Source organism: Babylonia areolata, chromosome 30 (genome assembly GCF_041734735.1).
Source record: "Babylonia areolata isolate BAREFJ2019XMU chromosome 30, ASM4173473v1, whole genome shotgun sequence".
Classification (NCBI taxonomy): domain Eukaryota; kingdom Metazoa; phylum Mollusca; class Gastropoda; order Neogastropoda; family Buccinidae; genus Babylonia; species Babylonia areolata.
In genome coordinates, this window is record NC_134905.1 from 1,485,366 (window position 1) to 1,557,454 (window position 72,089).

Sequence of the window (72,089 nt, forward strand, 5' to 3'; positions counted from 1 at the left end):
AGCAAAGTTCGCACAGTACCCGGAGGGGGCAGGGGGAGGGAGCGGGGGGTACGGGTGGTGGTGGGGGTTGTGGGAGGGGGTGTTGTGGTGGGGGGAAGGGGGAGGAGAGAGGGGGCTCACCTGCGGGTGATAACAGTGGTATAACATTTCCTCCCTCTCAGATGTATTGATATAGGGCGTGTGTGCGCGCGCGCGTGTGTGTGTGTGTGTGGATGTGAACAACTGAAATTTTATACCTTTTGTTAGAACTTCTGGCATTTTGCAATTTGTGCATTTTAAATGCAGATTCCATACGCACCATCCACACACACACATGCGAGAATTAGGTCATGCCCTCAAGAGTGCGTGCACTCTTCGCCTTTGTCAACTTTGTTTGGTGTTGAGGAAAATTTCAGTGAGTGTGTCAGCTTGAGACCATTGGAGAGTTAGATGTGAGAATTCCAAGACCTCTGTGTGTGTGTGTGTGTGTGTGTGTGTTCCTCAGGATGTTTTATATGTAATCATTTTAGAGTTGCGGTTTTTGGGGGGTTTTTTTTGCACATTGGTTCATGTCAGTAAAGGCAATGCTTTTCTGCCTGTGGTCTTGCAATTTGACAATGTAGTGTTTTTGTTTTTTTAACCAAGTTGTGATAAATTTCATGGGAATAATCATAGTCTTCACAAAAAGGGGGGGGAAAAAAGAAAAAGAAAAAAAAGGGAGCTGCAATTTAGTGTGTGTTTTAGATTAGATTTTCGTTGTAAATAACACCAGGAGCTTTATTTATTTTTAAGTGTTTACATGTGTTAGTCTATTAGAGAAAACTTGTGTAATATTCCTCTTCTATTCTCCCTTGCCTCCTCATGTAAGTTTGAGTGTTATGTAAATATACCATTCATTATCTCATTATTATCCACTCCTATTCCGAGTTGTCTAACGTCCCTCTTCCATTGTCTCCTTTAACTGCGTCCTCATGTCACAGGGAACACAAGTTTGAGCATTGTGTAAATACATCATTTATTGTCTCGTTATTATCTGTTCTTATGCCGAGTTGTTTGACCTTCCTCTTCAATTCTCCCCGAAATGCCTCCTCGCATAAGTGATCGTTATATAAATACAACATTATCTCATTATTGTCTCCTCTTATTCGACGGGCGCAATAGCCGAATGGTTAAAGCGTTGGACTTGCAATCTTAAGGTCCCGAGTTCGAATCACGGTGACGGCGCCTGGTGGGTAAAGGGTGGAGATTTTTACGATCTCCCAGGTCACCGTATGTGCAGACCTGCCAGTGCCTGAACCCCCTTCGTGTGTATACACAAGCAGAAGATCAAATACGCACGTTAAAGATCCTGTAATCCATGTCAGTGTTCGGTGGGTTATGGAAACAAGAACATACCCAGCATGCACACCCTCGAAAACGGAGTGTGGCTGCCTACATGGCGGGGTAAAAACACGGCCATACACGTAAAAGCCCACTCGCGCACATACGAGCGAGCGTGGGAGTTGCAGCCCACGAACGAAGAAGAAGAAGTCTCCTCTTATTCTAAATCAAGTTCCTTTTCCATTATCCCTCAACTGCATCATCCTGTAAGTTTGAACATCATATATTATCTCATTATTATCTATTCCTATTCCGAGTTGTCTAAATGTTCCTTTTAAATTCTCTCCCTTGCCTCCCGGTGGCGCCACGTGCAGGGAGAGAGTCTGGGTGTGGGTCAGACCAAGTGTGACTTCATCTACCGGATGGCCAGCACCATTCTGTGCCAGCGGGACCAGGACTGCATGACGGACGCCGAGATCTTCCTCAACACCATGAAGCTCAAGCACCGCTTCGTGCCCTACTCGCAGCCTGTCTGCCGCTCGCAGTGCACTGCAGAGTTCCTCAGCATCGTTTAGACAAGAGTTTGTAACACGTCCAGCTTTTAGTGCCGTACTGCACACCAGTTCTGGTGTGTGCACGTGCATCTTGCTGGATTGGGGCCACGCCTGATTGGCGTGGAAGGAGTGTATGATTTAGATGTATACATTGTCTGGGCAGAGTTGGTGACTTTTTACAAAAACGTTATATATATAAATATATATCTGGGCCTTTTTTTTTATGTGGGCGAATATTGTGTCTGTTCATGTTCATGATCCTTACATACTAAGCTAAAGTAAAACGAGAAAGGTCTCAGTTTTGATCTGTAAACTTTGTTCAGAAAGGTTGGGGATATTTGTTCTAAGGAAAAAAACAAATGATGGCAATTTGTCAGGTGTGAACTGGACAGAACGGACACTTATGTCATCTTTCACAAGTGAACACAGATACCTACCACACAGCCACTTTTGTACACTGTGTCACCATTGTGTCATTCCGTGTGAGTACGGAATCATTGCCCATTTTGATACAAGTTTCCTCGTGCAGTTCTGGCATCTGTACTCAAGATGTACAAGAACAAGAGAGCCTTTCATGACCCGCCTTGGTTGTGTGAATGAAGTATACTGATCTCTCCAAAATACAGCTAAGCATCTGTATCCTTGCCCTGTACCCAGCTATCTTACCCAGCTGAGCATATACACCCTTACCCTTCATTCCCAAAAAAAGAGCAGCCTGTTGCTTTTTCGTTTTGTGTCCAGTCTGTATCTGGTGAGCTCTTTCTCATTGCCTTCATCTTCAAAACAGTTGTCTCCTCCATGGAATTTTCTGGCCATTGTGGGTCAGTAATTTGGGAGTTGGACCTCAAGCGTCGTTTTGTCACTCCCTCTTGCTGTAGTTTTGCCATCGGATCGGGTTTAGAGTTGAATAGAAAACTGCTTGTTCACGGATGTTTTATATCAAGTTGATTGACCCAAGTTTATAAGCAGCAAATCCTACCATCACTACCCATACAATTATGAAAATACAAGCACCACACTCTCGTATGCACCCATGCATACACAAACGTATATCTACACACAGATACTCAAGCATGTTATATTGTTTCAGATCTCTTCCCTTTTCTGATTGTGTAGCTCTTTCACATGTTAGTGTAGACAACTATATCAAAGGTTTGTTATCTCTGTTGTTAATATTATTTACAGCTTTTGAAATGAGGTTGTGAGAATGATTTACTTAATGGTAAAGGTATTTGAAATGAAGTCTGAAAACAGGCTCTAAAAACGGGACAGCTGTGACAAAATATTCGGGTTGTGGCAAAACACTTTTATTCACATTTGCCGAGATCGTAATTCAGTTCTTTTTTTTGTTGTTCGTTTCCTATAGCCTGTATTTGCTTCTTTATTCATTTGTTTTAATATCAAATCATTATGAAATTATTGCTTTCCTGTCTACAGCCTACAAATTTCTTAGAGAGCATGCTGAATCCAGGTATATTGTTGCTGACTGTCAAATCCCGGTTATGTTATACAATTCTCTGGTTTGGTTCCTTTTCTAGTGCCCGTTACTTCTTAGATAGGACAACTGTAGTACAAACTAAACTGTTATCATTTTGTCCAGCAGATTTGGTAAGCTGATCAGGATGGTTATTTCAAAACACCTGCCAGCTGTTCCGGATTTGTCTAAATGTGAGCTGCTCACATGTTACCAGTAGGTGAATGGGGGAAAAAAAAGGTTTAATTCTCTGACAGAAATGTGGATGGTTAAAAAAAAAGAAGAAATTTTAGTGGCTAAATTATCTGAGAAAAAGACAAAAAAGAAAAACGAACAGGAATGACATTTCCAGCATCTCTTTTCTTCTATTCTTGTGATTTTTAGTTGACTTCCTTCCCTGTATCAATATCATTTTAATCCTTTTCTTTCTTTCATCTATATCATTTTAATCCTTTTCTTTCTTTCATCTATATCATTTTAATCCTTTCTTTCTTTCATCTATATCATTTTAATCCTTTCTTTCTTTCATCTATATCATTTTAATCCTTTCTTTCTTTCATCTATATCATTTTAATCCTTTTCTTTCTTTCTTTTATATCATTTTAATCTTTTCTTTCTTTCATCTATATCATTTTAATCCTTTTCTTTCTTTCCTTTCATCTATATCATTTTAATCCTTTTCTTTCTTTCCTTTCATCTATATCATTTTAATCCTTTCTTTCTTTCATCTATATCATTTTAATCCTTTTCTTTCTTTCCTTTCATCTATATCATTTTAATCCTTTCTTTCTTTCATCTATATCATTTTAATCCTTTTCTTTCTTTCCTTTCTTGCTCATTGAACAACCTGTATAATTCTTGCCCTGTGAAAGTGGTGACGACAATGTGTGTGTGTGTGAACAAAAATCACCGATACCTGTCCAACTTCACAACTACTTTCCCCACCAAACACAAGGTCACAAGCGGGAAGCAATGGTCGACATGTGGAGCATCATCATTCACTTGTGTTGTTGTCGTGTCCAGTCTATTTTTGCCTTGGTCAAGCGTGAACATTCCCAGCCTTTCTTTGTTACCTCTTGTGATGATCAGTGCGTTCCCGCCAAGTTCTTGTTTTCTCAGGCCAGAGGGCATCCAGAGGTGATGAGAAACCTGTCAATGTGTCCCCTTCTCTTGTGAGGATCACACTCCTCACCACATCAATAGCCTTCTCAAAGGTGGGTACTGGCTGAAGAGTAAGACACAATGAATACCTTAAAGCACCATACTAACCAATGCACCTACTAGTATCATAATGAAAGCTGGGTATTAGCTGAAGAATAAGACACAATGAATACCTTAAAGCACCATACTAACCAATGCACCAGTATCATAATGAAAGCTGGGTATTAGCTGAAGAATAAGACACAATGAATACCTTAAAACACCATACTAACCAATGCACGAGTATCGTAATGAAAGTTTGGGTATTTGCTGAAGAATAAGACTCGATGAATACCTTAAAACACCATACTGACCATACTAACCAATGCACAAGTATCATAATGAAAGGTGGGTACTGGCTGAAGAATAAGATACAATGAATACCTTAGAACACCATACCAACCAATGCACCAGCATCATAATGAAAGGTGGGTACTGGCTGTAAAATACACAAAATGAATGTCTTAAAAATAAAACGCCATCAAAGAATGGCAACTGTAAAAAAAACCCAATGCACAAGTAATGTAATACAAATTTGGTACTGACTGTGGAATAAGATAAATGAATACACTTTAAAAAAAACAAAAGAAAAAAGAATAATTTAAAAAATCACACACACATCAAAGAATGGTGTAATTTTATTATGTTACCATTTAGCCAGCAGTTCCTCCGAAGATAAGTGCTGAATGTGAATGAGATTCTTTGTCAAAGGCAGTATCCTTAACAGGCCTTATTGAAAAGAAAAAATAAATAAATAAATACTGACTCAGCAAAATTTTCATTCAAACTCAAAATAAAAAAAATAAAAAACCCTGGTCAGCTATTGCCAACTTTAGATCCTGCTTTTAAAGCTTACACGTTAGTTCTAACCACATGCTAAACAAAATCAACAGAAATGACAATATATATCCAGCAATCTTATAACACCCTCAATGTTTGGATATTCCTTTTTCCAAAGTAATCATACACTGTTCTAAAAGGGGCCAGGACACAAGCCATACGATTAGGTCATGGCCAGCGTTTCTCTTCACTTCTCTGTACCCTCTGGGATCGCTTAGCATTCCGTTGAGTTGTGTTGCCTGTCCTGTATAGACGGAGTGGTACAATTTGTAACAGCCGTAGTTTCGGACATGCAACAGTTAGGCAAGTTATATAGTCTCTTCTGTTTGTTTTTAAATGAATGAATTTATTATTCTGTGACCAATAAATTTTGTGAGGATTTTGGAGTTAAGTTTGGTTTGTGAGGGACTGTGTTTGTGTGAGTGAGTGAGTGAATGAAAGCAAGCACTGTTGTCAAACATGAGAAGGAAGGCCTAAGACTTGTGCGTCATCATTTTATCCCACTCAGAAAGTCGAAACTAAACAACATTTAAACTGAAACAGATGGTGCGAGTCGTCTCTTCCCCATCCAACAACTCTGTGGAGTGGTAACGCTTTGATTGATTGATTGATATGGATACTTATATAGCGCGTATCCTCGGTCAGAGACCAAATTAAGCGCTTTACATACACGGGGACATTTGCACCACAGGCTGCCTACCTGGGTAGAGCCGACTGACGGCTGCCACTGGGTGCTCATCATTCGTTTCCTGTGTCATTCAATCGGATTTCAGATGCACACGCATACACACTCAGACAGACATTAACATTTTACGTGTATGACCGTTTTTATTTATTTACCCCGCCATGTAGGCAGCCATACTCCGTTTCTAACCCACTGAACGCCGACATGGATTACAGGATCTTTAACGTGCGTATTTGATCTTCTGTGTGCGCATACACACGAAGGGGGTTCAGGTACTTGCAGGTCTGCACATATGTTGACCTGGGAGATCGGAAAAATCTCCACCCTTTACCCACCAGGTGCACCGAGATTCGAACCCGTCTTGTGTGCGAAATGTACTTAGCACAAGTAACAGAACCCACAGCGACAAAATAGTTGTCCCTGGAAATTTTCTGTCTAAAAATCCGCTGTGAGAGTAAACCAAATGCACTTGCAGGCAGAAAGAAACGAGTGGCTGGCACTGCTCTTTGGCAGTACACTCTCACCACGGACAGCAACCTGAATTTTGCATTCAGAAATCTGTTGTGACAAAAACACAATACAGTACAGTACAATTATCTTTTGCTCTTTAGGTCAAGTATTTTGTTGCTGGACTAGGTCCTGTTATAAACATTTCAAAATAACTTATTCATATTCACAAATCTGCCAAACTAACTAAGCAAAACCCCATACGTTGTCAGCCACTGAGAACACACCAGCAGTGGTTCATGACACAGGCAGTGAGCAGCCAACAAGATGGTCATGTCTGCCCAGTCAATTTCCAACCAACTAAACTCTAGTTTGTGTGAACTTCTGATAAAGTGTCCCCTCTGCCCACCACTGCCATACTCCATTTTCATCAGGTGGGGTGTGTGCATGCAAGGTATGTTCTTGTTTCCATAATCCACCAAACACTGACATGGAATGATGAATTACAGGATGATCAACGTGCGTATTTTATCTTCTGCATGCGTATACACACAAAAGGGGGCTCAGGCACAAGCAGGCCTGCACATGCTGACCTGGAAGATTGGGAAAATTTCCACCCTTGAACAAGGTGCGCCAAAGCTGGGATGGAACGATGGCAAGATTACAGAGCTGCAACCAGGAGTGATGGCCTAGAGGTAACAAGTCCGCCTAGGAAGCGAGAGAATCTGAGCACTACACACTCACTTCACTCATTCCCTTTGACCGCTGGGGTTGTTGGGGGGAGATGAGGAAGATGTCATAGCTCACCACGCCATTCTGTTGGCAGCTGTCATGAGGAGATCTGGCATCGTCATTTTGGTCCATTCCTTGACGTTGTCAGACCAGCTCTTTCTCTGCCGCCCTCGTCTGCGCCCTCCCTCTACAGTCCCTTGCAGGATGGTTTTGGAGAGGGTGTTATGTCGTATGACGTGACCAAACCATGCCATCTTCCGTCGTTTGACAGTCGCCAGCAGTGGTTCTTGGGGCCCAACAAGGTTGCTGACCAGGTTCCACACATAGTCATTGGTCTTGTGCTCCTTGTAGGAGATGTGTAGTAGTCTCCTCAAGCACTTGGTTTCGAATGCTTGGATTCTTCTTTCTGTTTCTGCCATCAGTGTCCATGTCTCACATCCATACAAGAGGATGGAGACCACCAGTGACTTGTAGAGCAGGAATTTTGTGTGGAATCTGATGTTGCTCTTCCATACCCTGTTCAGTCTGGCCATCGCTGCCGTTGCAAATCACGGCTCAGCCGCCAATGTTTTCTCCCCCTCCACTAGACCTTGAGTGGTGGTCTGGACGCTAGTCATTCAGATGAGACGATAAACCGAGGTCCCGCGTGCAGCATGCACTTAACGCACGTAAAAGAACCCACAGCAACAAAAGGGTTGTTCCTGGCAAAACTCTGTAGAAAAATCCATTTCGATAGTAAAAGCAAATAAAACAGCACGCAGGAAAAATATTTTTAAAAAAAATGGGTGGCACTGTAGTGTAGCGACACTTCTTCCTAAGGAGAACAGCCCAAATTTCACGCAGAGAAATCTATTGTGACAAAAAGAGAAATACAAACCATTCGACCATCGCACCCGTTGTTACTGCTTGTTAGGCTCTCTGGCATGCAGGTCAGCAAGTGGCCTTTCAGCTTTTCTAGGATCCCTGCACAACACTTTACCTGTCAGCTTTTCTAGGATCCCTGCACAACACTTTACCTGTCAGCTTTTCTAGGATCCCTGCACAACACTTTACCTGTCAGCTTTTCTAGGATCCCTGCACAACACTTTACCTGTCAGCTTTTCTAGGATCCCTGCACAACACTCTCCCTGTCAGCTTTTCTAGGATCCCTGCACAACACTTTACCTGTCAGCTTTTCTAGGATCCCTGCACAACACTTTACCTGTCAGCTTTTCCAGGATCCCTGCACAACACTCTCCCTGTCAGCTTTTCTAGGATCCCTGCACAACACTTTACCTGTCAGCTTTTCTAGGATCCCTGCACAACACTCTCCCTGTCAGCTTTTCTAGGATCCCTGCACAACACTTTACCTGTCAGCTTTTCTAGGATCCCTGCACAACACTCTCCCTGTCAGCTTTTCTAGGATCCCTGCACAACACTTTACCTGTCAGCTTTTCTAGGATCCCTGCACAACACTTTACCTGTCAGCTTTTCTAGGATCCCTGCACAATACTTTACCTGTCAGCTTTTCTAGGATCCATGCACAACACCTTACCTTACAGCTTTTCTAGGATCCCTGCATAACACTTTACCTGTCAACTTTTCTAGGATCCCTGCACAACACTTTACCTGTCAGCTTTTCTAGGATCCCTGCACAACACTTTACCTGTCAGCTTTTCTAGGATCCCTGCACAACACTCTCCCTGTCAGCTTTTCTAGGATCCCTGCACAACACTTTACCTGTCAGCTTTTCTAGGATCCCTGCACAACACTTTACCTGTCAGCTTTTCTAGGATCCCTGCACAAAACTTTACCTGTCAGCTTTTCTAGGATCCCTGCACAAAACTTTACCTGTCAGCTTTTCTAGGATCCCTGCACAAAACTTTACCTGTCAGCTTTTCTAGGATCCCTGCACAACACTTTACCTGTCAGCTTTTCTAGGATCCCTGCACAACACTTTACCTGTCAGCTTTTCTAGGATCCATGCACAATACTTTACCTGTCAGCTTTTCTAGGATCCCTGCACAACTCTCTCCCTGTCAGCTTTTCTAGGATCCCTGCACAACACTTTACTTGTCAGCATTTCTAGGATCCCTGCACAACACTTTACCTGTCAGCTTTTCTAGGATCCCTGCACAACACTTTACCTGTCAGCATTTCTAGGATCCCTGCACAACACTTTACCTTTCAGCTTTTCTAGGATCCCTGCACAACACTTTACCTGTCAGCTTTTCTAGGATCCCTGCACAATACTTTACCTGTCAGCTTTTCTAGGATCCCTGCACAACACTTTACCTGTCAGCTTTTCTAGGATCCCTGCACAACACTTTACCTGTCAGCTTTTCTAGGATCCCTGCACAATACTTTACCTGTCAACTTTTCTAGGATAAGATAAGATAAGAATAACTATTATCTCCAACTGGAGAAATTTGGTCAGGTGCATTATCACAACATAGACAAGTAAACAACATGGGGACCATAACTGTAAAAGCCAACAACAGCCCCTACAAATATTACGAAGATACAAATGTAAAAAAAAATATATCACATACATCGTTTCATACATACATCCACACACTCCAGGTAATAACTAGTATTCTTAATGTAAAAACAGAAAGAATTAAGAAACATTATTTGAATATAATTATAAACATAGCCTACTATACTGCACATTGATTATAATAGACAGATAAGATAAAGATGAATTGCGGAAAACCACAACCAGATAATCAGCACACACCCGCATCGCACCCCCCCCCCCCCCCCCCACCACCACCACTCACCCCACACACGCGGATAACTTGATTAAACAAGAGTAACAAACATATGTTCTCAAATAAAAGCATTTCACATATTCGCTTTTAAAAACATTGCAATTAATTATTACATCGTAATCCCTGCACAACACTTTACCTGTCAGCTTTTCTAGGATCCATGCACAACACCTTACCTTACAGCTTTTCTAGGATCCCTGCACAACACTTTACCTGTCAGCTTTTCTAGGATCCCTGCACAACACTCTCCCTGTCAGCTTTTCTAGGATCCCTCCCCCACCTGTCAGCTTTTCTAGGATCCATGCACAACACTTTACCTGTCAGCTTTTCTAGGATCCCTGCACAACACCTTACCTTTCAGCTTCTCTAGGATCCCTGCACAACACTTTACCTGTCAACATTACGTGGGATTATTCATCCAGTTCTCAGAGGACATGGCTGACGAACTAGTACACAGTATTAAACAAGCACCACACACACTTTCACAAACGTGATTTTGTGAGGACTGTGCTGAATACTGGATGGCAGTCAGGATGATGCACAAGCATACACTGCTGTCAAAGAGCTTTGCCCTGGTGAACTCACTTACAACACAAACGGCTAATGTCACTGCTTGCGAGTACCGCTTTTCACACACGCACAATCATTCATTCCACACACACGCTGAACTTCTGACACAACCTCAGCTTTATTGGCAGTCCAACAAACAACAAGTCAAGCAAGGAATCCAAACAATCACAGCAGGCTGTTCGCCACAATCACCCTTCTCTCTCTTTCTCTCACCAACCGATTCTTTGAAATGTAAATGCAGTATAAATTACAAACATCTGGAAAAAAATTCTATCTCACACTCTACAGTGTTCATCAAGTCAGGAGCTGGCCTGTGTAAAAAAAAAAATAAAAACCAACAACAACAAAAAAAACAAAAAACACAGTCAACAGTAGAAAAGAAATAAAAGGAACAGAAAAATAAATAAATGATCAATAATTGAATAATCCATGCACACAACTATGCAGGGAAAAAATGCACATCACATACTCAGCCAATATTGAATGGGTGCCTGTTACTCTCCGTTCACAACCTGTTCTTTGGCCAGGGGCACAGCAGCAGCGGCGGCGGCAGCAGAGCTGGTGGCGGCGGAGTTCTTGCCCTTGCTCTCCACCTCTCCCGCACTGCCCTGGCTGAGGGCGCTTCTGTTCTGAGATGACGGGGCTGACGGTGACGAAGAGGACAACAGGGGGGCGGCAGGGGGGGGAGGGGCCGGGGGACGGCGGGCCGAGCGCTGGTCTTTCGGGGCGGACTGCTGGCTGTCGGACTTGGACGGCTTGGCCAGGCCGGCCTCCCCTCCCCCATTGGCCACAGGGCGGGAGGGGGGAGACAGGGCGCCCCCATCCCCGTTCATCCCCCCACTGTCCTCCCCCGTCACCTGACTGGGGGGTCGGTTCCCCCCTCCCCGAGAGGAGGCCGGGGGGGGCTGGGCCCGGTGGTCCTGGCGGTAGCTGGACATGTTGCTGTCCATCTCTGTGCCAGAGGGGGCACTGTTGCTGCCTCCACCCCGAGGTCGCTGCCTGCGTCGCCTCCGCCGTCTGTCTGAACGCTGGTCCTCTGGGAAACACATCATGACATGTCACTTCTCGTCATGTCCTCTGGGTAACACATCATGACATGTCACTTCTCATCATGTCCTCTGGGAAACACATCATGACATGTCACTTCTCGTCATGTCCTCTGGGAAACACATCATGACATGTCATTTCTGGTCATGTCCTCTGGGAAACACATCATGACATGTCACTTCTCGTCATGTCCTCTGGGAAACACATCATGACATGTCACTTCTCGTCATGTCCTCTGGGAAACACATCAGGACATGTCATTTCTCGTCATGTCCTCTGGGAAACACATGACATGTCTTCTAGATTATGTCATGTCATGTTCTCTGGGAAACACATCACATCATGTGGGAAACATGTCATGCAATGTCATCTGGGAAACATGTCACATCATGACCTCTGGGAAACACGTCATGTGGGAAACATCACGTCATGCGGGAAAACATGTCACATCATGTCGGAAGCACGTCATGTCATGTCCTCTGGAAAACAGATGTTATGCTATGTCCTCCAGGAAACACGTCATGTTACATTATGTCATATCTAGGAAAGGCACATCAAAAATAAGGTTTTTCTCTTTGGTACACTGCCTGCCTTTTCACAAAGGACAGGGAAAAAAAAAGAAGGAATCCAGAAGAAGACAATCAACACTATACCATAATACAAACCACCCAGACATGAGTCAGAAAAAGCAGAGCAAACTGCCCACCCCCCCACCACCCCCGAACACGTACACAACACCATGCCAAACCAGGGCCTCAAACCCTGATCACGTAACACTGGATCACAATTCTGTCTCCTGACTGACGAAGCACCACTGCCCCCACTATCAGTCAGAACATTTGTCAGAAAACAATACACAGACAGACATCTGTCAGAACAAGTACGAACAGACAGACAAGAGACCAATACACACACAGATAACACAGATCAGTACACATACAAACATACACTGACAACAAATACCAACACACACACACACACACACACATGCACACAACCCAGATCAACACATTCACACACAGACAACAGAGGTCTGCAGATGAGAAAGAAGCCATACCATCCTGACTGTTGACACTGGCATTATCAGCGTTATCTAACACCGTGTCATCGTCGTCTGTCATTCGGCGGCGCGACCTCGCGTCCCGTGGTTCTTCTTCGTCATACTGGTCTGCACAAACACAACAGCAACTGTCGGATTCTGCCAACCATTGCAAGGTATTTCATCAACGCCATCAGCACATCACATTACAAAGAAGAAACCTTCCTCAACGCCATGGTATAACCACTGTCATCTACTTCCGTTTATTCCGATCTTTTCGTTTCCCCACAGTCCGAGTAATGTTGATCTGAAAACCTTCACACGAGCCTGCCTTCCTTTTTTCTGTGCAGTCTGAACAATTGTGTACAAGCCTCTTCAGACTAGAGATGGAGTCGACTAATTTTTCGGGAAGAAATCTATCGAATAAAGTACTACCGAATAATCTACCCAATAAAGTACAAGATCAGCACTCTATGTTATAAATGTATTCACAAAACTGCCCCTTCCTATCTCTGTGGCTGCCTTCACCTCTACACTCCATCTCACTCACTACGATCGGCTTCGGATCCACTCTGTTTACGCATACCCAGATTCAAACACTCCACTGTTGGCCGCCGTTCTTTCTCTGTCTCTGGACCTTGCGATTGGAATGAACTTCCTCTTTTGCTTCGTCAAGTCTCCACTCTCAGCTCTTTCAAGTCTGGCCTTAAAACCCACCTCTTCCCAAAATAGTCTCCCTAGCCTGCCCTTCCTTGTCTTTAGTTTCTACAGTTTTTGAGTTATGCATGCATGTGAATGACTGGTGCGAAAGCGCTTTGATTTGTCTCTGCACAAGATTCAGCGCTATATAAATACCATTATTATTATTATCAATGCAACTTAGCGACGGGCGCAATAGCCGAATGGTTAAAGCGTTGGACTTTCAATCTGAGGGTCCCGGGTTCGAATCACGGTGACGGCACCTGGTGGGTAAAGGGTGGAGATTTTTACGATCTCCCAGGTCAACATATGTGCAGACCTGCCAGTGCCTGAACCCCCTTCGTGTGCATATGCAAGCAGAAGATCAAATACGCACTTTAAAGATCCTGTAATCCATGTCAGCGTTCGGTGGGTTATGGAAACAAGAACATACCCAGCATGCACACCCCCGAAAATGGAATATGGCTGCCTACATGGCGGGGTAAAAACAGTCATACACGTAAAAGCCCACTCGTGTGCATACGAGTGAACGCAGAAGAAGAAGAAGAATGCAACTTAGCAGTTACTTCCAATCTGGTTTGTGTTCCAATAGAAGGAAAGCCACTGATCAGGCTGACAGAACATTTGCCAGAAGTTGAAGCCGCCTTTGTGCTTTCTTGACACGACTCAAAAACAAGCAGTCACAGTTGATGCACATAATTCAACATGTAATGATTCAAATGATTCTTCCTTCCTCTCTCATTAATCAAACCAACAGACAAACCTACATGGGCGTGGCCCTTGGCCTCTGTAAGAGAAGTTGTTGTCATGGTAACCATCCTCATAACTGCCGCGGTAAGGACGGCGATCGTAGCGGTTTCCCCCATAGTCTGAGGGAAAAAGAGAAGACAAAAAAAAAAAAAAAAGGAGTGAAAAACAGAACTTAAAATCAAACCTAAAAGAAAATAAGAGGGTCAATACATCACAATCAGCAGAGTGTCTGATGAAGCAGTCTATACAGCATGATGAACAACATGGATCACAATCAGCAAAGTGTCTGATGAAGCAGTCTATACAGCATGATGAACATGGATCACAATCAGCAGAGTGTCTGATGAAGCAGTCTATACAGCATGATGAACAACATGGATCACAATCAGCAGAGTGTCTGATGAAGCAGTCTATACAGCATGATGAACAACATGGATCACAATCAGCAGAGTGTCTGATGAAGCAGTCTATACAGCATGATGAACACATGGATCACAATCAGCAGAGTGTCTGATGAAGCAGTCTATACAGCATGATGAACAACATGGATCACAATCAGCAAAGTGTCTGATGAAGCAGTCTATACAGCATGATGAACAACATGGATCACAATCAGCAAAGTGTCTGATGAAGCAGTCTATACAGCATGATGAACATGGATCACAATCAGCAAACTGTCTGATGAAGCAGTCTATACAGCATGATGAACAACATGGATCACAATCAGCAAACTGTCTGATGAAGCAGTCTATACAGCATGATGAACATGGATCACAATCAGCAAAGTGTCTGATGAAGCAGTCTATACAGCATGATGAACAACATGGATCACAATCAGCAAAGTGTCTGATGAAGCAGTCTATACAGCATGATGAACAACATGGATCACAATCAGCAAAGTGTCTGATGAAGCAGTCTATACAGCATGATGAACAACATGAAAGGCAGAACTTGTGTTTTAAAACAAACATAAACACTGTAATGAAATAGTCCAATGGTATGAAAACCACAAAACAAACTGGTTTGAAAGGAAACGTGGCATCTGTGCTTGATTCTACCTTGTAAATATGTGGGACTCTCATATCCTGCTGATGTCAATGCCAATTACAGGCTGTTTTGTGTTCAGGATTTACATTTCTCCAGCTATTTGAATTACTCAGGTGTCTTATGTGTAGCCAAGTGCTCAATACGACTGGCTACAAACCATGGCTCAACTCACAGCACAAGCTGAAAGCTGACCTATAGCAGACACCGTTTTCGCAACCAACTGCTGGTCTCCAACGGCTCACGCAGAATGTGTGACGCCTTTCCTGGTTTTAATGCAAAGCCCATTCTAAACCTATTCTCTAAACATCTATTAAATCAAGTCTCTGTATCATTCACCATAATATTATATTTGTTGTGCTTACACACCCACTTCAATCAGTTAGAAGCATGCTTGATTTCAGTCTAATTGTTCGTCAGTCTAAAGATTTCAACTGACACTAAGCTTACGTAATTTTGTCCTCCTCGTTTAACAACAACCTCTCCAATAACCAGTGTCGCTGTGCGCCATTGGGTGAGCTCTAATCTGTGCTTGTGACGCAGCATGTTTAATTAATATCTCTTTTGTCGGATCAGTAAACTGCAAGTATTATAGACTGGCAGAATCGTCGCAATTCCATCTTTAAATCTATTCCATTTGTGTCTGCCTACGTTAAACTGATTTAACGCAGTTTGTAATTTTCCATGATGAGCTCGCTAAAACTTTTCAGTTCATGTGACTTAAATTAAGATTATAGATTTATCTTAAATAATCAACACTTAATTTCATACTCACTAGAAAGTAGGTATTGAGCTCTTTCTTTTGCGACCCATCCGAAGTAAATCGGTTCAGAAATCATTTAGAAATCTGTCATTGAACACCTTGTCACAAACACAATGCTAAGCAAATTCAGACACACACAGACACACACACCGACTCACACACAGATACAGACTTGTTGTGTGACAACATTATCCTTCAAATAACTGCCTGCACATACATCCAACAGGCACCAATACAACTGAACCCCCACGTCATGATCACATTCATTCCATGCACAGAAACCTAACATCTGACCACAAGAAAAAACCCTCCTGTGTGTTAGCACTTCATGCTTTTCATGCTGGATGCACTGTATCCAAGATGGACTGCCTCATTCACACACATCAAAACCCAAACCAGTCCTCAACACTGCGCTGGATGCACTGTATCCAAGATGGACTGCATCATTCCTACACATCAAAACCCAAACCAGTCCTCAACACTGCGCTGGATGCACTGTATCCAAGATGGACTGCTTCATTCACACACATCAAAACCCAAACCAGTCCTCAACACTGCGCTGGATGCACTGTATCCAAGATGGACTGCTTCATTCACACACATCAAAACCCAAACCAGTCCTCAACACTGCGCTGGATGCACTGTATCCAAGATGGACTGCTTCATTCAAAACCCAAACCAGTCCTCAACACTGCGCTGGATGCACTGTATCCAAGATGGACTGCTTCATTCACACACATCAAAACCCAAACCAGTCCTCAACACTGTGCTGGATGCACTGTATCCAAGATGGACTGCTTCATTCAAAACCCAAACCAGTCCTCAACACTGCGCTGGATGCACTGTATCCAAGATGGACTGCTTCATTCAAAACCCAAACCAGTCCTCAACACTGCAATCTCACATTCTCCCGCAATCTACGTGTGCTGGAAAACTTCAAAATCACATCTTAACCAAAAAACAGTCAACACCATGTCAAAGATTTTACCCTTTTCTTCTTTTTTTTTTTCTTCTTTTGAAACCATGAGCGCCCCAAAACGGAAATATCTGTCCTCTTACAGGTGTGCCAAAAAAAGCGCCCCAGAATGGAAATTTCTGTCCTCTCACAGGTGTGCAAAAAAAGCGCTCTAGAATGGAAATATTTGTCCTCTCACAGGTATGCAAAAAAAGCGCCCCAGAATGGAAATTTCTGTCCTCTTACAGGTATGCAAAAAAAGCGCCCCAGAATGGAAATTTCTGTCCTCTTACAGGTGTGCCAAAAAAAGCGCCCCAGAATGGAAATTTCTGTCCTCTTACAGGTATGCAAAAAAAGCGCCCCAGAATGGAAATTTCTGTCCTCTTACAGGTGTGCAAAAAAAGCGCCCCAGAATGGAAATATCTGTCCTCTTACAGGTGTGCAAAAAAAAAAGCGCCCCAGAATGGAATTTTTTTTTTTTTTGGGGGGGGGGGGGGGGGGGGGGGGGGGCTGCTCCATCATCTGCACCGTTTCAGTGGCATTACTCCCACGCCGCTCATTTAGATTCCCCCATACACGGCCACACCCGGGTTCGTCCATCGCAGTCCCAGCATCAGCAGTCCACAGGGAACCATCAATGTTAGGTCGCCAGGAGGCCACACACCGGAGGAGATCCTGCACTGCTGCTGAATCACTTCGGTGGTGTTCAGTGGTGCCTGTTCTGATTTAACTTACTTAGGACACCACCTACTAAACCCCCTACTAACGACAATAATGGCTTAGTCACGGAGCCAGACTGAGTGAGCGTCCCTCCCAGACTGGAGATCGCCACCACATCCCTCAAACAACAGCCCCCCATGAATCCGCCAACGCTGATGACACTGACAGGACTTACCCCAAGCACAGAAGTGGAGGGGTATTGAAACTGAGGTCACCATGAGAGCAGGGCATGAAAGGCCACAGACTTTGGGACCGTTTTGTTTTATACTGATGATGATGAAGGAGGAGGAAGATGATGATGACAATGTTGCTATGGAGGTCCATTTTGGTTTGGGACTGCGTGACAAGGCTGTACTCTACACTTCCTGTCATGATGATATCCTGGCGTTAACCAGGCCCGAGAGATACAGACACTTGCAGTGTTGGTCAGATAATTAGAGCAACACACCCAAAGACGCATCCCTGAAGTGGATGACACTCGACTGTGTGGTCCCAGTCTCCCCATTTAAGCCTACAGCACACTCAACTCTGGGTAGGAGCCAGCCACAGGCTGAAAAACCCACCTCCACTGGGATTCAAACCCGCATCCTCCCAGCCATCAGTCCGCAACGCTAACCACTTCGCCACGGAATGGAAATTTCAATCTGCATCACTGTTGGATTGTTCCTATTGCAAAATTATTAAATTCATGTGCAACATTGCTGCACACCTTTCTGAACCAAGAGGACATGTGCCATGCCCAACATGTACAACATTGCTGCTCACCTTTCTGAACCAAGAGGACATGTGCCATGCCCAACATGTACAACATTGCTGCTCACCTTTCTGAACCAAGAGGACACATGCCCAACATGTACAACACTGCTGCTCACCTTTCTGAACCAAGAGGACACATGCCCAACATGTGCAACATTGCTGCACACCTTTCTGAACCAAGAGGACACATGCCCAACATGTACAACGTTGCTGCACACCTTTCTGAACCAAGAGGGCACATGTTTCTGAACCAAGAGGACACATGCCCAACATGTACAACACTGCTGCACACCTTTCTGAACCAAGAGGACACATGCCCAACATGTACAACACTGCTGCACACCTTTCTGAACCAAGAGGACACATGCCCAACATGTACAACATTGCTGCACACCTTTCTGAACCAAGAGGACACATGCCACATGCCCAACATTGCTGCACACCTTTCTGAATCACCTCCTGTCTGCCCATCAGTGCTGACACCTCTCCAACCCGTCTCCTTCACACAAATCATGCCAGTACCTACCTCATGCAACTCGGCCCATTCTCTTTTTTTTTTTCTCCCTGAAGACTACAGATTACTGTAGTTATCAACAGACACACCTAAATTAGTGTCTTTAAAGGGAAAAGAACAGCAGCTAAACAATATGGCAGGGCAAATCGAAAAAGGAAATTTTCTATCTAAAATTACGTTTAGATAACATACTTACCGTGACCCAACTAGTGCAGACTCCGGCAGGGGTCTGACATTCCTGTCCTGTGCAAACTACTATCCGCCTATGCGGAGAAAACGAAAGTACTACGGCCGATAACCTCCCGGAAGTAGGTAACCTCCCCTTTGTCCCCCTGGCTAGCGCCCTCTTTTTCCCGCAACCATCATGACTCCTGTTCCTGTGCACTTCATACGGCTAAGTTTTTTCGCATTTTCTATAACTGTCTATCGATTCTTTGACATTTCTGTTTTGTGCCCAATTATGTCTTCAAACAGGTCGCAAAACAAGTTTTCACATCTGACATTCTTCTTTGTTTCTTTTACCTTCCAACAAATAATGGTTTAATTTTTCACCTGCAAACTTCCAGCATGCAATCCAAAGATAACGGATACCAGTCACCTGCCATGCTTGCTTCCATCTGACAAGTCAACTCATGCAAAAAAAACACACAAAAAAACAAACCCACCACACACACAAAAAGCCGCCCAGATTAGCACTCGGGGGGACCACCATGCCAAAGATCCATGCCAAACATGTTAATGAAGACAGGCGGGACCAGCAGCAGTCACCAGTGTGGACGGTGGAAACAGCTGACAGCTGTGTTCAAGACACACCCAAGCTTCAGCCCGACATGCTGGGTTCCTTCATGGGGGAGGGAGGGGGGTCGGGGAGGGTCTGGGGGGAGAGACACAGGAACAAGAAAACGTCCAACACCATTCCAGGCAGCGAGCAACAAAGCAGGCTCCGCCCACTCACCAGACTGGATCTCTAGCTCCACCCACTCACCAGACTCTCTGCTGGGGTAAGCCCCGCCCGCTCCTCTCCCTCGGCCCCGCCCCCTGCGCCTGTAGCCCTGCCCACGACCACTGACAGCGCTGTCCGTCAAGTAGCCCGCCTGCCTATGCTCCTCCTCCCCCACGTCATCCAACCACTCCCTCACTGCTGACCCCTCCTTCCCTTCAACAACCAGGAAAGCAGGCTGTGTTCGCTCCATGCTGTGTTCACTCAACACTTGGCTTCTAGCAGAGATTCACGTCAGCTTATAGTTGGGCCAACAACGTGATAGCTGTGTGATCAATGGTTTCTCCACCGCAAAGGTAAGTCATAAACAGCTTAGTCTTTTGTGTGAAGGACTACAACTCTTCAACTAGGAGGAAATATTACACTGGCTCTTAGTGCTGCAGCCTTGGGGGCTAACTAGTTGGCCTTTGAACAATTCCAGTGCCTACTGTCCTAAAATCCTCTTGGCCAAGGAGAGAGTGGGGGGGATGTAACTTGGGCAAGACACTCTCCACTATAATTAATTCTAGCCCCGACAGGACAACTGGTGCCACCTCTGCTGTCCTGATAGTCTCAGTTGGACATGACTATCATACAGTCAATGCTTCTTCCTTCCTTCTCCGTGGTTTTTTTTTTTTTTGGTGTGTGTTGTTTGACGAGTCACATTCACTTATATCTTCATCTCTCAATACAACCAACTTTCATGTCTATTCTGTCTTCTATCAGTCATTAACACCAAGAAAGGTGTTTGTAATCTGGTACACTGCAGACAAATGTCAAATAAACATATTTCAAGTTCTACTGTAAAGCACACAGAGCTTCAAGAATATGCGCTATAGCAAGGTGTCATAATAAATAACAGCAACATAAAAAGCTACACTGAATTATAAGAAACAATCAAATAACTTGTAAAAGAAGAGTCACACAGAAAGTCACTCCTCCTGAATACAAAAACACTTTACAGCACACACACACACACACACACACACACACATGGAAGCGACTTCTGTAAAAGAAAAAAACCCAGATGAATCAGTAAAAAACAGAGTACGTTCCACATATCAGTCACAGTCCTCACCTGGTCTGTCAGGATTCCAGCGACCTCGACCTCGAGCCCCCCCCATCCCACGCATCCCTCCGCGACCCCGCCGGTTCCGGTCGTCCATGTAGCCATCGTTGTTCCTGTCATCGTTCAAAAGAACACACCATTTCATCATGTTTTTCCTGCCATAGTTAAAAACAACCCAATATTTCATTATTGTTCCTGTCATCGTTCAAAAAGAACCCATCATTTCATTATTGTTACTGTCATCGTTCAAAAGAACCCATCATTTCATTACTGTTCCTGTCATCGTTAAAAAGAACCCATCATTTCATTATTGTTCCAGTCATTGTTCAAAAGAACCCATCATTTCATTATTGTTCCTGTCATCATTCAAAACAACCCATCATTTCATTATTTTTCCTGTCATCATTAAAACAACACATCATTTCATTATTGTTCCTGTCATCATTCAAAAGAACCCATCATTTCATTATTTTTCCTGCCATCATTAAAAACAACCCATCATTTCATTATTGTTTCTATCATCGTTCAAAAGAACCCATCATTTAATTATTGTTCCTGTCATCGTTTAAAAGAACCCATCATTTCATTATTGTTCCTGTCATCGTTAAAAACAACCCATCATTTCATTATTGTTCCTGTCATCGTTCAAAAGAACCCATCATTTCATTATTTTTATGTCATCATCTGCATTATCTGCACTGACCACTACCCCCTTCAATCCCCAAAACCAAGTGACTTACATGTATCTGCACTCACCGCTACCCACCCTATTTACCCCAAAGCCAAGTGACTTACATGTATCTGCACTCACCACTACCCACCCTATTTACCCCAAAACCAAGTGACTTACATGTATCTGCTCTCAACACTACCCACCCTATTTACCCCAAAGCCAGGTGACTTACATGTATCTGCTCTCAACACTACCCACCCTATTTACCCCAAAGCCAAGTGACTTACATGTATCTGCACTCAACACTACCCACCCTATTTACCCCAAAGACAGGTGACTTACATGTATCTGCACTCACCACTACCCACCCTATTTACCCCAAAGCCAGGTGACTTACATGTATCTGCTCTCACCACTACCCACCCTATTTACCCCAAAGCCAGGTGACTTACATGTATCTGCGGTCGCGGGGCGGGGGGAAGTAGGGTCCAGCTTGGGGGCCGGCCAGACTCTTCAGCTGCATGTCGATCTCCTGCTTGGCCTGCCTCAGCTGTTCCACTTCCTGCCCACAGCCACCACACCCACACCTTGGTCACACCACCACAACCACACCCTGGTCACACCCACCACACCCTGGTCACACCCACCACACCACACCCACACCCTGGTCACACCACCACACCCTGGTCACACCATCACACCCACACCCTGGTCACACCAACCACACCCACACCCTGGTCACACCCACACCCTGGTCACACCACCACACCCTGGTCACACCATCACACCCACACCCTGGTCACACCAACCACACCCACACCCTGGTCACACCCACACCTGGTCACACCCACCACACCCTGGTCACACCATCACACCCACACCCTGGTCACACCCACCACAACCACACCCTGGTCACACCCACACCCTGGTCACACCACCACACCCACACCCTGGTCACACCACCACACCCTGGTCACACCATCACACCCACACCCTGGTCACACCCACACCCTGGTCACACACCACACCCACGCCCTGGTCACACCACCACACCCTGGTCACACCACCACACCCTGGCCACACCATCCACACCCTGGTCACACCACACACCCTGGTCACACCACCACACCCACACCCTGGTCACACCACCACACCCTGGTCACACCACCACACCCTGGTCACACCACCACACCCTGGTCACACCATCACACCCTGGTCACACCACCACACCCTGGTCACACCACCACACCCACGCCCTGGTCACACCACCACACCCTGGTCACACCACCACACCCTGGCCACACCATCACACCCTGGTCACACCACCACACCCTGGTCACACCACCACACCCACACCCTGGTCACACCACCACACCCACACCCTGGTCACACCACCACACCCACACCCTGGTCACACCCACCACAACCACACCTGGTCACACCCACACCCTGGTCACACCACCACACCCACACCCTGGTCACACCACCACACCCACACCCTGGTCACACCACCACACCCTGGTCACACCACCACACCCTGGTCACACCACCACACCCACACCCTGGTCACACCACCACACCCTGGTCACACCACCACACCCTGGTCACACCACCACACCCACGCCCTGGTCACACCCACACCCTGGTCACACCCACACCCTGGTCACACCACCACACCCACACCCTGGTCACACCACCACACCCACGTCACACCATCACACCCACACCCTGGTCACACCCACACCCTGGTCACACCACCACACCCACACCCTGGTCACACCACCACACCCTGGTCACACCACCACACCCACGCCCTGGTCACACCACCACACCCACGTCACACCCACCCTGGTCACACCACCACACCCACACCCTGGTCACACCACCACACCCACACCCTGGTCACACCCACACCCTGGTCACACCACCACACCCACACCCTGGTCACACCACCACACCCACACCCTGGTCACACCCACCCTGGTCACACCACCACACCCACACCCTGGTCACACCACCACACCCACACCCTGGGTCACTGTGCTACCCACTCCCAACTGCCAACCAGAAACATAATCTCTCTCACTCAAAGAGAACCTGCCCACAGCTCGGCAGGGACCTCTTTTTTTCTTGAGAACATGTCTCTCTAAAACCAACAGAAGCAGAAAACTGAAGGTAACGACAAGAATTTTAGATATAATAGTAGTCTGAACAACTCTCTTCAAATCTGGAAGTGGAAAATTATCAGAAAAAAACCTTTGGGGACAGGTAGCAAAGGTGGTACTAGAAACCAGAAAGAAAGGAGCGCTGTTTAATTTTAGATGGTCCAGGTGGTACTGGAAACAGTAAAGTAGCGTGTGCTGTGTTTTACCTTGAAGTGGTATTGGAAACGGTCAAGTAGTGTGTGCTGCGTTTTACCTTGAAGTGGTATTGGAAAGTCAAGTAGTGTGTGCTGCGTTTCACCTTGAAGTGGTATTGGAAACAGTCATGTAGTGTGTGCTGTGTTTTACCTTGAGGTGGTCCAGGTGGTATTGGAGACAAGGAAGTACTTACCTTGAGGTGGTCCAGGTGGTACTCCAGCAGCAGCTTGGCATTGCTGATGCTCTCCTGGGTTCCCACAAAAATGAAGGGGATCTGGCTCAGGGTGTCCACCACCTGCTGCTGGATAACAATCATCACCACCATCATCATCATCATCACCATCATCATCACCATCACCATCATCATTACGAACCACATTTCTAGGAGTAGAGGGCCCAGAGTGTCATCGAATTGATTGCGATTGCGCCTTAATTTTAGCGCAATCACCCAATCGAGCTATATAATTATGTGACCTGGTTGGAGACATAATTTGACAAAAAACAAGAATGCCAGAAATTCGACAGACAGACAGAAAATACAAAAAAAAAACTTAGCCATATGAAGAGCACACGAACAGGAGTCATGATGGCTGCTGGAAAAAGAGGGCGCTAGTCAGGGGGGCAAAGGGGAGGTTACCTACTTCCGGGAGGTTATCAGCCGTAGCTTTTGTTTTCTCCGCATAGGCAGATAGCAGTTTGCACAGGACAGGAATGTCAGACCCCTGCCGGAGTCTGCACTAGTGGGTCACGGTGAAGTATGTGTAATTAAACCACATTTCTCTACATAAAGTCAGACTAAATGCTCAGTCAGTCACCCGTTCCCAAGCAGCCATGGCCAAAATGACTGACCACACTCCACCATACACTCATCTAACCCATGAGCAGAAAACAGCTCAAATTTGAAGGGTAGAGAATAAAAAAAATCACCCTAAAAAAAACACCTCACAGAACAGATGAGTTTTTAGCTGGGGATGCTGGTTGGTGCTGTAGACCAACTGGCAGCGATTTCCAGGCAGTGGGAGCGCAAAAACTAAAACTGCCAAGAGCTGTAAGAGTTCTTTCTGGGAACTTTAAAGATATTTTCCTTTGAGGGCTAAAGGGAACTTGGCTTGTACGTGTGGCAAGCTTTAGACAGGTAATGCTGAAGTGTCCCATCAAAACACCCAACAACACACACAGTCAGTATCACTGCAACACTTACACAACAACAATGGTGAAAACATTGCTAACAAGACAGGCAAGGCCTTCAAGACTCACTTGTGATAAATTAAGTCCCCTAGCATTAATTACAGAGTAATTTCCCTTTTTTACTATCTGCACCAAAACGTTTGCAAAATAAATAAAAATTCCATGCTTAGAAAAAGAAGTTCCTGTTTGAACAAAAAATGATAATAATGACTCCTCTTGTTGTTGTGTCAGAATAAGAGGTCAAAGTGCCAAGTTTAGAGAATACAAAAAATATAAATATAACAGTAAATGCAGTTTGCATATAATTAGGCTTCTTTTTTTATTTTTTTGTGTCCTTCCCAGAGGTGCAATATTGTTTTAAGATGACTGGAAAGAACTGAATTTTTCCTATTTTTATGCCAAATTTGGTGTCAACTGACAAAGTATTTGCAGAGAAAATGTCAATGTTAAAGTTTACCACGGACACACAGACACACGGACACACACACACACACAGACAACCGAACACTGGGTTAAAACATAGACTCACTTTGTTTACACAAGTGCGTCAAAAAGGTTCACCTTTCGAGTCCAAAAAGCATGGGGTTGAGAGTGAAGGCCAAGGTCAAGGTCAAGCTTACCAGCACCAAGCGATGTCACTCTGACCTACCTTGTCTCTGTGGGAGTCGTGTTCGTTGTCCCCCTCTATCTTCACCCTCACCACCCCCGACTTGTCCACAATGTCCTGGATGTTGCGCCCGTTCTTCCCAATCACCTTGGCTGAAAGATACAACACTCCTGGTTTTCGGGGATCTTTATTCGTTGTGCTGTGCTGTGCTGTGCTGTGCTGTGTCTGTGTGTGTGTGCTCGTGCATGCATTTGTGCGAGAGATGAGACATGGGGGGGGGGGGGGGGGGGGGGGGGGGGGTAAAAGTGTGTGTGGTGAGGGTGTGTGAATCGGTATCAAGTTGTTCTCTGTCCACAAGCTCAGGCATGGATATGCACTTTGTTTCAGCAGTAAACATATCATGTGAGTAACCATATCACCATGAAAATATCTAGCTACTATTCAATTAACTCCTACTATTAGAAAAAAAAAAAAAAAAAGATAAAAATCCTGCATTCAATTCCATTTTTAAACCCCTATGGTGAGGGATCCTCCACTTTTTTTTTTCTCTGAAGTTTGTAAAGTGTGATCACTGGTGAACACCGGATCAGGAGTCTGAACACCTGATTCTGCCACAGCACCCCCCAACCCTCCGTAACATACACACTCAAAACAAAACCAAAAAAATATCAAAAAAAAAGAAAACTTGTCATATAAAAGGAGTATGTCTTATACTCATGTTTGGTGATACATATACTTACCATGTCAAACTGATGTGAACTAGGCCTATCGGTTTGCTCTGCTGGGCCAAATTTCGTGTGGCTAGCAGTGAAAAGACAACCTGTCTTGCCCGGTCCGCTCTTAGCCAATCAAACGCCTCTAAAAGCTACAAGCACTGAATCATTTCCTTTGGCCAAGGCTCTCAACGGTATCTTGTCAGGTTTACGCTTGGTCTCGTCTTACGCTTTTTTGGCTATTAAGCGTGTTCATTTGGCCTTATTTTGCTGCATGCGGCTTGAATTTATTGTATTCTTACCTTTTGTGTACTCGATTCGACTCTGCCCCAGTGAATCATACTTATTTCTCTACCTCTCAGTCGATCCTGTCTTTCCTTTCTCTGCTGGGGATCGGATTTTCGCTGGGTGCCTAAGCACGGATAACATGCCTCGTTATGTCATCCCACGATGGCAGGAATCATGATGCTGGGATCGAGACTCTGCAAGAGACTCTCCCAGGCCCGGAGTTCATGATTTCTCCCGATAGGGACCGCGGCAATGCGTCTTTAGACGCGGATTGCGGAGGCGACTCTCCTACCATTGCAGCGTCATGAAGGGGACTGGGGGGGCGGGGGGGGGGGAGGGGTATGAGCGTCGCCTCCCGAGGTGTCCCAGCGCAAGGCAGGAAAAAGGGGGAGAGGCAAGTCCTCTCTTGGTGGTGGGGACTCACGGCTAGGCACAAACTCCCAAGTGGAGGCCATGCCCGGCCGCCACCCTGGTCCCCACTCAGAGACAGCCCTCAGGGGCCCCACTGCTGTTCCCCCTCCTCCCTCCACTGCCAATCCCCCTCCCCCACCTCCATCTGTGGGGGAGAAAGTTTTGGTTCCAGGGGGAAGTGGGGGGGGGGGGACCTCTACTTTGCCCACCCCAGGCCAAGCCACCCCAGTCTCCCCACGGGAGGGGATTCGGGGCACATGGCCACCTGCTTTGCAGGTCTTCCCGCTATCCGGCTGGTCTCCCCTGCTGGGGTAGGCCCGCGCATGTCAGGCGGTTCCAGGCAGTCAGCCCGCTGGTCTTCTGGCGGGACTGACACCCAAGTCGATACAGCAAAAGGAAGTATCACTGAAGGACATTTCACACACACACACACACACAGAATAACACATAGATGGACTGCACACTGAAGACAATGACCCACCCACAAAAACTCTTCTCTTGAGCACAGAGTTAAGTGAAACATCACCACAGCCAAACTGCACAGACCAACACCAGAGACACAGCAACAACTGTACACAACAAAAAAAAGACGCACAGCATGGTGGATGGACAGACATTCAGACAGAGCGACTCACCCACTAAATCCCTGGGCACAGGAAACATCTCCTCAGAGAACTCCAGCATCCCTCGGGCCTGTTTCACAGCCTCCATCGTCTGGCGCCAACACACAATGACACAATCACAATCAGATGGACCAACACTCCTCCCTCTTTCCCTCCCATAGCAGGTTTCTCAGTCACTGAGAAAGAACAGACCCATCTCTTCTTTGCAACATATGTATCTATATACATCTATATATAATCTCTCTCTCTCTCTCTCTCTATATATATATATTTACATAAACGTGTACACCTAACATCTGCTTCAGTTCCCAAAACCACCTCTCCATACACCTTGACAAACCCACCTCTCCATACACCTCTTCATACAAACCCATCTCTCCATACAAACCCACCTCTCCATACATCACTCCATACAAACCCAACTCTCCATACATCTCTCCATACAAACCCAACTCTCCATACATCTCTCCATACAAACCCACCTCTCCATACACCTCTCTATACAAACCCATCTCTCCATACAAACCCATCACTCCATACATCTCTCCATACAAACCCACAAACCCACCTCTCCATACACCTCTTCATACAAACCCATCTCTCCATACAAACCCAACTCTCCATACATCTCTCCATACAAACCCACCTCTCCACACACCTCTCTATACAAACCCACCTCTCCATACACTCCATACAAACCCACCTCTCCATACACCTCTCCGTACAAACCCATCTCTCCATACAAACCCATCACTCCATACATCTCTCCATACAAACCCACAAACCCACCTCTCCATTCACCTCTCCATACAAACCCACCACTCCATACAAACCCACCTTGCCATACACCTCTCCACACAAACCCACCTCTCCATACACCTCTCCACACAAACCCACCTCTCCATACACCACTCCATACAAACCCACCACTCCACACAAACCCACCTCTCCATACACCTCTCCACACAAACCCACCTCTCCATACACCACTCCATACAAACCCACCTCTCCATACATCTCTCCATACAAACCCACCACTCCATACATCTCTCCATACAAACCCACCTCTCCATACATCTCTCCATACAAACCCACCACTCCATACACCTCTCTATACAAACCCACCTCTCCATACACCTCTCCACACAAACCCACCTCTCCATACACCTCTCCACACAAACCCACCTCTCCACCATACACCTCTCCATACAAACCCACCACTCCATACACCTCTCTATACAAACCCACCTCTCCATACACCTCTCCACACAAACCCACCTCTCCATACACCTCTCCACACAAACCCACCTCTCCATACAAACCCATCACTCCATACATCTCTCCATACAAACCCACAAACCCACCTCTCCATACAAACCCACCACTCCATACATCTCTCCATACAAACCCACCTCTCCATACATCTCTCCATACAAACCCACAAACCCACCTCTCCATACACCTCTCCACACAAACCCACCTCTCCATACATCTCTCCATACAAACCCACCTCTCCATACATCTCTCCATACAAACCCACCACTCCATACAAACCCACCTTGCCATACATCTCTCCACACAAACCCACCTCTCCATACACCTTGAAGGTGCAGGTAGCCTCGTCCAGCTCAATGCCGGTGATGTGTTCAATTTTGCGTGCTTGCTGGATGTTGGCGCCGTGGGTGCCGATGGCCAGCCCCATCAGGTCCTCACGCACAGCAAACTCCTCCATGTAGCCCGACCGAATCTTGGTGCTCTGGGAATCAGAAGGGGGGGGGGGGGGGGGGGGGGGGGGGCAGTCATGACGCAAGGTGCGCACGTGTAATGCACACTCTCCCTCTCAAATTTCCACTTTCCCTTTTTTTTTCCAGCACTGTACTTGAGTCAGAGAAACTCGACTTGACTTTTGTTTGTCAGTGAAAGAAAAAGTTGGTTTTGTTTTAAATCTGTCATACTTTTGTTCATTACTGTTTTCCATTTTGAGTGAAATACTAGATACTGAAAAATACAGGAGCAAGCTAAACAGACAAAAAGCAACACCTAAATCTATAAACGGTTTTTCAAAGAAAAAAACTGAGGACAACCCACTCCATCTAACTGCTGAAAATTACTGCTGAAAATTATTTGATTAGCAGATTCTTCCATCTTTTATCTATATGAAAAAAAAACAAACAACAATAACAGACACACAACCTTACCCATTTTTGCAACGCACACACACACACCAAACACACATACACACACACACACCAAACACACAAATCTCAAATACAAGAAGTTCCTCAAAACTGAAAACCAGTGGCTGCATACTGGCATCACCAAAGAGCAACCTGTTAATACAATGGACAGTAAGAATGGTTGCATTTTGGGTATATTTGTTGGTTTTGTATAGAATTAACAACTGTGTTTTTATTACTTTCATGATTCTATTATATGTCTATGTTTCATTGTATGTGCTTGCTCCATTCTTAAAAAAATATATAAATTTTTTTTTTTTATACACATTGGATTTGTAAAGTGCTCAGAGACTGTTTCTGTTTTTTGTTTTTTTTTATAACCTTTATGATTGTTTTATTTGTCTCTGTTTCATTGTATGTGATTATTCTATTCTTTTTTAAGTACTGGATTTGTAAAGCTTGAATTATAGTGCTATATAAAAATAAGTTATTATTTTACAACGCTTTATAAAAATAAGTTATCATCATCATCATCATCATCATCATCATTAGTCAGCACACACACCTGAAGTTTCTTCACAGCCTCCTCCGTCCTCTGTTTAAGCAGCAGCTTCTGACGTACGTTCCTCAGGAACATGTCCCCAATCATGGATGCTCGTTTTGTCACAGCAGCACTGGTGGACTGCACACAGCAACCACCCCACAGGCACAGTCAGGTCTTCTTCCATGTCTACTCTATTCTCTCCAAATGGTTTCAGTCACACACACTCTCATTGGCTCTCAGCAACAACAAATGCATTTAAGCTACAACACACACACTTGCACCAAACGCACACAGCAACCACCACAGGCACAGTCACGTCTCCTTCCATGTCTACTCTCTTCCAAATGGTTTCAGTCACACACACTCTCCACTAGCTCTCAGCAACAAATGCATTTAAGCTACAACACACACACCTGCACAAAACGCACACGCTCATGGGCACACACAAATACACAGCCATCCCCTCACTGGTGGACTGCACACAGCAACCACACCACAGGCACAGTCACGTCTCCTTCCATGTCTACTCTCTTCCAAATGGTTTCAGTCACACACACACTCACTGGCTCTCAGCAACAAATGCATTTAAGCGACACGCTTGCACAAAACGCACACACTCATGGACACACACACACCCCACCCCAAATACACAGCCATCCCTTCACACAACCCCTCCCCGTCCTCCCACGCCCTCCTCTCCCCCCATTTCCAGAACCACACAGCAGGGGACAGGCTGTCAGCGCCCACACAGAAGATGATGGCAGTGCCCCCTAGGTGTATGTCCCCCCCTCCCACACCCCACACCTCCCTCACCACCCACACACACCACCATACACAGACTGACCAGGACATGGATGGTGCTGCCAGCAGCCACACTGAAAACGATGGCAGCGCCCCCTAGGTGTTTGTCTCCCCCCCCCCCCCCCCCCAACACACACACACCCTTCACCTCACACCCCACCCACCCCCACACACCACAATACACACAACTCACCAGGATATGGATGTAGTCGGCAGACATATAGGATATCCCCACCCCCCCTTCCCCCCTACTCCCTCACACACACCGCCATACACAGGCTGACCAGACATGGATGGCACTGTCAGCTGCCACATGGGAAACGATGGCAGCGTCCCCTTGGTGTTTGTACCCCCCTCCTCCTCTCCCCCCCCCCCCTACACCACCATACACATAATAACCAGAACATGGATGGCATTATCAGCGGCCACATAGGAGACGGTGGCAGCGCCCCCTAGGTGTTTGTCCCCCCTCCTCCTCTCTCCCCCCCTACACCACCATACACATAATAACCAGAATATGGATGGCATTGTCAGCGGCCACATAGGAGACGGTGGCAGCGCCCCCTAGGTGTTTGTCCCCCCTCCTCCTCTCTCCCCCCCTACACCACCATACACATAATAACCAGAACATGGATGGCATTATCAGCGGCCACATAGGAGACGATGGCAGCACCCCCTAGGTGTTTGTCCCCCCACAACCTCTCTCACACACACACACACACACACACACACACACACACACCACCACCATACACAGACTAACCAGGACATGGATGGCATTGTCAGTGGCCGCATAGGAGACGATGGCAGCGCCCCCTAGGTGCTTGCGGAGGTCGGCCAGCACAGCGTCCCCCTGGCAGCCCTCGCGCAGGTCGGGCGGTACCTCCAACACGAACTGCTGGAAGCTGTCGGCACTGATAGGGGGGCTGCTCATACACACACACAGTCACACACACACACACACTCAGTGCAATGTGGGAACAATGAAGGCGGAGGAAGAAAGGGAGGCAGTTTCAACAGAGGGAGAGCGAGAGGGATGGGAAGAGAGCGAGGGAGGGAGGGGAAGAAAGAGGGAGGGGAAGAGAGAAAGCGCAAGGGAAAGAAAGGGAAGAGAGGAGATGAGGGAGAGCGAGAGGGAGGGGAAGAGTAAGGAGGGGAAGAGAGTGTGAGAGTGAGAGGGGAAGACAGAGAGCGAGAGGGAGGGGAAGAGGCAGAGGGAGGGGAAGAGAGAGGAAGAGGGAGGGGAAGAGAGAGAGGAAGAGGGAGGGGAAGAGAGAGAGGGAGGGGAAGAGAGAGTGCGAGAGTGAGAGGGGAAGACAGAGTGACAGGGAGGGGAAGAGAGAGAGCGCAAGGGAAAGAAAGGGAAGAGAGGGGAAGAGGGAGAGTGAGAGGGAGGGGAAGAGTGAGAGGGAGGGGAAAAGAGTGTAAGAGTGAGAGGGGAAGACAGAGAGAGGAAGAGAGAGAGGAAGAGGGAGGGGAAGAGAGAGAGGGAGGGGAAGAGACAGAAAGAGAGGGAGGGTAAAAGAAAGAGGGAGGGAAAGAGAGAGGAAAAGGGAGGGGAAGAGAGAGAGGAAGAGGGAGGGGAAGAGAGAGAGGAAGAGGGAGGGGAAGAGAGAGAGGAAGAGGGAGGGGAAGAGAGAGAGGGAGGGGAAGAGAGAGCGAGATAGGGAGGGGAAGAGAGTGTGAGAGTGAGAGGGGAAGCCAGAGAGCGAGAGAGAGGGGAAGACAGAAAGGGAGAGGGTGGGGAAGAGACAGAAAGAGAGGGAGGGGAAGAGAAAGAGGGAAGGGAAGAGAGAGGAAGAGGGAGGGGAAGAGAGAGAGGGAGGGGAAGAGACAGAAAGAGAGGGAGGGTAAAAGAAAGAGAGAGGAAAAGGGAGGGGAAGAGAGAGAGGAAGAGGGAGGGGAAGAGAGAGAGGGAGGGGAAGAGAGAGCGAGATAGGGAGGGGAAGAGAGTGTGAGAGTGAGAGGGGAAGCCAGAGAGCGAGAGGGAGGGGAAGACAGAGAGCGAGAGAGAGGGGAAGACAGAAAGGGAGAGGGTGGGGAAGAGACAGAAAGAGAGGGAGGGGAAGAGAAAGAGGGAAGGGAAGAGAGAGGAAGAGGGAGGGGAAGAGAGAGAGAGGAAGAAAGAGTGCGAGAGTGAGAGGGGAAGACAGAAAGGGAGAGGGTGGGGAAGAGACAGAAAGAGAGGGAGGGGAAGAGAAAGAGGGAGGGGAAGAGAGAGAGGGAGGGGAAGAGGGAGGGGAAGAAAGACAGCGAGAGGGAGGGGAAGAGAGAGTGTGTGAGAGAGAGAGAGAGGGGAAGACAGACAGCGAGAAGGGGGGGGAAGACAGAAAGGGTGAGGGTGGGGAAAGAGACAGAAAGAGAGGGACGGGAAGAGAGAGTGACCAAAGAGCCCGACTGACTTGACATTGCTGCGGCGGACGCGGTCGATGGGCAGGATGTCGGTGACAGAGCTGTCGTATCCAACGTACTCCACCACGGCAAACTCCCCCTTCAGCATGCGGATCTTGGCCGGCCACCAGCCCAGGGCCTCGTCTTCCTGGGCCTTGGACAGCACCTGTCAGGGTCAACAATGCCCCGTAATACACTGCCCCGTCACACACCAACAGTGCCCCGTAATACACTGCCCCGTCACACACCAACAATGCCCCGTCACACACCAACAATGCTCCGTCACACACCAACAGTGCCCCTTAATACACTGCCCCGTCACACACCAACAATGCACCGTAATACACTGCCCCGTCACACACCCACAATGCCCCGTAATATAATGCCCCGTCACACACAAACAATGCCCCGTCACACACCAACAATGCACAGGGCCTCATCTTCCTGGGCCTTGGACAGCACCTGTCAGGGTCAACAATGCCCCGTAATACACTGCCCCGTTACACACCAACAGTGCCCCGTAATACACTGCCCCCGTCACACACCAACAATGCCCCGTCACACACCAACAATGCTCTGTCACACACCAACAGTGCCCCGTAATACACTGCCCCGTCACACACCAACAATGCACCGTAATACACTGCCCCGTCACACACCCACAATGCCCCGTAATATAATGCCCCGTCACACACAAACAATGCCCCGTCACACACCAACAATGCACCATAATACACTGCCTCGTCACACACCAACATTGCCCCGTAATACAATGCCCCGTCACACACCAACAATGCCCCGTCACACACAAACAATGCCCCGTAATACAATGCCCCGTCACACACCAACAGTGCCCCGTAATACACTGCCCGGTCACACACCAACAATGCCTCGTCACACACCAACATTGCCCCGTAATACAATGCCCCGTCACACACCAACAATGCCCCGTCACACACAAACAATGCCCCGTAATACAATGCCCCGTCACACACCAACAATGCCCCGTCACACACCAACAATGCCCCGTAATACACTGCCCCGTCACACACCAACAATGCCCCGTCACACACCAACAATGCCCCGTCACACACCAACAATGCCCCGTCACACATCAACACACCAACAATGCCCCGTCACACACCAACAATGCGTCGTCACACATCAACAATGCCCCGTCACACATCAACACACCAACAATGCCCCGTCACACACCAACAATGCGTCGTCACACATCAACAATGCCCCGTCACACATCAACATACCAACAATGCCCCGTCACACATCAACAATGCCCCAACACACATCAACACACCAACAATGCCCTGTCACACACCAACTATGCCCAGTAACACATGCCAACAACCCCTCTCAACTTTTGTAGGAACAATTTGCACACTGTTGGGAACATTCTGTAGGTGTCAGGAACACTCAAGATTCTTGGTCACATAAAGATGCACACAATGCTCACTTTCACAGCATGCATAGATTTACCTGCAACAAAGTCAAATTTTGCTTTTTGGAAAATCTCCCTCGATACAGGTGTGCTAATGAATCAGTTAAAGAGCTGTATACTTGTTTAGTGCTTGCATGAAATATGTTGACTGTAAATAAGTTTATATATAGATATATATATATATATATTATATATATATATCAACCATTCTTGTATTCCATTGGTAATCCAAAAGAAACATCAACACCACCCCCTAAACAAACAAACAGGAAACTGCATTAAAAACAATAATATTTCGAGGCCAAAGAAAGAAAGAAAGAAAGAAAGAGAAAGCCACCTCAAAGGAGGCTAAGGATAAAATGAAAACCAGTGTGACCTCCACTTTCTCATGCTCCCTGTAATCGGGTCTGGCAGTGGAATCCTTGGGAGGCAAGCGTACTGTGGCGATCGGAACTCGTCGCTCTGGCTGCCAGCTGAAAAGACAACATGTACCATTATGAAACATTACCATTATAAAACATACTGCGGGGCATCCGTCAGTGTCGGCAGGTTCATGGGGGGGCTGTTGTTTGAGGGACGTGGTGGCGGTCTCCACTCTGGGAGGGACGCTCACTCAGTCTGGCTCCGCGACTAAGCCATTACTGTCGTTAGTAGGGGGCTTAGTAGGTGGTGTCCTAAGTACGTTAAAACAGAACAGGCACCACTGAACACCACCGAAGTGACTCAGCAGCAGTGCAGGGTCTCCTCTGGTGTGTGACCTCCTGGCGACCTAACATCGATGGTTCCCTGTGGACCGCCGACGCTGGAACTGCGACGGACGAACCCGGGTGTGGCCGTGTATGGGGGAATCTAAATGAGCGGCGTGGGAGTAATGCAACTGAAACGGTGCAGATGATGGGGCAGCAAAAAAATAAAAAAAAAAAAAATTAAAAAATACTGCGGGGCATCGGACAAATTAACTGCACTCCTACAATGCTCCTCTTGCAAACCATGGGTCTGGGCAATTCCATTTCTGAACACCCCCCTAACCCCTCCACACACACACATAAACACATATGCAAGCACACATGTACAGATACACACCAGCTATAAATGTGTGCATACTCATTAATCTAGTCTCGCTGCTTGTCGTTACAGCCCAGGCAACCACAAAGAGGCCAAATCAGGACTGAAAACATGTCAGCTCTTATTTCTTCTTCTTCTTCTGCGTTCACTCGTATGCACACGAGTGGGCTTTTACGTGTATGACCGTTTTTACCCCACCATGTAGGCAGCCATACTTTGTTTTCAGGGGTGTGCATGCTGGGTATGTTCTTGTTTCCATAACACACCGAACGCTGACATGGATTACAGGATCTTTAACGTGCGTATTTGATCTTCTGCTTGCATATACACACAAAGGGGGTTCAGGCACTAGCAGGTCTGCACATATGTTGACCTGGGAGATCGGAAAAATCTCCACCCTTTACCCACCAGGCGCCGTCACCGTGATTCGAACCTGGGACCCTCAGATTGACAGTCCAACGCTTTAACCACTTGGCTATTGCACCCGTCGGTCAGCTCTTATAAAACTAGTCCAAAAGAAAAAATGTTAAAATGTGCACACACTGTTACACACAGGAACTTACCCCCCTCCCTAATTTCACCCCCCTATTCTCCTATTTCCACAATCATTTCGTGCTCAAAGCACAAAATACTCTCCCACCTTAGAGCACCAGTGTGCCTTCTTCAACATTATCATCACTTTGAATCAGCTTGTAATTTCCTTCTTTTTATTTCTTTTTATTCTGAGTCTGACACTCACAAGTTTTACATAATCACCATCATATATGTCAAGGATTATAGTCCTTCCTGACAATCCCAGTAAATTAACCCTAATATAGTATAGTATAGTAAGGACAGAAGGCACCTCATTTAATTGTCAAACGTTATACCAATGTACAGAACAAAATGCACAGCTGGAAGTAATACCCAACAGGTTTCTCCTGTATCATTTCAATTTTTCGTTTCTTCATTCAAATCCATCACTTGCAGTCAGCGTCACACATACACAGACACACACACGTCTACACACAATCTCTACATTCCCCAAATTCCTTGTGGATTATTAGATTTGGTTTGCATTTCAGAGACAGAATACTTTACACACAGTCACACACGTACATGTACACACACACACACACACACATTTTGATAAATCAATAACAACACATCTGTTTCACACAGAAACAGAAAGTCAGGACATCCCTTCTAGTCAAACTGCTTACTTACTTGTTTTCAAACTCCACTGTAGCCTCAGTTGCACTTAAGCTCTTTATGAATGCCTGCAAGTAAAAAACAATAATAATAATTAACTAAAATGATAATAATATATTCATTATCTCCCAGTAAAACATGCTGCTAATCATCATCCATAATCAAATTTAATTTAAAAAAAAAATACTTATAATACAGTTACTAGTTAAAACATCAAATCAAAATCCAGTCACCCAGTTTTAACAACAACAAAAAGAAAAAAAAAATGTATATGAATTAATTCATTAAATATACATATTCATTTATTTACTTATTTATTCGTTTATCTATTTTATATAGTATTTATTTACAAACTAAAACTGAAAAAAGGTAAATTCTCACATTCAATAAGAGGATTTTCAGTTTTCTTCACAGACAGGCGTTTTATGAAATCTCAACTACTTTGACCAGTCACTTTGGTACACTGGTCACATCTTGGATTAACAACCAGGTGAGGGTTGAACCCCACCTCAAGATGAAATAGATATATATAAAACTGTGTAAGTGGGGAGAGGGGTTGACTGTTTTTGTTTTTGCTTTTTAGTCTTTTTGTTTCGTTTTTGTTGTTGTGTTTTGTTTAGTTCTTTGTTGTTGTTTTTTGTTTTGTATATTTGTGACTCCCACCCTTCACCTTCAACTTAGTTCAAGCCAAAGTTAACTGAATGCGTTCTTTCTTTTTCTTTTGCATTCGTGGGCTGCAACTCTCACGTTCACTCGTATTATACGTGAGTGGGCTTTAACGTGTATGACCGTTTTTTAACCCGCCATGTAGGCAGCCATACTCCGCTTTCGGGGGGTGTGAATGCTGGGTATGTTCTTGTTTCCATAACCCACCGAATGCTGACATGGATTACAGGATCTTTAACGTGCGTATTTGATCTTCTGCTTGTGTATACACACGAAGGGGGTTCAGGCACTGGCAGGTCTGCACATATGTTGACCTGGGAGATTGTAAAAATCTCCACCCTTTACCCACCAGGCGCCGTCACCCTGATTCGAACCCGGGACCCTCAGATTGAAAGTCCAACGCTTTAACCATTCGGCTATTGCGCCCGTTACTGAATGCGTTCAATCTGGAAGACAAGCCATACACCTCAGTGTTGTCCACCACAGCTCAGTTCCAGTTTTTTGATCAGCACTGTTTACATTTATCAAGGATGATGGATGCCGAGACATTATTCAAAGCAAGCACAGAGCACAGAGATGTCATACAGACAAAAACTGGGTTTCATACTTTCAATAACTTTCATCCATGTAATCAATCAAAAATTATTTGGCTGTATCCACATTTCTTCCCTTCACTCCTCTGTGACTGGCCAAGTGAATGTCCATGCCAAGCTGTGAACACTATTCATTCTATCTTGTGGGAAAAGACTGTGAATATTGCACACACAAAAAAAACCCAAAAAAAAACCACACACACACAAAAAAAACAACAACAAAGAAACAAACAGAACAAAAAAACCAAAAAACTTTGAACACTCCATTCAGTTTGAAAGAAGGCAAAGAACTGAGGAGAAAAAAAAAGCGCCTGGATGATCTTGTTCAAGGACAACAATTATGAAATAATGTAAATACTAACTGTACTCAAATTTGCTGTTGGGACATCAGTAAATTTTAGCCTTTTTTGTCGTTTTGTTTGTTTGTTTGTTCGTTTGTTTCTGAATGCTTAGTACTGAAGTTGCAATTTTCAGTCGAAATCCGATAACGTCTGCCTCGGAATGCATTCAACTCTTTAAACAAATGGAAATTAAAGCAAAGAATAACTTTTTATCCCGTTCGTTTTTATCAGGATTACACGATACACAAGTTCTTATTCCGTCATGCGATGTTAGAATTCTTCGGGCGCTTTCGTTCTAACTCGGATGCGGCACTAGGCCTATCATTCCCGTGTTCAGAAAATACTAGTAATTAAATTACCATAAGCCCGACGCGAACACAAGCCATATTTTCGTGGAAACTGGGAAAACATCGGTTTTCAAGAAACCCCAGTGCTTTGTGCGTCTGGCTGGCGAGACGGTTATCTTGGTGATCCATACTATTCACAAGCCAATCTTTCGATAGCAGCAGTAGCGAATCGCCGTGTCGTCACGACTCACCCCTCTTAAAATCACTATTTTGGTAATATATACCCGTTAAAAACATTCATTTCAACCCAGAAACCACACATAATGCAGCCGTAGGCAGCATAATTAAAATGCAAATGAAGACAAAGAATACTTGCCTTATAATAAGCACCGTTGTTCCCACAGACCTCAACCGAAAGGTCCTCCATTTTGGATGAAGAAGGTCTGCTGGGTAATTCTCGCGGTTGGGCCTTTTTTTGTTTTTTTGCAATAGAGGCACATGAATTAAGTTCTTTTGATATATTATTATAACGAAATGCAGTGCTTGAAATTCAAGAGAGAGAGATGTGGAGGGGGTGTGGAGAGAAGGAGGATGTAAATTATGTGGTGAGAAAAGATCGAGAGTGACAGTATTTCAAGATAAGCTTATGGGAATAAGTACAATTAAATCAAGCAACACAGTTACACGACATATTACCGGTAAGCAAACCCATGCAGAAAAAAAGTCATCAAAAGAGAAAAGTTCAGTTTCGCGATGGGAAATAGTTTCGACTGTGGATTACCAATATCAAATAAATAGACAGAATGAAATGAGGTAATAAATCACAAAAAGGCGAAATGTAAACGCCTCACACGATATGGTGTTTGTTTGCATGCCTGTGCGTGCGAGGATGCGTCATTGATCGACCTGCATTTCTGACATGTTTACATCTCAGTGGAATGCGTGTGCATGTATCATTGTGAGCGTGAGTATTGAAGGCGGTTCCATTCTTATGTTCTTACACAGCCGGAATGATCCCTTCTTCTTCTTCTTCTTTCTGTTACACGACCAACATCGACTTGCCGATGAATCTGTCGTGGTTCATGCATGTATTTTCGTGTCTCCATAACCCACCGAGCACTGACATGGGTTACAGGATCTTTAACGTGCGTATTTGATCTTCTGCGTGCGTATACACACGAAGGGGGATCAGGCACTAGCAGGTCTGCACATATGTTGACCTGAGAGATCGGAAAAATCTCCACCCTTTACCCACCAGGCACCGTTACCGTGATTCGAGCCCGGGACCCTCAGATTGAAAGTCCAACGCTTAAACCACTCGGCTACTGCGCTGTACGGCAGTCGTGGCTGCGGGGATGGGGATGGGGATGGGGTATGAGTACTGTGTGTCCCTGTGGCGGGGCAATGTGGCAGAACTAAGGTTAAGACGCTCATCATGTCTGCTAATGCATGTGAAGAAATTGCTGTGTACGCATGCGAGTAAATGAAACGGTTCGTGTGTGTGTGTGTGTGTGTGTGTGTGTGTGTGTGTGTGTGTGTGTTCTTTAGTTTAGCTTCCGGCATTTCACTATTAGTAATAATATACAATAAAAAATAAATAAATAAAAAATTAATTAAAGGGGGGGGGGGGGGGTGGAAGAGGGGAAGTCAAGCAATCAGACTGAGGCAGAAAACAAAAACAAAAAAAAAGAAGAAGAAAAAAGGAAAAGTAGAGAGAGAGAGAGAGAGAGAGAGAGAGAGAGCATAATTTACATGCAATTAGATTTAACAGTAACAATTCAATAGTGGTCATAATAACTAAAACCATGAACACAATTGTGAAGTTCATTATTAAAAGAAGTAGAAATAGGGCTATGAACTAATGCCTTTGAAACTTCAACCATGGTCCCATCTCCATCAACTCAGTCTACCTACCAACACCATCAGACAGCAGGCTGAGCTCCAGGAAAAACAACACCTGCAACTACGACAAACCTGCCTGCAGGACGCAGTACAGACAGATGTCTTTCTTCCTTCCCCCGTACCATCCCGGAATGGAATACACTGCCCCAGAAGGTTATCACAGCCGAGTCGCTGGACTGATTCAAGTCTAGACTCGTCTCCTGCCTGTGACACAACTGAGTAGACTCCCCTCCCCCTCCCCCCACTACCCTCCAACATCACTGTTTAGCCCCCCCCCACTTCCCCATGCTCCACCAGCCAGCAAGTTCACCCACCCCCACTTTTTTTTCTTCTTTTTTTTCCACTGGTAAGTAGTGTCGTAGAAGGCTAGGGCTGTGCTGGTCGGGTGTATTCCCTGGGACCGCTACGGTAGCCGGATTGGTCTAACCGCTGGAGATTCGAACACACCAGTGGACTGCGCCCCATCTCCCCTATCAGTTAATAGAACATCCCTTGGTAGCCCAGCTAAATTGCGCCCAACAGCAACCTCCCACAACACCACAATTTTCATCAGCATACTGATGTTGGTCATTAAGTGGAAGAAGATAAGAACTTTATTAAAAATAACTTTACAAAAAAGTCTCAAGCTGACGGATTTGTTATCTTTTCTTTGATAATATGCTCGGGGAATGATGTCCCTTTCTGTTTCAAAAACTTTTCCTTCTATCGATTGAGAAATCAACCCCATGCTGAGTTTATGCCTCTTTCACACAATGACGGACATGTATTCTTGTCGAATTTTCTGAGTCTTGTGCTCCTCTTTAAGCTGTTATATCAGCAGTTTCATTGCCATAGATGCCCACTTCAGTTGACAAAGCACCCAACAAAAACTTACATCAGCACCTGTGTGTGTGTGTGTGCCCCCTTACCTATGTGCCCTATAAATCAACAGGTTCCTGTGCCTGTGCCCCTGTACAGGTACACCTAAAAACATTTCCGTTCAGTTTCTACACCAACCTGTCACCAGAAATCAACATGTCATCTGTGCTTATATGTCCTGTATCTATGTATCTCCAAACTTACACCTCCCTGCACTTGTGTGTGCCTGTACCCAAGTACCCCTGTCCCAGTACCTATATGTCCCAGTACCTGTCTGTATCGGCACCTCCACTTTTGTGTCACCCGTACTTTTGCGGCTGTGTATTAGGGGCTTCATCGGAATAAGCGGCAATGAACGGCAAGACAGTCTAAGAGAAACTTCGAGGCAACAGAAAGAACAGAAAAAAAAGAGCAGTAAGAGAGAGAGTGAAAGAAAAAATTCCCACTATAAAATATCTGGTAGGAATACCACTCGCACTGAGACAGACCCCAGAATCCCTGTATGCAGAGGGTGGCGAGTGGGAGGGGGCGGAGGTGGGGTGTGGGGGTGGGGAGTTCGGATGTGTGTGAATGCACACACACATACTCACACATGTGCACACACACACACACACACACACACACACACACACACACACTCACTGCATATGCATGACTCAAACACACACAACACACAAAACGACAAAAAGGAATGTCAGAAAAAGAGTCAGAACTTTAATCAACATTAGTCATGACAATTGAACGGGGACCGACACCAAAGTGTACCACTGCTGAACGGACCAATCACAGTAACCAATCATTTGGTCCGTCAGGAGTCACAATCACAACACAATCATCACAACGTTTCACCTTGAACTTTTTCCACTGGCAGTGCAGTTTGTTTTAAAAAAAAAGAAAAAGAAAAAAAAAAAGGAAATACTGAATGATTACAGTATGTGTGTGTGTGTGTGTGTGTGTGTGTGTGTGTGTGTGTGCATGTGTGTGTGTGTTTGTGTGCATGTGTGTGTGTGTGTTTGTGTGTGTTTGTGTGCATGTGTGTGTGTGTTTGTGTGCATGTGTGTGTGTGTGCATATGACAGGAGTCACAATCACAACACAACCATCACAACATTTCACCTCAAACTTTTTTCCACTGGCAGTGCAGTTTGTTTAAAAAAAAAACAACAACAACAACAACAAAAAAAAACCTGAAAGATTACAGTGTGTTGTGTGTGTGTGTGTGTGTGTGTGTGTGTGCATGTGTGTGTGTGCATGTGTGTGTGTGTGTGTGTATGTGCATGTGTATGCACACATGTGTGAGTGTGTGTGTGCTTGTGCACATGTTGAGTGTGCACACATATATGAGAATGCATGCTTATGTGTGTGTGTGCGCACATGTGTGAGTGAGAGAAAGATACACAACAAGACAGAGAAAGAAACTGTACGCAAGCCCAAACACGTGAATTTGTGTGTTTTAGTTTTGCATGCAAGTTATATTCATCAACCTAGGCTATCACTCTGCATACTCTGCACCTCAAATACTAATTCAGTATGCCGCCATCAAAATCAGTAAAATGCCCCCCAACCCTCTTTCTACCCCCACCACTTCAAAACGAAATGATAAATGCTCATCAAAGCAGAAAAATAAAATCAATCAGTCAATCGACTGAAGACTTTAACAACTGACCAACTGAGCGAAGACTGATCCTTCTATCAGCTGATCTGTCTGGTCATTCATCACCCATCTTTCAGTTCACTAGAACTCTAAGTCAATACATACATACGAGTACAAACCAATAGCGAAAAGTAAACAAACAAATGTTTCAGCATATGGACCGATGCTGCACAAACTGATTCACAAAATGTCTGTCACTGTTCACAGGTGGTGATCAGGTTGAACAACCAAAATGTCAAGGCACACATCGAACCTTCTTCTTCTGCGTTCGTGGGCTGCAACTCCCACGTTCACTTGTACACGTGTGGGATTTTACGTGTATGACCGTTTTTACCCCGCCATGTAGGCAGCCATACTCCGTTTTCGGGGGTGTGCATGCTGGGTATGTTCTTGTTTCCATAACCCACCGAATGCTGACATGGATTACAGGATCTTTAACATGCGTATCTGATCTTCTGCTTGCATATACACACGAAGGGGGTTCAGGCACTAGCAGGTCTGCACATATGTTGACCTGGGAGATCCGAAAAATCTCCACTCTTTACCCTACAGGCGCCGTTACCGAGATTCGAACCCGGGACCCTCAGATTGACAGTCCATCACGCATCGAACCAAACTACCACCTGACTCATCAAATCAATCCACCGGATCATCAATCCCGTGATCAATGACCAGCTGCCATCACACGTTCCATCAACAAATCAGTCATTAACCAATCAACGATCATCACTCATTCAATCAATCAATCAATCAACGATCAGCCATCATCACTCTCTCAGTCATTCACCAACCAACCAACCAATCAGTCATCGAACAATCAATAAAACAGCCAGACAACAGACAAGACCCATGTTCAGATGAATCATCACAATTAAAACAACCGTCTGAAATATGGAATTAAAAATTCATAACATGCTCTTTTGACACACATACCAATTAATATCAAGGCATGAAAGAGGAATTCTGTCAACCGTCCAACCAACCAACCAAACAAGCAAGCGAATAGTCAGCTTCTCACATACATTATCACACTTAAAAGTTGGCCATTATAATTAATGGACCCTTGCTGCATTATGAAATTGGACAATTAATGCCTCCCACTGAAAAATCAGCTAACCAGCTGTTAAAGCCATTCTTCATAATAAACCAACTACATGAAAAAAAAAAAAAAAAAAAAATTCAATGACTTAACATGTTATAAATGTACTAAATTCACTAAACTCAGCATCAATATTACATGAACATTTTCCTTCAACCAGCACATGCTCAACTCAAGCCCTTACAACTCAGTTATTCAAAATATTCAAGTCACTGTCATAAAGCCTTCAAACACACACCAAACACACTCTAACACGGTATGTAACATTTGAAGATAAAAAAACAAAAAAAACAGACGCTATAAAATATGTATCACTGGTAGACAAATAGACACTGTGCCATATTTATCACTGGTAGAAAAATACAATGTGTGTAACATTACACACTGTAGACAGACACTGTGTAACATTGGTAGACAGACACCATGTAATACGTAACACTGGTAAACAGACACCATGTAATACGTAACACTGGTAAACAGACACTATGTAATACGTAACACTGGTGGACAGACAGACACTGTATGCAATATACATCACTGGCGGACAGACACTGTATGCAATATACATCACTGGCGGACAGACACTGTATGCAATATACATCACTGGTGGACAGACAGACACTGTATGCAATATACATCACTGGCGGACAGACACTGTATGCAATATACATCACTGGTGGACAGACAGACATTGTATGCAATATACATCACTGGCGGACAGACACTGTATGCAATATACATCACTGGTGGACAGAGAGACACTGTATGTAATATACATCACTGGCAGACAGACAGACATTGTATGTAATATACATCACTGGCGGACAGACAGACATTGTATGTAATATACATCACTGGCGGACAGACAGACATTGTATGCAATATACATCACTGGCGGACAGACACTGTATGCAATATACATCACTGCCGGACAGACAGACATTGTATGCAATATACATCACTGGCAGACAGACGGACACTGTATGCAATATACATCACTGGTGGACAGACAGACACTGTATGCAATATACATCACTGGTGGACAGAGAGACACTGTATATAATATACATCACTGGCAGACAGACAGACATTGTATGTAATATACATCACTGGCAGACAGACAGACATTGTATGTAATATACATCACTGGCGGACAGACAGACATTGTATGCAATATACATCACTGCCGGACAGACATTGTATGCAATATACATCACTGCCGGACAGACAGACATTGTATGCAATATACATCACTGGCAGACAGACGGACACTGTATGCAATATACATCACTGGCGGACAGACAGACACTGTATGCAATATACATCACTGGCGGACAGACAGACACTGTATGCAATATACATCACTGGCAGACAGACAGACAACTGTATGCAATATACATCACTGGCAGACAGACAGACACTGTATGCAATATACATCACTGGCAGACAGACAGACACTGTATGCAATTTACATCACTGGCGGACAGACAGACACTGTATGCAATATACATCACTGGCGGACAGACAGACACTGTATGCAATATACATCACTGGCGGACAGACAGACACTGTATGCAATATACATCACTGGCGGACAGACAGACACTGTATGCAATATACATCACTGGCAGACAGACAGACACTGTATGCAATATACATCACTGGCAGACAGACAGACACTGTATGCAATATACATCACTGGCAGATAGACAGACACTGTATGCAACATACATCACTGCCGGACAGACAGACACTGTATGCAATATACATCACTGCCGGACAGACAGACACTGTATGCAATATACATCACTGGCAGACAGACAGACACTGTATGCAATATACATCACTGGTGGACAGAGAGACACTGTATGTAATATACATCACTGGCAGACAGACAGACACTGTATGCAATATACATCACTGGTGGACAGAGAGACACTGTATGTAATATACATCACTGGCAGACAGACAGACATTGTATGTAATATACATCACTGGCAGACAGACAGACATTGTATGTAATATACATCACTGGCGGACAGACAGACATTGTATGCAATATACATCACTGCCGGACAGACATTGTATGCAATATACATCACTGCCGGACAGACAGACATTGTATGCAATATACATCACTGGCAGACAGACGGACACTGTATGCAATATACATCACTGGCGGACAGACAGACACTGTATGCAATATACATCACTGGTGGACAGAGAGACACTGTATGTAATATACATCACTGGCAGACAGACAGACATTGTATGTAATATACATCACTGGCAGACAGACAGACATTGTATGTAATATACATCACTGGCGGACAGACAGACATTGTATGCAATATACATCACTGCCGGACAGACATTGTATGCAATATACATCACTGCCGGACAGACAGACATTGTATGCAATATACATCACTGGCAGACAGACGGACACTGTATGCAATATACATCACTGGCGGACAGACAGACACTGTATGCAATTTACATCACTGGCGGACAGACAGACACTGTATGCAATATACATCACTGGCGGACAGACAGACACTGTATGCAATATACATCACTGGCGGACAGACAGACACTGTATGCAATATACATCACTGGCAGACAGACAGACACTGTATGCAATATACATCACTGGCAGACAGACAGACACTGTATGCAATATACATCACTGGCAGATAGACAGACACTGTATGCAACATACATCACTGCCGGACAGACAGACACTGTATGCAATATACATCACTGCCGGACAGACAGACACTGTATGCAATATACATCACTGGCAGACAGACAGACACTGTATGCAATATACATCACTGGCAGACAGACACTGTATGCAATATACATCACTGCCGGACAGACAGACACTGTATGCAATATACATCACTGGTGGACAGACACCGTATGCAATATACATCACTGGTGGACAGACGTATGCAATATACATCACTGGCGGACAGACAGACATTGTATGCAATATACATCACTGGCGGACAGACAGACACTGTATGCAATATGCATCACTGGCGGACAGACAGACACTGTATGCAATATACATCACTGCCGGACAGACAGACATTGTATGCAATATACATCACTGCCGGACAGACAGACATTGTATGCAATGTACATCACTGGCAGACAGACGGACACTGTATGCAATATACATCACTGGCGGACAGACAGACACTGTATGCAATATACATCACTGGCGGACAGACAGACACTGTATGCAATATACATCACTGGCAGACAGACAGACAACTGTATGCAATATACATCACTGGCAGACAGACAGACACTGTATGCAATATACATCACTGGCAGACAGACAGACACTGTATGCAATTTACATCACTGGCGGACAAACAGACACTGTATGCAATATACATCACTGGCGGACAGACAGACACTGTATGCAATATACATCACTGGCGGACAGACAGACACTGTATGCAATATACATCACTGGCGGACAGACAGACACTGTATGCAATATACATCACTGGCAGATAGACAGACACTGTATGCAACATACATCACTGCCGGACAGACAGACACTGTATGCAATATACATCACTGCCGGACAGACAGACACTGTATGCAATATACATCACTGGCAGACAGACAGACACTGTATGCAATATACATCACTGGCAGACAGACACTGTATGCAATATACATCACTGCCGGACAGACAGACACTGTATGCAATATACATCACTGGTGGACAGACACTGTATGCAATATACATCACTGGTGGACAGACGTATGCAATATACATCACTGGCGGACAGACAGACATTGTATGCAATATACATCACTGGCGGACAGACAGACACTGTATGCAATATACATCACTGGCGGACAGACAGACACTGTATGCAATATACATCACTGGTGGACAGACAGACACTGTATGCAATATACATCACTGGCGGACAGACATTGTATGCAATATACATCACTGGCGGACAGACAGACATTGTATGCAATATACATCACTGGTCGACAAAGAGAAACATGACACCTGGCAACGGTTTAGAACAAGCGCACAGGAAGTGGTCGTACAGAGGCACCAATAAACACGCCCCAGGCTGCAGGATCACAAGCAAGGCGTTGTGTTTGGGTGTGCATAGTATGTCGCTGAAGGTTCTCAACACGCGTCACTAACACTCTGCAGATCCTTGTCTACCCAGACCGATGAGGCTAGATGTGTCACTAACACTTTATAAATCTGCTGTCTACCCAGACAGATGAGGCTAGATGAGTCACTAACACTGTATAAATCTGCTGTCTACCCAGACAGATGAGGCTAGATGTGTCACTAACACTGTATAAATCTGCTGTCTACCCAGACAGATGAGGTTAGATGTGTCACTAACACTGTATAAATCTGGCGTCTACCCAGACAGATGAGGTTAGATGTGTCACTAACACTGTATAAATCTGCTGTCTACCCAGACAGATGAGGTTAGATGTGTCACTAACACTGTATAAATCTGCTGTCTACCCAGACAGATGAGGCTAGATGTGTCACTAACACTGTATAAATCTGCTGTCTACCCAGACAGATGGGGTTAGATGTGTCACTAACACTATAAATCTGCTGTCTACCCAGACAGATGAGGCTAGATGTGTCACTAACACTGTATAAATCTGCTGTCTACCCAGACAGATGAGGCTAGATGTGTCACTAACACTGTATAAATCTGCTGTCTACCCAGACAGACGAGGCTAGATGTGTCACTAACACTGTATAAGTCTGCTGCACCAAATCAATGGAAACCATGGAACAGAGGAATCAGGGTGCTGATACAGTGATAGTGGTGTGGGTTCTGGTAACAGTGAACTCTACATGGGGTGCCGAGAGTGGTGTGGATTCTGGTCACAGTGAACTCCACCAGGGGTGCTGATAGTGGTGTGGATTCTGGTAACAGTGAACTCCACCAGGGGTGTTGATAGTGGTGTGGATTCTGGTAACAGTGAACTCTACACAGGGTGCTGATAGTGGTGTGGATTCTGGTAACAGTGAACTCCACAAGGGGTGCTGATAGTGGTGTGGATTCTGGTAACAGTGAACTCCACCAGGGGTGCCGAGAGTGGTGTGGATTCTGGTAACAGTGAACTCCACCAGGGGTGCTGATAGTGGTGTGGATTCTGGTAACAGTGAACTCCACACGGGGTGCTGATAGTGGTGTGGATTCTGGTAACAGTGAACTCCACAAGGGGTGCTGATAGTGGTGTGGATTCTGGTAACAGTGAACTCTACACGGGGTGCTGATAGTGGTGTGGATTCTGGTACCATTGAACTCTACAAGGGGTGCTGATAGTGGTGTGGATTCTGGTAACAGTGAACTCTACAAGACATGAAAGCAGGGCCAGGGTAATGTGGAGTTCAGAATAAAAAAAAGTTAACAGATAAAGGTCCCATAGCCTGTTATGGTCACTGCGGTGATGACTTCATATCCACGGTGTCTAGGGCTCAGAACAGGAAGGCAGTGATTTCATATCCACTGTGTCTAGGGCTCACAACAGGAAGGCAGTGACTTCATATCCACTGTGTCTAGGGCTCACAACAGGAAGGCAGTGCCTTCATGTCCACTGTGTCTAGGGCTCAGAACAGGAAGGCAGTGACTTCATATCCACGGTGTCTAGGGCTCAGAACAGGAAGGCAGTGACTTCATATCCACTGTGTCTAGGGCTCAGAACAGGAAGGCAGTGACTTCATATCCACGGTGTCTAGGGCTCAGAACAGGAAGGCAGTGACTTCATATCCACGGTGTCTAGGGCTCAGAACAGGAAGGCAGTGACTTCATATCCACGGTGTCTAGGGCTCAGAACAGGAAGGCAGTGACTTCATATCCACGGTGTCTAGGGCTCAGAACAGGAAGGCAGTGACTTCATATCCACGGTGTCTAGGGCTCAGAACAGGAAGGCAGTGACTTCATATCCACTGTGTCTAGGGCTCAGAACAGGAAGGCAGTGACTTCATATCCACTGTGGTCAAGGGGCTCAGAAACAGGAAGGTAGTGACTTCATATCCACGGTGGCTTGTCTACGGCTCGGAACAGGAAGGAGGGCGGGGCTAGTCACCTCCAGCCTCCATTCTAGCCTTCCCTGACTGAAGTTAGGACACCCGTTCACACCATTCTAGCCTTCCCTGACTGAAGTGAGACATCCATTCACACCATTCTAGCCTTCCCTGAATGAGTGAGACACCCATTCACACCATTCTAGCCTTCCCTGACTGAAGTGAGACACCCATTCACACCATTCTAGCCTTCCCTGACTGAAGTGAGACACCCATTCACACCATTCTAGCCTTCCCTGACTGAAGTTAGACACCCATTCACACCATTCTCCCTGACTGAAGTGAGACACCCATTCATACCATTCTAGCCTTCCCTGTCTGAAGTTAGACACCCATTCATACCATTCTAGCCTTCCCTGACTGAAGTTAAACAGCCATTCACACCATTCTAGCCTTCCTTGACTGAAGTGAGACACCCATTCACACCATTCTAGCCTTCCCTGACTGAAGTCAGACACCCATTCACACCATTCTAGCCTTCCCTGACTGAAGTGAGACACCCATTCACACCATTCTAGCCTTCCCTGACTGAAGTCAGATACCCATTCACACCATTCTAGCCTTCCCTGACTGAAGTCAGACACCCATTCACACCATTCTAGCCTTCCCTGACTGAAGTCAGACACCCATTCACACCATTCTAGCCTTCCCTGACTGAAGTTAGACACCCATTCATACCATTCTCCCTGAATGAAGTTAGACACCCATTCACACCATTCTAGCCTTTCCTGACTGAAGTTAGACACCCATTCACACCATTCTCCCTGACTGAAGTTAGACACCCATTCACACCATTCTAGCCTTCCCTGACTGAAGTCAGACACCCATTCACACCATTCTAGCCTTCCCTGACTGAAGTTAGACACCCATTCATACCATTCTCCCTGAATGAAGTTAGACACCCATTCACACCATTCTAGCCTTTCCTGACTGAAGTTAGACACCCATTCACACCATTCTCCCTGACTGAAGTGAGACACCCATTCACACCATTCTAGCCTTCTCTGACTGAAGTTAGACACCCACTCACACCATTCTAGCCTTCCCTGACTGAAGTTAGACACCCATTCACACCATTCTAGCCTTCCCTGACTGAAGTTAGACACCCATTCACACCATTCTAGCCTTCCCTGACTGGTTAGACACCCACTCACACCATTCTAGCCTTCCCTGACTGAAGTTTAGACACCCACTCACACCATTCTAGCCTTCCCTGACTGAAGTGAGACACCTATTCATACCTGGACACCATTCTAGCCTTCCCTGGCTGAAGTTAGACACCCACTCACACCATTCTAGCCTTCCCTGACTGAAGTTAGACACCCATTCACACCATTCTAGCCTTCCCTGACTGAAGTTAGACACCCATTCATACCATTCTAGCCTTCCCTGACTGAAGTTAGACACCCATTCATACCATTCTAGCCTTCCCTGACTGAAGTGAGACACCCATTCACACCATTCTAGCCTTCCCTGACTGAAGTGAGACACTCACTCACACCATTCTAGCCTTCCCTGACTGAAGTTAGACACCCATTCACACCATTCTAGCCTTCCCTGACTGAAGTGAGACACCCATTCACACCATTCTAGCCTTCCCTGACTGGTTAGACACCCACTCACACCATTCTAGCCTTCCCTGACTGAAGTTTAGACACCCATTCACACCATTCTAGCCTTCCCTGACTGAAGTGAGACACCCACTCACACCATTCTAGCCTTCCCTGACTGAAGTGAGAACCCATTCACACCATTCTCCCTGACTGAAGTTAGACACCCACTCACACCATTCTAGCCTTCCCTGACTGAGGTGAGACACCCACATACACCATTCTAGCCTTCCCTGACTGAAGTGAGACACCCACTCACACCATTCTAGCCTTCCCTGACTGAAGTGAGACACCCATTCACACCATTCTAGCCTTACCTGACTGATTTCAAGAAGTCAGGTATCCATTCACACCTGGGCAGGAGTGCGGAAAAATGGTGCATAAAAGAAGAAACAGATTTTAACCAAAAGAAAAAGAAAAGGAACGAAGAGAGGCAAAGCGTTACATAATTCACATGATTCTTCTTCTTCTTCTTCTGCGTTCGTGGGCTGCAACCCCCACGTTCACTCGTATGCACACGAGTGGAATTTTACGTGTATGACCGTTTTTACCCCGCCATGTAGGCAGCCATACTCCGCTTTCGGGGGTGTGCATGCTGGGTATGTTCTTGTTTTCATAACCCACCGTACGCTGACATGGATTACAGGATCTTTAACGTGCGTATTTGATCTTCTGCTTGCATATACACACGAAGGGGGTTCAGGCACTAAGCAGGTCTGCACATATGTTGACCTGGGAGATCGGAAAAAATCTCCACCCTTTACCCACCAGGCGCCGTCACTGTTATTCGAACCCGGGACCCTCAGATTGAAAGTCCAACGCTTTAACCACTCAGACAGGAAGACAGGAAGGGAACCACACACACACACACTAACTCACAGACACACACACAGACACACCAATAGTTTCAGTTTCAGTAGCTCAAGGAGGCGTCACTGCGTTCGGACAAATCCATATACGCTACACCACATCTGCCAAGCAGATGCCTGACCAGCAGTGTAACCCAACGCGCTCAGTCAAGCCTTGAGAAAAAAGAAAAGAAAAAAAAGGTGAATAAATAATAGATAAATACATTAAAAAAAACAACCCAAAAACTACTACCACTACTAATAATATGTATAAGGCGCAAAAACTTGATGAAGTCAACTATAAGCGTACATAAATAAATAAATAAATAAATTTATTCACAATGTGTACACTTATGAGTCACTATGTGTACACTTATGAGTCACCCTTTCACCCCCTAAAAAAAAAAAAAAAAAAAAAAAAACCTAGAGAAAAAGAAAAAAGAAAAAAAAATGATTGTAAAACCTTCAAAAGAAAGGAGAAGGCGTGTATATCTCATTCTACACACACACACACAGAGTCAAGTAACAATCTGAAAAAACGATGTGGACCTTTTCATTTCTCACAACCCTACAGTACCTCAGTCTGTGGGCTTCTACATGTCTCACTCTCACACACACACACACACACACACACACACACACACTCCTTCAGTGTCACACACACACACACACACACACACACTCCTTCAGTGTCTCACTCTCTCACACACACACACACTCACACACACACTCCTTCAGTGTCTCACTCACACACACACACACACTCCTTCAGTGTCTCACTCTCACACACACACACTCCTTCAGTGTCTCACTCACACACACACACACACACAGCCCCACACACACACTACGACAGACTCAGAAGGTCTTTAGGCACACACACACACACACTATGACAGACTCAGGAGATCTTCACACACACACACACAAACACACACACACACACACCCACTACGACAGACTCAGAAGGTCTTTGGGCATGTTGGCCACCACACAGCCGAAGGTGCTCATGACGGTGGGCAGCTCAATGCCCTCGCTCCAGTACATCTTGTCCTTGTCCTCTCGCAGCCAGCACATGCCCGCCATCCAGCTCTTGTCGTCCTCCCCCCCCACGATCAGCACGCTCTCCCCGTACTTCACCACACCTGGAACAGGTAGAGGGGGAAGGTCATGTTGTGTTTCCAAACGATCGCTATGCTGATGGATCTGTCACACAGCTAACTGACCAACGTGTGGCGTCTTCAACTAAATCAGTATGTCATGGGACAAGCAAGTCCCCGACAGCCGCCACCATCCCCTGTCCACACTGCGTCAGAACCTTCCGGGCGCGGACTGGCCTGACCAGTCATCTGCGCACCCACAGAGCCCAACCCACCCACCCCCAGGATGACTAGGTGGTCCTCGTCGATCCCGACGGACGAACCACCATGTCATGGGATCTTTAACAAAGCTAACTGACTAATGTGAGGCAGCTTCAATCAATAAGTATACTAACATGTGGCATCTTCAATCAGTATACTAACATGTGGCATCTTCAATCAGTATACTAATAAGTGTACTAACATGTGGCATCTTCAATCAGTATACTAACATGTGGCATCTTCAATCGGTATACTAAAATGTGGCATCTTCAATCAGTATACTAATAAGTGTACTAACATGTGGCATCTTCAATCAGTATACTAACATGTGGCATCTTCAATCAGTATACTAACATGTGGCATCTTCAATCAGTATACTAACATGTGGCATCTTCAATCAGTATACTAACATGTGGCATCTTCAACCGGTATACTAAAATGTGGCATCTTCAATCAGTATGTCATTGGATCTGTCACAAAGCTGACTGACTAACATGTGGTGTTTTCAATTGATCAGTGTGTTTGCATAACGTGTGTATGCTGTGCATCATGTGTGTATGTTGTGCATCACGTGTGTATGCTGTGCGTCATGTGTGTATGTTGTGCGTCACGTGTGTATGGTGTGCGTCACGTGTGTATGGTATGCGTCACGTGCGTATGTTATGCATCACGTGTGTATGTTGTGCGTCACGTGTGTATGTTATGCATCACGTGTGTATGTTGTGCGTCACGTGTGTATGCTGTGCATCACGTGTGTATGTTGTGCGTCACGTGGCGCTCCCAGCCTCCTTACCGGCCCCACACAGAGGGTTGGGAAGCTCCGGCCCAAAGCTCCAGGTCTCTGTCTCCGGGTCGAACACCTCCACCGTCCCCACACAGAACTCCGGCAGATACTCCTTGTGCCACCGCTCACTTACTGCCGCATTGCCGCCTGAACTCACAAACGTTAACAAACAATTCACACCTTTAGCATTGCCGCCTGAACTCACAAACATTAACAAACATTAACACACCTTTAGCATTGCTGCCTGAACTCACAAACATTAACAAACACTTCACACCTTTAGCATTGCCGCCTGAACTCACAAACATTAACAAACATTCACACCTTTAGCATTGCCGCCTGAACTCACAAACATTAACAAACAATTCACACCTTTAGCATTGCTGCCTAAACTCACAAACATTAACACACCTTTAGCATTGCTGCCTGAACTCACAAACATTAACAAACAATTCACACCTTTAGCATTGCTGCCTGAACTCACAAACATTAACAAACATTAACACACCTTCAGCATTGCTGCCTGAACTCACAAACATTGACAAACAATTCACACTTTTAGCATTGCTGCCTGAACTCACAAACATTAACAGACACTTCACACCTTTAGCATTGCTACCTGAACTCACAAACATTAACAGACACTTCACACCTTCAGCATTGCCGCCTGAACTCACAAACATTAACAAACATTAACACACCTTTAGCATTGCCGCCTGAACTCACAAACATTAACAGACACTTCATACCTTTAGCATTGCCGCCTGAACTCACAAACATTAACAAACAATTCACACCTTTAGCATTGTCACCTGAACTCACAAACATTAACAAACACTTCACACTTTTAGCATTGCTGCCTGAACTCACAAAAACATTAACAAACATTAACACACCTTTAGCATTGCCGCCTGAACTCACAAACGTTAACAAACACTTCACACCTTCAGCATTGCTGCCTGAACTCACAAAAACATTAACAAACACTTCACATCTTTAGCATTGCTGCCTGAACTCACAAACGTTAACAAATATTAACACACCTTTAGCACTGCTGCCTGAACTCACAAACATTAACAAACAATTCACACCTTTAGCATTGCTGCCTAAACTCACAAACATTAACAAACACTTCACACATTTAGCGTTGCCGCCTAAACTCACAAACGTTACCAAACACTTCACACATTTAGCGTTGCCGCCTAAACTCACAAACGTTAACAAACACTTCACACCTTCAGCATTGCTGCCTGAACTCACAAACATTAACAAACATTAACACACCTTTAGCATTGTCACCTGAACTCACAAACATTAACAGACACTTCACACCTTCAGCATTGCTGCCTGAACTCACAAAAACATTAACAAACATTAACACACCTTTAGCATTGCCGCCTGAACTCACAAACGTTAACAAACACTTCACACCTTCAGCATTGCCGCCTGAACTCACAAACATTAACAAACACTTCACACATTTAGCATTGCCGCCTGAACTCATAAACATTAACAAACACTTCACACCTTCAGCATTGCCGCCTGAACTCACAAACACTTCACACTTTTAGCATTGCTGCCTGAACTCACAAACATTAACAAATATTAACACACCTTTAGCATTGCTGCCTGAACTCACAAACATTAACAGACACTTCACACCTTCAGCATTGCCGCCTGAACTCACAAACATTAACAAACACTTCACACCTTTAGCATTGCCGCCTGAACTCACAAACATTAACAGACACTTCACACCTTCAGCATTGCCGCCTGAACTCACAAACATTAACAAATATTCACACCTTTAGCATTGCCGCCTGAACTCACAAACATTAACAAACACTTCACACCTTCAGCATTGCTGCCTGAACTCACAAACATTAACAAACACTTCACACCTTTAGCATTGCTCACAAACATCACTCTGTTAGCATTGCCACCTGAACTCCCAAACATGAATAAATAACTGACACCGCTTACTGAAGCGTTGCCCTCTGAACTCACTGCATGCACACAGATAAAGAAAACGGCCGACTCTAAGGACAGGGATGTCCACGGAAAAAATCCCATGGAAAAAATCCACTTTGAGAGAGAAAAAACAAGTACACTTGCTGACAAGAAGAACAAGAGAGGCAAGACCTTCAAGACTCACTTGTGATAAATTAAGTCCCCTAGCATTAATTACAGAGTAATTTCCCTTTTTTTTACTATCTGCACCAAAAACGTTTGCAAAAATAAATAAAACTTCCATGCTGAGTAAAAGAAGTTCCTGTTTGAACAAAAAATGATAATAATGACTGCTCTTGTTGTTGGGTCAGAATACCAGATCAAAGTGCCAAGTTTATAGAATACAAAAAATATAAATATAACAGTAAATGCAGTTTGCATATAATTAGGCTTCATTTTTAAAATTTGTTTGTGCCCATCCCAGAGGTGCAATATTGTTTTAAACAAGATGACTGGAAAGAACTGAATTTTTCTATTTTTATGCCAAATTTGGTGTCAACTGACAAAGTATTTGCAGAGAAAATGTCAATGTTAAAGTTTACCACGGACACACAGGCACACGGACACACACACACACACACACACACACACAGACAACCGAACACCGGGTTAAAACATAGACTCACTTTGTTTACACAGTGTGGCACTGTCGTGTCGGACCCACTCTCCCCAGGGAGAACAGCCGACATTTCCAATTTCACATGGAGAAATCTGTTGTGACAAACAGTAACACAGTACAACACAACACAACACAACACGACTGAACACAACAAAACATAACACAATTCAGTACAACACAATAACAGAACACAACATGATACACCACACAAGACGTTACAACTCAACACAACACAACACAACACAACACGATATAACGTAACACAGCCTAATACAACATAGCACAGTACAGCACAACACAACATGACACAACACAGTAAAACAACATTAATACAACATGTGATACAACACAATACAACTCAAAACAACACATGACAATACAACTCAAAACAACAAGACACAGCACAACACAGCACAGCCCAAAAGAAGAAGATAATGATAATAATAATAATGGATACTTATATAGCACACTATCTAGAAATCTGCTCTAGGTGCTTTACAAAAACGCTTTTGTTAACATAAAACATTATATCAATGTTACATACACACACCAAAATGTGACTACACACACACACACACACACACACACACACAATGCATAATACATTTTAACATACATGTGTATCTAACAGCTACCCTAACACATACGCACACATAGGCAGGCACAAACTTACATAAACAGACACACACACAATCATATACATGCATGTAGTTATGTACACACACATATGTATACACACATAGTCAAGCACAGCTAACGCAAAGGAAGTGGACCCGCCACAGACAGTTGAACTTATTGCTGAGGGAAAAAGGTGAGTTCTGAGACGAGATTTAAAAGATGCGAGGGAATCAGAATGACGGGAGGTTATCAGGGAGCTTGTTCCACGTCTTTGGCGATTGAAAAGAAAACGATCGGTGTCCAAGACACAACTCACACCACCACCACACACTGCCTGGTCCTGCGACAGAGCCAGACAGTCTGTCCACCGCCCCTTTCACTCACCGATGACCCAGATTTTGTCTTTGAACACTATACTCCCGGCCAACATGCGGGGCACTGATAAATGCGGCAACTCTGTCCACGTGTCCTCCATAGGGTCATACCTGCAATGTCAAGGTCAAGGTCAAGGACCAAGGTCAGCAACAACCAAATTAAGTTTTGTGATATTCATCTTTTTTTTTAACTTTAAAATATAAAATTACATTTAAGATAAGCAGCATGATCATTTAGCCCAGAAATAAAACAAAACCCAACACATTATCCTAAATATTGATAAGCATAAAAGTCATGACATCCACATATAAGAATAAGAATAAGAATAACTTTATTATCTCCAACTGGAGAAATTTGGTCAGGTGCATTATCACAACATAGACAAGTAAATAACACATGGACCATAAATGCAAAAGTCAACAACAGCTTTCAGGAATATTACAAAGACACAAATGTAAAAAATATCCCATACACCGTTTCATACATACATCCACACACTGCAGGTAAAAACTAGTATTGTTAATGTAAAAACAGAAAGAATAAAAAACATTATTTTAATATAATTATAAGCATAGCCTACTATATTGCACATTGATTATAATAGATAAGATAAGAACAAAGATAACTTGCGGAAAACCACAACCAGATAATCAGCACACACCCGCACCCACCCATCCCCAACCCACCCCACACATGCGGATTACTTGATTAAACAAGAGTAATAAACATATATTCTCAAATAAAAGCATTTCACATATTCGCTTTTAAAACATTGCAATTAATTATTACACTGTCAGAAATATATTTAGAATATGGATGTTAGCATTAGACATATTCCATTGTACATTCATCCTGCATATTGCACATTATTCCTCCTACATATTGCACATTCATAATAACCAATTGTCATGTTTTTAAGCTCAGTAAACACACACACAGACACACACACACACACACCACAGCTAGAACAAGGTACAACCTATCATGCACGGACTTTCACGCGCGCGCACGCACACACACACATACACACACATCTGTAGCAGTTCTTACAGACCACCCCCACATCCTCACACACACCCCTGTAGCAGTTCTTACAGACCACCCCCACATCCTCACACACCCACCTGTAGCAGTTCTTACAGACCACCCCCACATCCTCCCCCCCCATCACCAGGAGCTTGCCGCGATAGCTGAGGGCAGCAGTGAAGCGGAGGGGGCGGGGGAGGGGGGACACGACCGTCCAGGTGTTGGTGTGAGGGTCATACTTCTCCACACTGTTCAGGATGTCTGTTCCGTCGTGACCACCAATGGCGTACACGTACCTGTTCCGGCAACACAAAGGTTAAAGGTTAAAGGGTAAAGGTCCCACCAGGATGTCTGTCCCATCGTGACCACCGGTGGCGTACACGTACCTAGTTGGGGCAACATGAAGGTTAAAGGTTAAAGATCCCATCTGTCCCGTCGCGACCACCAATGGCACACACAGACCTGTTCCAGAAACATGATGGTTAAAGGTTTAAGGTCCCATCAAGACGTCCATCCCGTCGTGACCCCCCACTGGCATACACGTACCTGTTCCGGCAACATGCCAGTAAAAACAGTTAAAGGTGAAAGGTCCAATCAGGGTGCCTGTCCCGTCATGACCTCCAATGGCATACCCATACCTGTTCAGCCAACACGCCAGTGGAAAAGAGTGGCAAAAGGTTAAAGGTGAAAGGCTAAAGGTGAAAGTTCCATCGACGGGCACAACAGCCGAGTGGTTAAAGCGTTGGACTGTCAATCTGAGGGTCCCGGGTTCGAATCACGGTGACGGCGCCTGGTGGGTAAAGGGTGGAGATTTTTACGATCTCCCAGGTCAACATATGTGCAGACCTGCTAGTGCCTGAACCCCCTTCGTGTGTAGATTCATGCAGAAGATCAAATGCGCACGTTAAAGATCCTGTAATCCATGTCAGCGTTCGGTGGGTTATGGAAACAAGAACATACCCAGCATGCACACCCCCGAAAGCGGAGTATGGCTGCCTACATGGCGGGGTAAAAACGGTCATGCACGTAAAAGCCCACTCGTGTACATGCGAGTGAACGTGGGAGTTGCAGCCCACGAACGCAGAAGAAGAAGAAGAAGAAGAAGAAAGTTCCATCAGGATGTCCACCTTGTCCAGACCCCCAGTGGCAAACATGTACCTGTTCGTAGGCACAGCAGTAAAAGCTGTAGGCTAAAGGTTAAAGGCACCACAGCTTTTCACGGCCATCAGGGCGGTGAAGAAGAAGAAGAAAGAAGAGCAGTTTCATGTTTCAGTTTCAGTTTCAGTAGCTCAAGGAGGCGTCACTGCGTTCGGGACAAATCCATACACGCTACACCACATCTGCCAAGCAAATGCCTGACCAGCAGTGTAACCCAACACGCTTAGTCAGGCCTTGAGAAAAAAAAAAAAATTAGAACTACTACTAATAATAATAATATGTAAAAGGCGCAAAAACTTGATGAAGTCAACTATAAGCGTAAACAATAAAATAAAATAAGATAAATAAATAAATTAGTACATAAATAACTAACTAACTAAATATTAATAATATAATCCAAAAAAAAAGGATAATAATAATAATAATAAAATACATTAATGATAATAATAATAATAAAATAGATTACATGTTGGACAGATCCAGAAATACTTTAAAAGTTCATTTCCTTTCTTTCAGTTAGAAGTGAATTCCTGTTCTTTTTCACGTAAAATGCCAAACAATACATACATATATATATATATATATATATATATATATATATATATATATATATATATATGCATACAATGGAAGGATAGTTAAAGAAAGCGCACCCACTATCCCTTCTGATCTCCACACCCACACAAACATCATCACAGCCCCTCCCCCCCCAAGCCCCCCCTCACCGCCCCCCCCCCCCCATCCCCCACATCATCACAGGTCCCCACCCCCCTACTCACCCCCCCCCCTCACCGCATCCCTAACACCCACACAAACATCATCACACTCCCCCCCATCGCCCCCCAACACCCACACAAACATCATCACAGCCCTCCCCCCCCTACACCTCCCCACCCACCCCCGCATCCCAAACACCCACACAAACATCATCACAGCCACCCCCCATCCCCCCCACCCACCCCCAACACAAACATCACAGCACCCACCCACCCCCCCCCCACAGCCCCCCACCCTCCCCACACACTGACCCGTCAACGATGACGAGTGAGAACTGCGAGCGGGTGGTGTGCATCTTGGCCTTGGCCGTCCACTGGGCGGCGGTGTGGTCAAACAGGTACAGGCAGCTGGAGATGCCCTCCGTGGTCACCGACCCGCGGTAGTTGATCTTTCGCAGGGCTCCCCCTGCCATGTAGATCTGGTTGTCGCCCGTGATGGCCACCGCTGCACAGAGACCATCCTTTAGTTGTCTGTGAAGCCACAAACCACTGTCAGGGTTTGTTTGTTGTTGGTTTTTTGGGCTCAAGTATTTGTATTTGTATTTCTTTGTCATGGTTTGTTTTTTGGTTTTTTTTGGCTCAAGTATTTGTATTTGTATTTCTTTTTATCACAACAGATTTCTCTGTGTGGAATTCGGGCTGCTCTCCCCCCGGGAGAGCGCGTCGCTATACTACAGCACCACCCTTTTTATTTTTTATTTTATTTTATTTTATTTTTTTTTTTTCCTGCATGCAGTTTTATTTGTTTTTCCTATCGATGTGGATTTTTCTACAGAATTTCGCCAGGAACAACCCTTTTGTTGCCGTGGGTTCTTTTACGTGCGCTAAGTGCATGCTGCACATGGGACCTCGGTTTATCGTCTCATCCGAATGACTAGCATCCAGACCACCACTCAAGGTCTAGTGGAGGGGGAGAAAATATCGGCGGCTGAACATGTCACATTAATGTTTTTCACATGTAGTTTGCACAGGACAGGAATGTCAGACCCCTTCCAGAGTCTGCACTTGTGGGTCACGGTTAAGTATGTGTAATTAAATAATGTTTTTCCACATAGAATCTTGGCAGTGAAAGAGTTAATGTGTTTTCGCACAGAAACCTTACAGCAAAAGAGTTAATCTTTCAAACAGAAACTTGGCAGTGGAAGAGCTAATGTCTTTCACACAGACACTTGATGGTGAAAGAGTTAATCTTTCACACAGAAACTTGGCAGTGAAAGAGTTAATCTTTCAAAAGAGTTAATCTTTCACACAGAAACTTGGCAGTGAAAGAGTTAATCTTTCAAACAGAAACTTGGCAGTGGAAGAGCTAATGTCTTTCACACAGACACTTGGCAGTGAAAGAGTTAATCTTTCACACAGACACTTGGTGATGAAAGAGTTAATGTCTTTCAAACTTGACGGTGAAAGAGTTCATGTCTTTCAAACTTGGCAGTCAAAGAGTTAATGTATTTCACACAGAAATTTTGTGGTGAAAGAGTTAATGTCTTTCACACAGAAACCTGGCAGTGAAAGAGTTAATGTCTTTCACACAGAAACTTGGCGGTGAAAGAGTTCATGTCTTTCACACAGAAATTTGGCGGCGACAGAGTTAATGTCTTTCACACAGAAACTTGGCGGTGAAAGAGTTAATGTCTTTCACACAGAAACTTGGTGGTGAAAAAGTTAATGTCTTTCACACAGAAACTTGGCGGTGAAAGAGTTAATGTCTTTCACACAGAAACTTGGCGGTGAAAGAGTTAATCTTTCACACAGAAACTTGGCAGTGAAAGAGTTAATTTTTCAAACAGAAACTTGGCAGTGGAAGAGCTAATGTCTTTCACACAGACACTTGGCAGTGAAAGAGTTAATCTTTCACACAGACACTTGGTGATGAAAGAGTTAATGTCTTTCAAACTTGACGGTGAAAGAGTTCATGTCTTTCAAACTTGGCAGTCAAAGAGTTAATGTATTTCACACAGAAATTTTGTGGTGAAAGAGTTAATGTCTTTCACACAGAAACCTGGTGGTGAAAGAGTTCATGTCTTTCACACAGAAACTTGGCGGTGAAAGAGTTCATGTCTTTCACACAGAAATTTGGCGGCGACAGAGTTAATGTCTTTCACACAGAAACTTGGCGGTGAAAGAGTTAATGTCTTTCACACAGAAACTTGGTGGTGAAAGAGTTAATGTCTTTCACACAGAAACTTGGCGGTGAAAGAGTTAATGTCTTTCACACAGAAACTTGGCGGTGAAAGAGTTAATGTCTTTCACACAGAAATTTGGCGGCGTAAGAGTTAATGTCTTTCACACAGAAATTTGGCGGCGTAAGAGTTAATGTCTTTCACACAGAAACTTGGCGGTGAAAGAGTTAATGTCTTTTGCACAGAAATTTGGTGGTGAAAGAGTTAATGTCTTTCACACAGAAACTTGGCGGTGAAAGAGTTAATGTCTTTCACACAGAAACCTGGCGGCGTAAGAGTTGATGTCTTTCACACAGAAATTTGGCGGCGTAAGAGTTGATGTCTTTCACACAGAAATTTGGCGGTGAAAGAGTTGATGTCTTTCACACAGAAATTTGGCGGCGTAAGAGTTGATGTCTTTCACACAGAAATTTGGCGGCGTAAAAGTTGATGTCTTTCACACAGAAACTTGGCGGTGAAAGAGTTAATGTCTTTCACACAGAAACCTGGCGGCGTAAGAGTTGATGTCTTTCGCAACCAAGTTTCAGTGTGAAAAACTCTCCCCCACTCCCCAGCACCAAATATTTTAGACTTGACTTTCACAGCCTCTGACTGTCGGTTCTTCAACATGGCTTGGTTTGTGTCCACAACAACACGGCAAACTTGTTCACTTCAAACTAGGTCAAGGGGGGAATGCTTGTCCATTTTCTATTGTTTGGGGAAAGTTCACTGCAGCTGTCATGCTTTGATACTGTGTGAAAATGGTCCTTTTTGACATAATGTCAACGGGCGCAACAGCCGAGCGGTTAAAGTGTTGGACTGTCAATCTGAGGGTCCCGGGTTCGAATCACGGTGACGGCGCCTGGTGGGTAAAGGGTGGAGATTTTTACAATCTCCCAGGTCAACATATGTGCAGACCTGCTTAGTGCCTGAACCCCCTTCGTGTGTATATGCAAGCAGAAGATCAAATACGCACGTTAAAGATCCTGTAATCCATGTCAGCGTTCGGTGGGTTATGGAAACAAGAACATACCCAGCATGTACACCCCCGAAAACGGAGTATGGCTGCCTACATGGCAGGGTAAAAACGGTCATTCACGTAAAAGCCCACTCGTGTGCATACGAGTGAAAGCAGAAGAAGAAGAAGAAGACATAATGTCAACAACACTTGCCAACAGCTTATGGATGAGCAGTTCACAAACACACACACACACATAGACACACACACACACAGCACCAACCCACCAGGCGTGTAAAGACTCTGGGGCAGCTTACAGATGAGCACCACTTCGCCCGTGCGAGGCATCAGCATCTCCATGCTGTTGTACTTCTTGCTGGCCTCCTCAGCGTAGGGGTTGGACACGATCATCACGCCGCGCTCGTATGCCATGCCCCGCCGCGGCATGAGGTTCAGGTCCACCTCGGACTGTCGGTTCTTCAGCATGTGGTGATAGCGGATCCTGTCCAGCGTCTGGCTCACCTCCTCGTCCTGACGCAGCGTCTGGGGGCAGGACACACATGCAGGTCCTGAATCATCTGGACCGGGTGTTCTTCAAGGGCCCCCTCTGATATACACCCCTCTCAAAAAAACAGAGTATGGCTGCCTGTCGCGGTGTCTGGGGGCAAGCAACACCCACAGGTATTTGTATTTGTATTTGTATTTCTTTTTATCACAACAGATTTCTCTGTGTGAAATTCGGGCTGCTCTCCCCCAGGGACAGCGCGTTGCTATACTACAGCGCCACCCATTTTTTTTTGGTATTTTTTCCTGTGTGCAGTTTTATTTGTTTTTTTTCCTATCCAAGTGGATTTTTCTACAGAATTTTGCCAGGAACAACCCTTTTGTTGCCGTGGGTTCTTTTACGTGCGCTACGTGCATGCTGCACACGGGACCTCGGTTTATCGTCTCATCCGAATGACTAGCGTCCAGACCACCACTCAAGGTCTAGTGGAGGGGGAGAAAATATCGGCAGCTGAGTCGTGATTCGAACCAGCGCGCTCAGATTCTCTCTCGCTTCCTAGGCGAACGCGTTACCTCTAGGCCACCACTCCACAGGTCCATAATCCTCTTCTTGTCTCTGTGTTCAAGACACCCCCCACACCCCCCAACACCCCGAAAAAAAAACCAGGAAAAAAGGAAAACAAAGAAAGGAAGAAAGAAAGGAAAAAAAAAAAAAAAAAGAGAGAAAGAACAAGACAAATGGGAAAAAAGAAAGAGAAAAAGACATTACAATAAACAACAAAGAAACAACTCACCTGGTTGTGGTCGATTTTATCACAGAAGTAGTAGGAGCTGATGATGGCGAACCGCACACACTTCATCACCTCCGCCACGTGCGTGAAGCGAGAGGAGGGGTCAAAGTTCAGCCACTCCATACACGCCTCATACACCGTTTCCTCCCCTGTCACGTTGAGGTCATCGTCGCTGATGATCTCCACCAGCTTGTCAGCTGGCAAGGACAGGAACTCCTGCTGTCTGCAGAGCATGGAGAATCTGCCCACAGCAAAATAACAAGTACCTTGTGAAATCCTGTCTGCAAAGCAGGGAAAATCTGCCCACTGGAAAACACAAGTACCTTGTGAAATCCTGTCAACTCCTGCCGTCTACAGAGCATGGAGAATCAACCTACAGCAAAACACAAGTACCTTGTGAAATCATGTCTGCAAAGCAGGGAAAATCTGCCCACTGGAAAACACAAGTACCTTGTGAAATCCTGTCAACTCCTGCCGTCTACAGAGCATGGAGAATCTGCCCACAGCAAAACACAAGTACCTTGTGAAATCCTGTCTGCAAAGCAGGGAAAATCTGCCCGCTGGAAAACACAAGTACCTTGTGAAATCCTGTATCTGCCCACAGCAAAACACAAGTACCTTGTGAAATCCTGTCAACTCCTGCTGTCTACAGAGCATGGAGAATCTGCCCATAGCAAACACAAGTACCTTGTGAAATCCTGTCTGCAGAGCAGGGAAAATCTGCCCACTGGAAAACACAAGTACCTTGTGAAATCCTGTCAACTCCTGCTGTCAACATAGCATGGAGAATCAACCTTCAGCAAAACACAAGTACCTTGTGAAATCATGTCTGTAAAGCAGGGAAAATCTGCCCACTGGAAAACACAAGTACCTTGTGAAATCCTTGTCAACTCCTGCTGTCTACAGAGCATGGGGAATCTGCCCACAGCAAAGCACAAGTACCTTGTGAAATCCTGTCAACTCTTGCTGTCTACAGAGCACAGAGAATCAGCCCACAGCAAAACACAAGTACCTTGTGAAATCATGTCTGCAAAGCATGGAAAATCTGCCCACTGGAAAACACAAGTACCTTGTGAAATCCTGTCAACTCCTGCCGTCTACAGAGCATGGAGAATCTGCCCACAGCAAAACACAAGTACCTTGTGAAATCCTGTCAACTCTTGCTGTCTACAGAGCATAGAGAATCAGCCTACAGCAAAACACAAGTACCTTGTGAAATCCTGTCAACTCTTGCCATCTACAGAGCATAGAGAATAAACCTACAGCAAAACACAAGTACCTTGTGAAATCCTGTCAACTCTTGCTGTCTACAGAGCATAGAGAATCAGCCTACAGCAAAATACAAGTACCCTGTGAAATCCTGTCAACTCTTGCTGTCTACAGAGCATGGAGAATCAGCCTACAGCAAAACACAAGTACCTTGTGAAATCCTGTCAACTCCTGCCGTCTACAGAGCATGGAGAATCTGCCCACAGCAAAACACAAGTACCTTGTGAAATCATGTCTGCAAAGCATGGAAAATCTGCCCACAGCAAAACACAAGTACCTTGTGAAATCCTGTCAACTCCTGCCGTCTACAGAGCATGGAGAATCAGCCCACAGCAAAACACAAGTACCTTGTGAAATCCTGTCAACTCCTGCCGTCTACAGAGCATGGAGAATCAGCCTACAGCAAAACACAAGTACCTTGTGAAATCCTGTCAACTCTTGCCATCTACAGAGCATGGAGAATCTGCCCACAGCAAAATACAAGTACCTTGTGAAATCCTGTAAACTCCCATGGGAGAGCAGCCCTAATTTCACACAGAGAAATTTGTTGTGACAAAAAGTAATCCAATGCAGTACTTCTTCTTCTTCTGCGTTTGTGGGCTTCAACTCCCACGTTCACTCGTATACATGCGAGTGGGCTTTTTATGTGTATGACCGTTTTTACCCCGCCATGTAGGCAGCCATACTCCGCTTTCGGGGGTGTGCATGCTGGGTATGTTCTTGTTTCCATAACCCACCGAACACTGACAACAATTACAGGATCTTTAACGTGCGTATTTGATCTTATGCTTGCGTATACACACGAAGGGGGTTCAGGCACTGGCAGGTCTGCACATATGCTGACCTGGGAGATCGTAAAAATCTCCACCCTTTACCCACCAGGCGCCGTCACCATGATTCGAACCCGGGACCCTCAGATCGAAAGTCCAACGCTTTAACCATTCGCCTATGGCGCCCGTCCAATGCAATACAAAACAATGGAGTACTATACCATCCTCTATCTACACTGTTTCCCCAAACTCACCATGAAACTCCTCCTCCTTTCCTTCCTCAATTATTTATCTGTTTTTAAATGATAATTTTCAAATGCCCAAAAAATATAGACTTCAACAAAATGTCTACAATCACCAGTAATGTGTGGTGGGAAATTAGACAAAACTTTCTCCTCCATATTATATAATGTGAGAGAGAGACATCCCATTGCCCCCCTCTCCACCAGTCCCTTCTCACGTACTGTTGATGATCTCTGTTTTTTGTATTTTGTGTTTGTATTTCTTTTTATCACAGCAGATTTCTCTGTGTGAAATTCGGGCTGCTCTCCCCATGGAGAGCGCGTCGCTATACTACAGCGCCACCCCTTTTTTTGTATTTTTTTTCCTGCGTGCAGTTTTATTTGTTTTTCCAATCAAAAGGAAATTTTCTATCTAAAATTACGTTTAAATAACATACTTACCGTGACCCAACTAGCGCAGACTCCGGCAGGGGTCTGACATTCCTGTCCTGTGCAAACTATCCGCCCATGCGGAGCAGACAAAACTACGGCCGATAACCTCCCGGAAGTAGGTAACCTCCCCTTTGTCCCGCTGGTTATCGCCCTCAAAGTGGATTTTTCTACAGAATTTTGCCAGGAACAACCCTTTTGTTGCCGTGGGTTCTTCTACGTGCGCTAAGTGCATGCTGCAAACGGGACCTCGGTTTATCGTCTCATCTGAATGACTAGCGTCCAGACCAAGGTCCAGCGGAGGGGGAGAAAATATCGGCGGCTGAGCCATGATTCGAACCAGCGAAAGACAGGATGATGTATTATGGTATATCACAGAATGTGAAAGACAAATCTATATTCTATTTCCTCCCCCCCCACCACCCCACTCGCTCCCCCCACCCCACCTCCCCCCTATCTCACTTGCTGTTGATGATCTCTTTAGCCTTCAGAGCGAGGACGTCGCACTCATGGGCGCGGGCGAAGAAGTAGACGCCGATGCAGTTGTTGACGGTGACGTGGCTCATCATGAACTCGGCGCAGCCCTCCCTCAGCGCCAGCAGCTGAAAGAGGTTGGCGGCCGACAGCAGGTTCTGAACCGTCTCCTCCGTCAGCAGCACCCGCCCTGTGTAGATGTAGTCCAGGACGAGGGACAGCGTCAGGCTCTCCATGTCCTGCAGGGTTATCTTTTCCTGTTGTGACCAAAAATGTTATCAGGTTATTTGTTATTTGTAATTTCTTTTTATCACAACAGATTTCTCTGTGTGAGATTGGGGCTGCTCTCCCCAGGGAGAGCGCGTCGCTATACTACAGCGCCACCCATTTTTTGTGTACTTTTTCCAGTTGCAGTTTTGTTTTTCCTATCGAAGTGGATTTTTTCTACAGAATTTTGCCAGAAACAAACCCTTTGTTGTCGTGGGTTCTTTTACATGCGCTAAGTGCATGCTACACACGGGACCTCGGTTTAGCGTCTCATCTGAATGACTAGCGTCCAGACCACCACTCAAGGTCTAGTGGAGGGGGAGAAAATATCGGCAGCTGAGCCATGATTCGAACCAGCGCGCTCAGATTCTCTCGCTTCCTAGGCGGACGCGTTACCTCTAGGCCATCACTCCACTCCAGGTTGGTTTAATTAAACACAAACTTCATTCCATGATGTAGTCCAGAGCAAGGGACAGCGTCATGTTCTCTATGTCCTGCAGAGTGATATTCTCCTGTGCCCCACAACCACATTGTGTTGGTATTACTATTACTTTTTGTTGCTGTTGTCACAGCAGATTTCTTTGTGTGAAATTCAGGCTGCTCTCCCCAGATAGAGCACGTCGCTACACTTGTGACACCACCCATTTTTTTGTTGTTGTTTTTTCCTGCCTACGAATTCATTTGCTTTCCTATCCATAAGGAGTGTAAGTAAAAACAAATTGTGCTGGTGTCATTAAAAACAAACTTCATTCCATGATGCAGTCCACACAAGGGACAGCATCAGGTTCTGTATGTCCTGCAGAGTGATCTTTTCCTGCTGTGACCCACAACCACGCCAAGTTGGTGTGATCAAGAACAAATCATGCTGATGAAATTAAAACCATACTTCATTCCATGTTGTCCAGCAAAAGGGAGAGCATCAGCCTTCTCCACGTCCTGCAGTTGTCTTCTCATATGACCCACAATCAGACCAAGCTGGTTCATTAAGAATTCCATGAAATGCAAAGCAAGCAAGCAAAATGATAAATCATCAAGTACAACAAACATATAAGGTAATGTCTTCTGAACAGACTTCACTCCACGAAATGCACAACATGCAAACAAAACAGATAAATCATTTAGTATGAACAACAAGTCTATGAGTATGAAGTCAATTTAATTGTTAAGACTCCAGACTTTCTACCTCTGGCAGATTAAGAGAAAATATATCTAAATTCTGTTTGAAGTCCATCTGAGCAGAAAGGCATAATAAAATACTGATAACTGATAAACAAAAAAATAAACAAACAAAAAGCAGCATGTTGACTGTTGTAACTTATATAAGATACAAAAAGCACAGGGCATTTTGTAACACTTTAGTTAAATAAGAAGAGGTGTAAGTCAAATACACATGTATATATATATATTTCTACATCAAGAACCATACATCAATTCCTTTTGAGATGTACACAGTTACTTATTTAACTCTAATTTATCAATTAATCTATTTATCTTATGTTTATATAATCAACAATGAAGAACTGATTCACTTATTTTCAAAGTCATTTAATCTTAATTCTGGACAGTGTACACATTTTTCCGTTTCATCTTGTTTTTGTTTTTTGTTGTTTTTTGTCTTTCTTTTTTTTCTTCTTCTTTTTTAAGTCTTTCACCACGATATGTGACCTTAGTCGACTAGACAGTACATCGCCATAGGCAACGTAAGTCGACATTCAGGGGTCATGTTAATAGGACTGTTTTTCACATTACAACTAAGCTTGACAGCTGCAGCCTGTCCCCCCCCCCCCCAAGCCTGTGACTGAAACTAAAGCATCCTATCGAAAATAACTGGCGCTGAGGAGTGTTTTTCACACAGAAACTTGGCAGCAACATAAAATGTTATGTGTTTGTCTAAGTGTGTATGTGTGAGTGCTTGAAATCTGATTGAATGACACAGGAAACGAATGATGAACACCCAATGGTAGCCGTCAGTCGTTTCTACCAGGTAAGCAGCCTGTTGTGCAAAGACTCCAAGTTTGTAAAGCCCTTAGAGCTTGGTCTCTGACCGAGGATAGGTGCTATGTAAGTATCCATAGCCTCCGACCGAGGATAGGTGCTATGTAAGTATCCATATCGATCAATGACTCCATGTTTGTAAAGCCCTTAGAGCT

The 72,089-nt window shown here is 45.1% G+C and overlaps 3 protein-coding genes across 5 annotated transcripts in view; 1 reads left to right on the forward strand and 2 right to left on the reverse strand.

Annotated features, from left to right (window-relative positions):
* The window catches only part of LOC143275662 (uncharacterized), a 139,857-nt gene extending 134,111 nt beyond the window's left edge, over nt 1-5,746 (forward strand). Inside the window, exon 10 of the mRNA XM_076579937.1 lies at nt 1,674-5,746. Coding sequence (XP_076436052.1) covers nt 1,674-1,874 — 201 coding nt within the window. The 3' untranslated portion in view covers nt 1,875-5,746. The remainder of the gene's footprint in view (nt 1-1,673) is intronic.
* A 4,913-nt stretch (nt 5,747-10,659) lies between these two features.
* Nucleotides 10,660-39,745, reverse strand: LOC143275541 (RNA-binding protein FXR1-like). 3 transcript variants are annotated; one of them, XM_076579728.1, is made up of 16 exons: nt 39,641-39,745; nt 37,393-37,445; nt 35,498-35,594; nt 33,677-33,831; nt 32,038-32,200; nt 30,495-30,611; nt 29,341-29,508; nt 27,765-27,843; nt 25,760-25,869; nt 24,116-24,220; nt 22,015-22,124; nt 20,899-21,002; nt 19,827-19,997; nt 14,107-14,208; nt 12,659-12,769; nt 10,660-11,590 (listed from the first exon to the last, which is right to left on the reverse strand). In XM_076579728.1, the coding sequence occupies exons 1-16, from the start codon at nt 39,689-39,691 to the stop codon at nt 11,049-11,051; spliced, it is 2,238 nt and encodes a 745-aa protein (XP_076435843.1). In that variant the 5' UTR covers nt 39,692-39,745; the 3' UTR covers nt 10,660-11,048. The 3 variants fall into 3 exon arrangements, with proteins under 3 accessions (XP_076435843.1, XP_076435842.1, XP_076435845.1); XM_076579727.1 differs by having other exon boundaries at nt 24,116-24,223; nt 39,641-39,744; XM_076579730.1 differs by lacking the exon at nt 19,827-19,997 and having other exon boundaries at nt 24,116-24,223; nt 39,641-39,744.
* Nucleotides 39,746-54,300: 14,555 nt separating this feature from the next.
* Nucleotides 54,301-72,089, reverse strand: part of LOC143275217 (kelch repeat and BTB domain-containing protein 8-like) — a 20,654-nt gene continuing 2,865 nt past the window's right edge. The window contains exons 3-10 of the mRNA XM_076579193.1: nt 69,661-69,929; nt 66,492-66,729; nt 65,481-65,736; nt 62,329-62,521; nt 60,241-60,438; nt 59,126-59,226; nt 55,504-55,641; nt 54,301-54,494 (exon numbers count right to left, since the gene is read on the reverse strand). Of these exons, the coding sequence (XP_076435308.1) occupies nt 54,301-54,494; nt 55,504-55,641; nt 59,126-59,226; nt 60,241-60,438; nt 62,329-62,521; nt 65,481-65,736; nt 66,492-66,729; nt 69,661-69,929 (1,587 nt within the window). The remainder of the gene's footprint in view (nt 54,495-55,503; nt 55,642-59,125; nt 59,227-60,240; nt 60,439-62,328; nt 62,522-65,480; nt 65,737-66,491; nt 66,730-69,660; nt 69,930-72,089) is intronic.

Excerpts from the sequence above, each read along its gene's own strand:
- LOC143275541 (XM_076579727.1), bottom strand. The coding sequence starts at position 39,691 with ATGGAGGACCTTTCGGTTGAGGTCTGTGGGAACAACGGTGCTTATTAT. Across the intron at positions 25,870-27,764 it reads TGTGCCCAGGGATTTAGTGG|CCAAGGTGATTGGGAAGAAC; the intron begins GTGAGTCGCTCT and ends TGTATCTTTCAG. Across the intron at positions 11,591-12,658 it reads CAGTGTCAACAGTCAGGATG|AGGACCAGCGTTCAGACAGA; the intron begins GTATGGCTTCTT and ends TGTGTTTCCCAG.